This window comes from Lathyrus oleraceus, chromosome 7 (genome assembly GCF_024323335.1).
Source record: "Lathyrus oleraceus cultivar Zhongwan6 chromosome 7, CAAS_Psat_ZW6_1.0, whole genome shotgun sequence".
Taxonomy (NCBI): domain Eukaryota; kingdom Viridiplantae; phylum Streptophyta; class Magnoliopsida; order Fabales; family Fabaceae; genus Lathyrus; species Lathyrus oleraceus.
In genome coordinates, this window is record NC_066585.1 from 77,003,439 (window position 1) to 77,075,527 (window position 72,089).

The 72,089-nt window shown below is 36.9% G+C and overlaps 1 protein-coding gene, 2 non-coding genes and 1 pseudogene across 4 annotated transcripts; all 4 read left to right on the forward strand.

Moving 5' to 3' along the window:
• The first annotated feature begins 6,159 nt into the window (after nt 1-6,159).
• LOC127106004 (uncharacterized) lies at nt 6,160-10,207 on the forward strand. Of its 2 annotated transcripts, XM_051043281.1 has the most exons (14): nt 6,232-6,390; nt 6,795-6,979; nt 7,094-7,244; nt 7,582-7,679; nt 7,868-7,929; nt 8,027-8,118; nt 8,209-8,332; nt 8,459-8,545; nt 8,750-8,840; nt 8,943-9,050; nt 9,207-9,307; nt 9,416-9,481; nt 9,576-9,663; nt 9,782-10,207. In XM_051043281.1, exons 3-14 carry the CDS (start codon nt 7,231-7,233, stop codon nt 10,033-10,035), a joined length of 1,185 nt encoding a protein of 394 aa, XP_050899238.1. In that variant the 5' UTR covers nt 6,232-6,390; nt 6,795-6,979; nt 7,094-7,230; the 3' UTR covers nt 10,036-10,207. The 2 variants fall into 2 exon arrangements, with proteins under 2 accessions (XP_050899237.1, XP_050899238.1); XM_051043280.1 differs by lacking the exon at nt 6,795-6,979 and having other exon boundaries at nt 6,160-6,390.
• Nucleotides 10,208-47,907: 37,700 nt separating this feature from the next.
• LOC127102125 (mitogen-activated protein kinase 13-like) lies at nt 47,908-50,281 on the forward strand (annotated as a pseudogene).
• Nucleotides 50,282-54,808: 4,527 nt separating this feature from the next.
• LOC127108922 (small nucleolar RNA R71) lies at nt 54,809-54,915 on the forward strand. Its single transcript, XR_007796420.1, has one exon. It is a non-coding gene; the product is annotated as a small nucleolar RNA R71 (small nucleolar RNA).
• Nucleotides 54,916-57,609: 2,694 nt separating this feature from the next.
• Nucleotides 57,610-57,716, forward strand: LOC127109415 (small nucleolar RNA R71). Its single transcript, XR_007796708.1, has one exon. It is a non-coding gene; the product is annotated as a small nucleolar RNA R71 (small nucleolar RNA).
• Nucleotides 57,717-72,089: the final 14,373 nt, after the last annotated feature.

Sequence of the window (72,089 nt, forward strand, 5' to 3'; positions counted from 1 at the left end):
TCTAGAGATATAGATAAAAATCAAATTTCCTAAGGATCTTGATAAAAATCAAATTCACTGAAGATCTAGATTTTAGATCTTCGAATGATTGAATTTTAGGGAATATCAAATGTTGGGTGCAAGATTATTCTCTATGGATCTTGCATGTATTTGATTCTGAAGCAAAATAAAACAAGGGTTAGATAAATAAAATCAATATTCAAATATATTATTTTCTGCTCAGATAAATATTTAAGAAAACAAACCTTAAACCCAAGTAATTTTGTGCTATTGTAATCCATCTTAAAGAACTTTTCCAAACGTCTTTATTTTTCAAGTGCTTCATGTTTCATATATATTAATTTTCAATATTCAGCATGCTATTAAAATGGACGTCCCTTAGGTTTCACGCGGATCATTAATGGAAGATTCTTGAGCGTTGATGAACATTAAATGAATGAAAAAGATTTGTTTAAGGACGTTGATATAGTAAAAAAACACTTAACTATCCCCTCAGTCACGAAGAAAATCGAGGTGAGTAAGCTATTTTTTTTAAAATTATATTGTTTACATAGAATATTAAAAATACATTATAAAATCTGTTTCCCAATGAGAACTTTTATTTTCCATGCCCATGTCTCATACAAGATGCTAGAGATATGTTTTCCCAATGAGAAATTTTGTTTTATGCACTTGCAATCCATCCCAAAGATCTCTTGTAACAACTCATGATCAAATGGACGGTGGTAAATATATCTTCTAGCAGATATTTATCAAAAACTCTTCCAACAGAGCTCTAGGGTAAAATGACGTTTGATGAATATCTCTTTGGGGCGACTATATATAAGTTAGTCTTATGGTAAAATCTATTTAACGAGTATTTTTATAGTAAAATATGATTATTGAACACCTCAGTTTATTTTATTATAAAACCGAGGTGAATAATATTTTTTAAATTACATTGTTTACAATGAATATTAAAATACATTGTTTACAACAAATCTTCGGTGATATCCAAATTTGTTGCATACCCTTTAAAACATTTTTTTTGAAACAAGAATGATTTTTTGCACTTGCAATTTATCAATTGAGTAATGTTCAAAGATTGAGCTCCCTTCTTTAATTGAGGGTCATTCCAAAAATATAAAAACAACAACATCAACACCGTTATGTGAGATAGATTGTAATGACAGAAAAAATGTTTTGTTCAAGATAGAAAAACATTGAACATTTTTTCTATCTTGCAATCCATCCCAAAGAATGATGCTTGCGAGTTTGGGGCAACTTCATATTAGTAAGGATTAGGGTAAAATCTGTTTAACGAGTGTTTTTATAGTAAAATCTTATTATTTTATGCCTCGGTTAAATAGAAAACCGAAGGGTTAAAACATTTTGTTTACACTTATAAACAAATAAACTCATAAATTGCGATAGCTGAGAATCGAAGCTTGTACTGAGTTGTTTTTGCACCTCGGTGTTATGAAAAACCGAGGGAATATATGGTTTTTTATTTTTTTAAATAATAAAAAATAGCGCGCATTGGCTTTATACCTCGGTTTTCTATTGTTCGAGGCGAAAACTTTGTCATGAATAATGTTGTTTGTTGTAGTGATTTACATGTAATGTTATATCTGCTTCTCAATTATCTGCTAACAATAAATGCAACCTTGTTTTTTATCATTGTTCTTGTACTATTCAGGAACTACCTTCACTGAGAATGATTGGGCTTGCTAAAGTGAACAATCACTTGTATATTCTGAATCAGGATCCTTGTGTTCCCCTTTCTTATCACACCGATACATCCCTTTCTAAGTGTAATAATAATGTTTCTAGCAAGTTTAGTCTTTGGCACCATAGACTGGGGCATCCTACACAATGTATTGAAATTTATCAAACAAAGTGTTCCTTATGTTCATGCTAGTTCTGATTTTATTTGTCATTGTTGTCATTTTGCTAACAAACCAAGTTATCTTTTCCTTTAAGCATCATTAAATCTACTTCAACATTTGAACTAATTCACATGGATATATGGGGGTCATTTTCACCTTCATATGGTCATGCTTACTTTTTAACTATTGCAGATGACTATTCTAGACACACTTGGATTTTTATCATGAAATCCAAAACTTAAGCTAGATCATTAATTATGCAATTCATCACCATGGTTCAAAATCAATTCAACACACATGTTAAACAAATCAGATCTGACAATGGCAAAGAATTCTTAATGAATGACTACTACAAAAACAAGGGCATTCTACATCAAAAAATATGCATCGAGACACCTTCTAAATGTGGCTACCATAACAAAACACAGTAGCTAAAATAAAACATAAGCACATTCTAAATGTGGCTTGAGCAATCATGTTTCAATCAAATCTCCCGAAGATTTCCTGGAATTTTGATGTCAACCATGTAGTCTTTCTTATATATAAACTTTATTTTCCTGTTACCAGTGCAAAATATCCATATGAACTCTTACATGGAACTCCTCATGAGTACAACAACATCAAGGTCTTTGGATTTCTTATGTATGCCTCCACAATCGTGCAAGGGCGCCAGAAACTAGATCCTCGAGCTTCTAAATGCATCTTCCTTGGTTACAAATAAGGCATCAAAGGCTTCATTATCATGAATTTATCTACGCATGAGATATCTTTAAGCATACATGGTTCTTTTTATGGACATGTATTTCCCTTCATTCCACCTTCAACCCTTGATTCTTCCACCCATTCCAAAATTATTGACTATGATCTTCCCTTTTTTGATACACCTAAAGATCCCATGCCTCAAACTGCACCTCCACAACCCGATGCTTCCACATCACAACCTCAACTTCCCATCATCCCTCTATAACCTACCACCTATTCTTCAAAAAATTGCACCTTAGAAGTGGACTCATCAGACAGAATTAGAATGCTCGCAATTCGATTTTCACCATTCAAAATGTACTTCTATAAGTGATGAATGCTATCACCAAACATCAGGGCAATTCGACGGTTAGATTGTGAGAAAACTTTAATCTCGTGAGACTGTTATGTGGTGAATTGGGGTTGCGAGAATTTCACTCATCTCTCAATTTTTATTTTGTTGTTTCTCACCTTATGAATTATGGACCTAATTCCTTTTTTTTATAATAGAAAAGGCTTACACACACATGGGATACTAACACATATTAATTTGTGACACTCCAAATAGGAAGGATATCCCAATAGACTCCCCTGACCGACTAGTTGGAGGGCAACACCAATCCCGCTACCCTGTGACAAATCTCAAACTTTCCCCTATGCAACACCTTCATCAACATATTCGAACCATTTTCATCAGTGTGAATCTTCTCAAGCTCCATCAACTTGGAATCTAATGCACCACAAATCCAATGATAACGAACATCAATATGCTTCGACTTTGAGTGAAAGGAGGATTTCTTCGATGAGTGAGTGGCACTTTGATTATTATAAAACAAGACATACTTTTCTTATTTAACACCAAGTTCCATTGCAAATTTCCTCAACCATAACAACTCTTTTGATGCTTCCACTGTGGTTATAAAATTGGCTTTGGTAGCAAAGTGTGCAACACACTTTTGCAATTTTGATTGCCAAGCCACGACTCCCTCGACAAAAGTCACCATATACCCCAAAGTAGATTTTCGATCATCTAAGATTTCAGCTAAATTCGAATATATATACCCAACCAACTTAGACTTCTTGCATCCCAATGTTAGTTTCAAATTCAACGAGCCATGAAAATATCTCATCACCCACTTCACGGCCTCCCAATGATCTTTTCCCGAATTTGAGAGATAATGACTCACCATTTCCACGACATGAGAAATATTGGGTCTTGTACAAACCATAATATACATCAAACTACCAATGGCAGATGAGTACGGAATGTTCTTCATACTCATCTTTTCTTCATCCGTAGATGGACATAGTTTATGACTAAGCTTGAAATGATAAGCAAGTGGAATGCTTACCGCTTTAGCCTTATTCATACTAAAACTCTAAAGGAATTTCTCCACATACATTTCTTGTGACAAGTACAACTTCTTCTCATTTCGATCTCGAACAATTTCAATACCAAGAATTTTCCGAGCCTCTCCTAAATCTTTCATAACAAAAGATTCACTCAGAGTTTTCTTCAACTCTTTAATTCTTGAAATATCCTTTGCAACAATTAGAATATCATCCATAAAAAGCAAGAGAATAATAAAGTCACCTTCGGAGAAATTCCGAAAAAACACACAATGATCGGTCCTGGTCATCTTGTACCCATGTTAAATCATCACCGAGTTGAAGGAAATTCGTTTGCCCTTCTCTCATAATCCATTCGGCTGCTCCATATAAATTTCTTTATGTAGATCACCATGAAGGAAATTCGTGTTCACGTTCATTTTCTTTACTTCTAAATCAAGACTAGCGGCTAGCCCAAGAACCACTCGAATAGATTGCATCTTCACAACCAGAGCAAAAATCTCACCAAAGTCAACACCTTTCCGTTGTTTAAAACCTTTTACCACCAAGTGATCCTTGTATCTTATTTGAGAAGTACACTCATCTTGCTTAATTCGATAAACATATATATTCTTCAATGCTCTCTTACCCTTTGGCAACTCCACTAACTCAAATGTATTATTCTCACGAAGTGAATGCATTTCATCCTCCATGGCATCCATCCATTCCTTTTTGTTTTCATCCTCCAAAACTGCTTCAAAGCTTTCGGGTTCTCCACCATCGGTAATAAAAACATACTCGTTCAAGGGGTATCAAATGGAACACCTTTTATCATGAGTAGACTGTCTCAACTTATTAGAAGCAACTGGTTTCTCAACACTTTCAACCTCTTGATCAACCTCATTTTCAACAACGTCTTCCGTAGCACCTATATCAACAATATCATTAGGATTTAAGACATTATCAAGATTCAAATACATACCTTGATTTTCAATTGGAACATATTCGAAAGTGATAGGGGTATGAGTAATAGTAGTTGAGTTTGTATCAAATATTTCTTCATCTTAAAAAATTAGATCTTTATTCTCAACTTTGTCGATGCCCTTAATGGTATAATCCTCCATGAATATGACATCACGACTACGAGTAAGCTTTCGTTGAACCAGATCAACGAATAGATAACCAAACTCATCAAGTCCATACCCAATAAATACACATTTCTTCGACTTCTCATCCAATTTTGATATCTCATCCTTCGGAATATGCACATAAGCCATGTCCCCAAACACCCAAAGATGGTCGTAGGAAACATATTTACCCCTCAAAATATGATTTGAAATCAAACTTCAATGAATACACGAAGTGAGGTTTAAAAGATGAACAACCGTGCTTAATGCCCGTTTGGATGATTCGTTGCCATGGTGATTTTCTTCCCACGAATTGATTAAACCAGAGCTTTTGATACAAGATGTTGGAAATTCACCAAAATCTATGGAGAATTTCAATCAATCTTGATGAACAAGATTGTTATCACTCACACAATAACAATGAAGAGAAGAATAATTGAGAAAGAAAGAAAGTAAAGAACGATGAAAGAGAAGAAGAATTAAAATTCTACAGAGTTTTCCTCTGCCCACAAACTGCGGAAAAATGCAAAATACTGTGAATACAATGTTATGAATACTCTATTGACTTCATTACAAGAATAAGAGTTACTCCCTCTATTTATAGATTTAGGTTAACTTGGACCTCAAGGCAAAATGCAAAACTATAAAAGCCCAAAATAACTAACAGTACTAGAATAAGCCTAAGTCAAAATTCAATGTGAAGCAACATGCTTCGACATTTCGACACACTAACACAATTCAACACACTAGGTAATTCGACACTTCTTTGCTTCTGTCGAGCAACCTACTTCGACACAAAGAATTACAATTCAACATATTTCACATAATAAGAATGCACAAACAATATAGAATGCTCTTCAAATTGATAATTATGTTAAACTAAAAAAAAAAAAAACCAAAAAGACATCTAAGTTTTTTTTCCTAACTTAGATGTATTTGTATTGTGTTCTATTTACTTTTATTTTTCCAATATTATTTCCTCTTACTTTCTTTCTTCCCATTTTCTTTTGATATCAAACACAACCTAATTCAAAATGAACATGCTCAGCCAATATATACATCCAAACCTATTAAGACAAACTCTGAACTGAGAAAGAAGTAAATCTTCCCTTGCACGCTCTTATATAAATAAATAAATAAATAAATAAATGCATATAAATATAAATATATCTACAAATAAAAAACCCTTCAACCGCTATCTTGGAGAGACAAAGAAGAGACCTTTCGATTTTGATCTTCATCAATGGACGAAATTGGAGAATCCTCTGCTTCAGCCAAACCCTCAGCTTCAACCAAACCCTCAGATGAAATCTGGGCCAAGCTTGGTAATCTTTATTCTTTCATTTTATCCACATTCATACAAATTCAAGTTTCGAACTTGTAACGTTTCATAATTTTACCCCTCTTTGAGATTTCGTCAAAAGGGTTGAAATGCGTGGTCTTTAGTTTGTTTAACACTCAAGAAATCATTTGGTATAATAATAAAGACTCCATTTTTATCTTTTATTCTGTCACTTTATAAGTTGCTGGGAAATTCACATCATGTTAGGTTTCAAATCTTTAACAATGACAAGATTAAATTTGCAATGTTTTTGGTAACAAGGGTGGGGTGGGGGAAGGATACGAGAGGCCATAGAGGCTAGTGATGTATATCACTGCTTTTGTTGGGTATATACACTTGATGATGGATAATGTGGATGTTCTTTGAATGCTGTTTACGAATTACCAGGGTTTTAAATCGTTGTAACGGTTGCGGTCGCGTCACGATTCTTGATGTTGCAGAGAAATGTGGTCAAATGGGCTAATGCATTCTCAGTCGTGTTCCTGTTGGGGTTTCGACAACATTAAAAACCGATATGTCTTGGCCTAAATTGCAGTTACAGACTTTTATTTAAAATAAGTTTGGAAAATAAAGTAATGATTTTTCTTTTAAAAACATGATATATTTTGTGAAAGAATATATTTTGTGTGAAGTGTTTTGATACTTTCTAAGGTCCTTACTTTTGTCAAAGTTTTTCCTTCATGCAGTTCAGTCAGACTCGAAATACTCAGATGTTGAGATAAGGTCAGATGAATGCGAAATATGTTCGGAGATATTAGCTACTTCTAGTGATAAACATAGCTGGTGCAAAATAGTAAGGAACTCTGATCTATGTTCTGCTACTATGGAAAATAAGAGGTAAGTTCATGAGGAACTGATATTTATCACATATTTCAGTATTGGAAGTTTCTGTCCAGTGTTGTCTATGGCGGAGAGCCAAAATCCCGCCATCGTGGCCGCATTTGCAGAGCTGTTATAGCGGATTATGTCGGAAAACTAGCAATATCGGTCGATATTTACTATTGCGGTGGTGAGCCCCAAAACCACCATGTATATCCGCCATAGCGGCTATGGCGCCGCTATTTGACAACACTGTTTCTGTCTCTCTTTAAGAAGGATCTTATCTCCTTTTCTCTGCATATTTGTTGTCAATAAAAAACTTATTCTTTGGCGGTATCACACATTGATGCTGTAGTTCAAATACAATACTAGTTGATGGGGCTGAGTTGCGCAATGGTGACAATGTTGTTATCAAAGATGGAAGTGAAATCATCTCAGGCCCTGATAGAGAAGGTTAGAACCTTTTTAATATTTATTATCATGATATTTGGGTCCATTGAATAATCAATCCTCCAATATATTTATTGTAGCGTTGAACAAATTTTTTATGCAAATTACTTGGATTTTTGATATCATTGTTTAATTTTTCTAAGATGATTATCAATCTTTTTAATTCCATCGTTTTCACTTTATGGCACTAGGCTTTGTCAGCTACAGATTCCAAATCACGTCTAGCCCAGAAACCCGCCAGAATCTGCTAAAGGTTGACCTTTTCTAATTTGTCTACATCCTCAATGTCTTCATCAATACTATTTTTTATCTGCAGAATTGCTGATGAATTGAATGTGTTTCTTTTCCAGATAACTATAGATGTTGATCATGCAAAGTGTAGTATTTGCTTAAACCTATGGCATGATGTCGTGACTGTTGCTCCATGCCTTCATAATTTTTGGTATGGATGATAATCTTTTGATCCTTTTTTAATGAATGTGGTTCTGTTTAGCGCATTGACATTTTCTTGGATTGTCACGTGACATTACAGCAATGGCTGCTTCTCACAATGGTTAAGGAGATCGCAGGAAAATCATTCGACTGTACTTTGTCCTCAATGCAGAGGAGTTGTTCATCTCGTTGGAAAAAACCACTTTCTGCGCGCCATTGCAGAGGTACATTATATGCCAAAGCTTTTCAGAGATTAAGCTAGATTGAGTCATATAGTTGATCCACTCGGTGCAATAAGCCTTTGTTGTTGTTTTACACAGTAGATGTTTTTCCCCCTATACCTTTTTCAGGATATGATCAGAGCTGATTCTTCCCTAAGACGCTCACAGGACGAAACCACTGTTTTAGATACATATGCATATGTTCGGTCAAACCTTGTGAGTATTTGTCGTTGACCTGTAATATAATATCCTCTCTTTGCCGTGCAATTTTATTGGAAATGAGTTTATTTTGGTTCCGGTTGTTTTTCATTCATACCTTTTTCTTCCCATTTATTTTGCGATCTTACATCACATTCACGTTTTTGTTGTTTAATTTTTCTGTTATGTTCAATTTTGCTAATTTTGTGTTTTCACTGTTAGCTCATTGGATATATAAAGAAGGGTCGAAAGAGGGCCAACACAACAACAGTTGATCAAAATGATGGCACCGATCATCACTGCCCACAGTGTGGTAATATTACTGTTATACAATGTCAGATGAAGCAGTCTATGCAGCATACTCATTCTTCAATTTTTTGTCTTATCACACTCATTGAATTTACTTGCAATATAGTTGCTAATGTTGGTGAGTTTCGATGCAACCACAACACTATTCATCTCCAATGTCAAGCATGTGGAGGAATGATGCCTTCCCGTAATGGTCTTCGTGTTCCTCAATATTGTAAGTCATCATGTGTGATTTAACTAATGACTAGTTTCATTTAATTTAACTTGTCTCATCATCATATTCATGCTGGTGAAAGTGTTTTGTATTTTCCGTTTTTTTATGGTGATGCTATAACTTAAAAATGTCATAAAATTCTTGTTTTCCTTGTAGGCTTAGGATGCGACAGACCATTTTGCGGAGCTTACTGGAATGATCAAGGGGTAACTAGGAGTAGCTCATATCCTGTGTGTTCCCGGGATATTTTAAAACCTGTATGGACTAGTTTCTTTGTAGTAATTTGTTAATATTAATAACTTTGTAGTAATGTGTAAATTATGGTTCCCTTGCATGATGGATGATTTTGTCAATTATCTTTGCAGATCTCAGAACACACTATCACAGGAATTCCTTTGTCAGCCCATGAAAAGAATCTGCACGAACAGAGTGTATGCATTTACGGCTAACCATATTTTTATTGTTACGTTTGGGTCTGTTTTCGTGGACCTTATTTTAATACGATTATCTGTTGCGGCTTTCTAGATCACTGAAAGTTGCATACGACTGATGGGGAGGACATTGCAGGATGTCATATCAGAATGGATAGTAAAGCTGAATAACAACGAAATTGGTAAAGTTATAAACTTGTTACAAAATCTTATTCATCGGTGTAAATTGTTGGATCTGATGTATATCGATGGTATCACCAGATATAGACTTACACAAGCTGTTTTTTTATATCTTGGCAGATACAACACGGATGATGCTGAATCACGCAGAGATGATGACTGCTGGGACTCTAGTATGCAGTGATTGTTATGAGAAGTTGGTGTCATTTCTCTTGTACTGGTTTCGCATCTCTATACCAAAAGAGCTTCTCCCACCAGAAGCATCAGCAAGAGAAGATTGCTGGTATGGATATGCATGTCGAACACAGCACCGTAGCGAAGAGCATGCTCTGAAACGGAATCATGTTTGCCGTCCAACCAGAGGCACTTTCTGATGTAAATAAATGTTTTTTCTTTTATGTCAGATATGTGTTTTGTTTTCAGTAGTCTTCTCTTGCTTGACAAATAACAAAATGACCCTTGGAAAAATTACTTTTGTAGAAGGTTGGAAGTTGTGGAAACTCTGTATATCTTGATTTGCTTGGAATGCCTAAAATTTTTCATGTATCCTAGACACCAAAATAATTCAAGTTCCAAAACAAATACAATATCAGCTGTGGAGTACATTACAAGTCTCGTATTTGGTCTACAACGGAAAAAAAGTCTTTTTCAAATTTATAATTTATAGTTTCATGGAAGGAGAATCACAAGTAAAGACTCCACACAAGTAATTATCGAATATTTAACGTAAGAGATACGGGGTCGGATTTGAGTAGTAATTTTTGAATTCATATTATAACATAATTTTGGTCTAGCTCTAAAAAGTCTGAGGCCTGTCAGAACCGATCAGTTTAAGACCGGGCAGTCAATTTTAACTATTATTGTATCTTAACTTACACTTAAGGGAGTTAGTAAGGACTTCAAAGACCCTAAGGTCTTTGGCATTGGTGGCCTTTTAGACTAGGGAGAAAATGTTGAAGAAAACACACAGCCCAATAGTTAGGGTGTCACCATCTGAAAGGTTTTTCCCCCAGCTTCAACTTATGAAGGAAACATCACCACATGCACATATAAATGAAACATACATACGGAAATAAAATAAAACATAAACAAATGCATAAGGAAATAAAATAAAACATAAACAAATGAAACACAAACGTACTGGTGGAAGATCTTAAAATGATTTATTGATAAAATTCGAAGAATAAACAATGGAGCCTCTTAAAATGATTTATTGACAAAATTCGAAGAATAAACAATGGAGCCTTAAACTTCAAGTAAGTTGGTTGAAGACTCATAGAAACAAGAAGCTAGAGAGCCAAGGAAGAATAAGAAGCAAAAGATAAAATGGAATAGTTCCACCTAGTGGTGTCAAACGAACATGTTTGCCACTCCGAAAGTCTAAAAAAAAAAAACAGGTTGGTGCGAGGCGAACATTACGTAGGTGTGATTTTAAAACTTTAGTCTGTCCCGTAAAAAAGTGAGTGTGGGACGGTGCGGACCCGCATAAATTACACATTTTAAATCTAAAATTGTAAAAACTTATGTTAATTGGACAGACATATTAGAAAGTGCGGACCAAAATCCTTAATCCATCCGACAAAAAAAAACATGCATATTCTAATAGGTCAGATCTGCTTGCCACCACCCCTTCCACTCATATAAATAAATAATGAGAATTTCCACAAATACTCTCAGTTTCCGGAGACGCATCTCCGGACACACCCAACACACATTCAATAAATACCATTTCGAATTACATTTTTTTTTAAACTTTATTTTGGAGATGCATTTCCGGAAGGATTCCGTAGTTACATTTCCGGAGAGACACACTAGTATCAGAATCAACAGAAAAATAATTTTTCAAAATGAAATTGACATTCATAACATAAAATAAACATTACAATGATGATTTCAATATAAACTACAATATTACATTTCAATATTCCGGCGAACCCTTTAAGCCCAAAAAATATTTTTAATAGTAACTCCATCATCGCACGTTCGATACCTAGACATGTAACTGCTATCATTCAAAAGTTTCAAAAGTTGTTGCATCTCAGTTCTATCCCCCTAAGCGCCTTATTAGTGAGGTATCAAATATTATACACTTGCTTGAAATTTGATATATTTTCGGATCGTTTTCATTTCAATGTCACAAGTATATTTTTCGGTTGAACAGGATTCAAGGTCATGTCAGCAACATATTCCTTCTTTTTCGGCTTGAGCCGACAGACATTAGGATGACCAACTAATTTTAAACACAAATTATGGTTATGCAAATCACATATCATATTAAATCTCCAATTTTTGTTTGTCAACATGTAACCACGAACCTTAAACGAACAATCATATTTTCTTGTACCGGTGTCGTCTCTTTTAAAATTCCAGAGAGGAGTTCTATATTTCCCGCTTCTTTCGCAAATCATTGTCACAAAGACGCATCTTCTATCCGAACCATTATCGGACCTTCCGATAACCACACCAAATCCAAGTTTAGAGGTGTCCATACGAATCCATTGAAGCATTTGATCACGATATTCAAACTCTTACTTGTTTTTAAAGTTGTTGCCAACATCTACCGCTTTCACAACAACACCTTAAACATTCGGGGAAACAACCACACCTTGGACATCTAAAGAAACAACTTATTTTGAGAAAACATCATAGTGCACAATATCTAATGAAAACAATTAAAAGCATAACAGAACATAAGCGTTACTACGGCTGCATAATGACTTAAAAATGAACACAAACAAATTCCGGAAATACATCTCCAGACAAGTTCATATACGTTCCGGAGATACATTTTTGGACACGACGTAACTTTTTTCAGTAAAAATGGAAGATTAATGTGAGCAATACAGAGAAAAAAGAAGAACCTTTACCTGAAGTTCTATCTTCTTTTGGAGTGAAAAAATGGATTGAGAATGAACGGGTTTTTAGGTTGAAGAGTTTGGTTGAAAACCAATTATGTCAATCTGATCATGCAACTAGTTCTTTTATCAGATATTTTTCGGAGATGCATCTCCAGAAAGGTGATGTAAATTTCAAAATGCCGCTCATAATTTCAGAGATGTATTTCTGAAATATTTATTAAACTGTTAAATAATTAAGCTCTTGTTTAAAATGTTTCGAAGATGCATCTTCAAACGTCTCTCAGAATGACCTTACATAAGTGTGTAAGAGATGCGTCTGAAAATACATTTCCAAAAACGGAGAGCATTCGTGAGAATTTATTGGAAGTCCTTAATAATTCAAATGCTTGATAGAAGCTTTAAAAAGCACTGCAGTGAAAACAGCTTATTGGATAAGTTGTTTTGAAAATAAGCTGTTTTTGCAATTCTGTTTTTTCTGTTATTCTTGGGCCTGTTTGTGGTTCCAATTTGTACCCTATAAATAGACATTGTATGTCATAGTTGAAAGGTTAATGCCATATGATTCAATTCTCTCAATCTTTCTCTATTTCTCTATCTCTCTCTATTCACATTATCATCTTCATCTTTCCCAAAACACACTGTTTTTCACCACTCCATTTCTGGTTTTTTCCATCATTTGGCATCAAGAGCTTTGGTTCTAATCCAATTCCGCTGCAATCATGTCCGTTTCAAATGATAAAATACCTACCAATCTTCCAATCCTTGACTCGAAAAACTACGACAAATGGGCGAAGCAAATGAAGGTTTTGTTCGGCTATCAAGACGTTCTTGAGGTGATCAAAGATGGTGTTACGTCTCTCGTCGAAGGAGCTACGGATGCTCAAAAGGCTACGTTCAAAGAAGAGAAGAAGAAGGATTACAAAGCGCTGTTCTTGATCCATTCTTGTGTCGATGGTGACAACTTTGAAAAAGTAGGCGATTGCGATTCCGCAAAGCAAGCGTGGGAAATTCTTGAGAAGGCTTATGCAGGGGCTGCCAAAGCCAAAGTGGTGAGGTTACAAACTCACAAGCGACAGTTCGAGTTAATGCAAATGGAGGACAAGGAGTCGGTAAACGATTATGTGACGCGTATTACGCGTGTGGTGAATCAAATCAAGTCGTGCGGGGAAACTATGGTAGAGCAGAATGTTGTGTCGAAGATCTTGCGTTCTTTAACGCCAAGATTCGACAACATTGTCGTTGCGCTTGAAGAATCGAAGGATTTATCGTCATTGTCGAAGGAGGAGCTTCAAAGCTCACTAGAAGCTCATGAACAACGAATGGATGAGAGGGGAAACGATAAAGCGAAGTCGGAAATAGCATTGCAAGCGCGACTTCATGAGAAGAGTAAACGATCGGAGAGGAAAGGGCATCCGAGAGGGAAGTCCAATTTCCAGAATTTTGGTGGTAGAGATTCACAAAATTCAAAGGGGCAAAAAGGTGAGGGAAGCTCCAAGGAGGGTGATCAAGGAACCCACAAGCCATTCGACAAAAGTAACGTGAAGTGTTACAATTGTCAAAAGCTTGGGCATTTCGCAAAGTATTGCCACGCGAAACGAAGAGAAAATCGCGCGGATGAGGCGAAGTTTGCTAGGGAAGAAGCGAATGATGATAATACGCTTCTTGTGATGATCACGGAAGAGAATTATGGCATGAGAAAAGGGCTGGACAGCAGTGGCAGCAGTGCAGACAATTCAGCAGAAACGCGTTCGGAGAAAAACGCAATGGTAACGGTTCGAGATGGAATTCAAAGTAGCGATGAGTGGTACTTGGATTCTGGTTGTTCGAATCATATGACGGGAAGAAAGGATTGGTTTGTCAAGATCAATCAAGCCACGAAGAATAAAGTGAGATTTGCCGATGATACGACGTTATCCGCCGATGGCGTTGGAGATGTCTTGATCGTGAAGAAAGATGGTGGTCGTTCATTGATCAAGGATGTGCTGTACATTCCAGGAATCAAATGTAATCTCTTGAGCATTGGCCAACTACTCGAGAAAGATTACATTATTCGCATGGAAAACAAGGTATTGCGCGTTTTGGACCGAAAGGGAGTTTTGGTACTTAAAGCACCGATGGCTGCCAATCGAACTTTCAAGATAGCATTGAAAGTAATGGAGCATCGATGTTTAGCTACAGCGACAAGTCGTGAGGAGTGGTTGTAGAATTACCGTCTTGGTCATCTCAATTTTCGAGACCTCGACGCGTTGCATAGACATGGTATGGTGATCGGGCTGCCAAGAATCGTGGTTCCAGCTGAGTTGTGTGTTGAATGTGTTCAAGGGAAGCAACACAAGAGTATTTTCAGCAAGGATACAGGTCATAGGACCAAGCATCTTCTTGAGGTGGTGTATTCGGACGTGTGTGGGCCGATGCAAGTCAATTCGTATGGAGGTAACCGCTACTTTGTCACGTTTATTGATGATTTCAGTAGGAAGCTGTGGATTTATCTAATCAAGAGGAAGGATGAGGTGTTTGATATGTTCAAACGATTTAAATCCATGGTTGAGCGACAAAGTAGTCACAAACTCAAAATTCTCAAAACCGATGGAGGAAGAGAATTTACTTCGAGGGAATTTGGGAGTTATTGTGACGATGAGGGTATTGTGCGTGAGGTTGTACCACCCTATACGCCTCAGCAAAATGGTGTTGCCGAGAGAAAAAATCGGACGATTATGAACATGGTGCGTAGCATGTTGAAAGCGAAAAATCTTCCGAAAGAGTTGTGGGGAGAAGCTGTTTCTACAGCTGCCTATTTGATAAACAGGTGTCCTACAAAGAAGCTGGACAAGGTTACTCCAGAAGAGGTATGGTGTGGACACAAGCCAAGTTTGAGTCACTTGCGTGTTTTCGGTTCGGTAGCGTTTCGACATATTCCGGGTCAGATTCGAAAGAAATTAGATGACAAGGGTGAAATGATGCTGCTGGTTGGTTATCATCCTACCGGAGGCTACAAGCTGTTTGATATGAGTAACAAGAAGATTGTGATAAGTCGAGATGTGATCGTGGACGAGTTTCGGCAGTTTGACAACAGAAAATCTGCCATATCAGTTCAGGAAATCGATTTGCCTCAAGATGAAATCGATTTCATGCAGGAAAATCAGCATTCTGGAGCTGCTGGAACTGGTTCTGGTGAGGTTGAAATCGATTTGCCTCAAGGTGAAATCGATTTCATGCAGGAAAATTTGAATTCTCAGCCTGCTGAAGGTACTGTACAACAACCTTTTGTAACCGAAACAGGTGAATCAAGTAGACGACCAACAAGGCAAAGAGGATTGCCTCAAAGACTCCGTGATTGTGAATTATTCCGAGATAGTGAGATCAACAATGAGGGTGATCTTATTCACTTCGCTCTAATGGCCGAATCCGAACCGGTGAATACGGAGGAGGCATTAAGCGATCCAAAGTGGATGTGTGCGATGAAAGAAGAACTGAATTCGATTGAGAAGAACAGTACCTGGATGTTGGTTGATTTACCGAAAGGTAAAAAGGCGATAGGTGTGAAGTGGGTCTACAAAGTGAAAGCGAATCCGAAAGGCGAGATAATCAAGCATAAAGCTCGATTAGTAGCGAAGGGATTTTTGCAAAAGGAAGGGATAGACTTCGATGAAGTGTTTGCTCCAGTTGCAAGGCATGAAACCATTCGGTTAGTTGTTGCGATGGCAAATAACAACAGCTGGCCGTTGTATCAAATGGACGTCAAATCTGCGTTTTTGAATGGTCCACTTGATGAGGAGGTATATGTGAGACAGCCACCTGGTTTTGTGATCAAAAATCAAGAGGCAAAGGTCTATAAGTTGAGGAAGGCACTCTATGGTTTGAAACAAGCTCCAAGAGCTTGGAACAAACGCATAGATGGATTTCTTAGCGATGTTGGTTTCAAGAAATGTGTATCCGAACATGGAGTTTATGTGAAACCGGATGCAAGTGAGGGAGTAATCATTCTTTGTCTTTATGTGGACGATTTGTTGATTACCGGCAACTGTGAAAAGAACATTTCAAAGTTCAAAGGAGAGCTTATGAAGGAATTTGAAATGAGTGATCTTGGTATCATGAAATACTTCTTAGGCATAGAGTTCCAAAGGACAAAATTGGGACTGCTCATGCACCAAAGAAGGTATGCCTTGGAAATTCTGAAGAGGTGTGATATGGAGCATTGCAATGCTGCCACAACACCAGCCGAGACACGATTACAGCTGTCCAAGAGTGAAGAAGAACAAGATGTGGATCCTACTCAATACCGGAGATTGATAGGATCATTGCGTTACTTGTGCAATACGCGGCCAGATTTGGCGTTTAGTGTCGGTATTGCGAGTAGATTCATGGAGAGGCCGAAGGTATCACACTTGGCAGCAGTTAAGAGGATCCTTAGATATGTGAAAGGTACTCTTGGTTGTGGAATTTTGTTTCCGGCAAGCGACATGGGCAGAAGTTGTGAGTTACTCGGATACACCGATTCCAATTGGTGCGGAGATAAGGATGATCGAAAGTCTACGGCGGGGTATCTCTTTATGTTCGGTAAGGCACCAATCTCTTGGTGTTCGAAAAAGGAACCGGTTGTAGCCCTCTCTTCTTGCGAGGCCGAGTATATAGCAGCGTCGATGTGTGCATGCCAAGCTGTGTGGCTGGTGAATCTATGTAAGGAGTTGGACATCAGTAGAAATGGGGCTGTTTTGCTACTTGTGGACAACATTTCAGCGATAAACCTTGCTAAGAATCCCATAGCACATGGGAGGAGCAAGCATATTGAAATGCGATTCCACTATTTGAGAGAATTGGTGAGCTCCGGACAGTTGCGTTTAGGGTACTGCAGAAGCGAAGAACAAGTCGCAGACTTGTTAACGAAAGGCGTGACAAGTGATGTGTTCAAGAGACTTGTGAAGAAGTTGAGCATGATGAGTGTGGAGCATTTGAATTAAGGTGGTGTATTGGAAGTCCTTAATAATTCAAATGCTTGATAGAAGCTTTAAAAAGCACTGCAGTGAAAACAGCTTATTGGATAAGTTGTTTTGAAAATAAGCTGTTTTTGCAATTCTGTTTTTTCTGTTATTCTTGGGCCTGTTTGTGGTTCCAATTTGTACCCTATAAATAGACATTGTATGTCATAGTTGAAAGGTTAATGCCATATGATTCAATTCTCTCAATCTTTCTCTATTTCTCTATCTCTCTCTATTCACATTATCATCTTCATCTTTCCCAAAACACACTGTTTTTCACCACTCCATTTCTGGTTTTTTCCATCAGAATTCACATGCTGCAGGAGAATCGTGTGACATTCAAGATGCGTCGTATCAGAGCTCCTCAAAGATCATAATTACCGCAATCGTCCATGAAGAACCCACACAGTTTTAACAAGCCTGTAGACAAAGTCATGCCATAACTCCATCGATCACCGCCGGACAAGGCTCGAAGGTTGCTATCAGAATTCATCCTAAGATCAATTGTCAGCAACAACACTTAATTAGAATGAATCCTATAAAAAGTCCAACTTATTGCTTTTATTCGCTTAATTCATCTATTATAACAATGATTGAGTTTTAAAACTAAACAACAAATGTTGTAGGAGAATCAGGGGCTGAGGTCTCAACTGGAGAACATAGTAGAATTGACAATTGAAAATAGACCAAGACCAAAACAGTGAAACCACAATAATCGTAGAGAGAGAGAAGGGTCACGTGACGTGTAGATGAAAACGAAAGAATTAGGTGAGGAGCGAGTAACGTGCGACTTTTCTCAATAATCTATAAACCTTCTCGAACGATACCTTTCCCAACTTAGTCCTCACGGTACTGCATTATTCATCTACTTTTTCTTCGCTACGTTAACATCTACTCCTTTTAATTCTAAAATATCCATAAAATTTAAAGTCACTAACCGATTCATGGAAGTAGGTAGCTATATAAATTATAAACATTGTTTAATGTTTCTTTAACATATCACACCACATATATAACCATACTATATGCATGCTTAATATTTCTTAATCATATTGATTTTTCTCAATTCCCTTTTTTTTTTTATAAGCACTTGTATTAAAACGCACGAGGGGTGTAATCCAATATTTTAAAGTATATTGTTTTAAATGTTATAATTAACAAAGTTTAGTTCAAACTATGATGATCCAAGTCATATTTTACAAGAATATGTGTTTTAAATGTTATATATAATATTAACGAGATTTGATTCAAACGATAATGATCCAATGCATATTTTTTCAAAAATACAACGAGTTTGAAATTCAATATTGATACGAAGATTTCGTTAATAGATAAGGTGTAAGTATTTTATAAAATATTTTATATATATATATTTTTTTAAGTTTAGAGTTTTTTCTCATCCAAGAGAATTCATATCCCAACTCAATTTACTTTAATACATATAAAAAGAAGGATGTTCATATGAATATTTACTTTATTAAGCATCAATTGAACTTGAGAAAACAAACTACAATCAAATTTACAAACGTAACCTTTTATGTTTTTTTTCTCCTTCTTTAGAAACTTTACTCTTAATACTACAAAAAATTAATTTAATAATTAATAATACTACTATAAATTTTGTTATTCAAAACTATTTAAAAATATCTTTTAAATTGATTGTTTCAAATTAATTAATAACACAAAAGTGTATATATACTAATAAAAATGATTTTTTTGTGCACACTTAAAAATTAGTCACAAATTAGTTAATTGGTTTATTTTATATTTTTACATAAAAATGAGAATTTTCAAAATATATAACTTATAATTTTTATATAACAAAATAATTAATTTTTTTTCCATATTATTCTTTTTGGAAATAAGACAATCGGTAAACATATAAAATGATCAAATATGTGTCATTAGAGGTGTTTGCGGTGCAATTTGGATTATTTTTGAGATAAAAATTCATTCAATTTAAAATTAAATTTATCCGTGGTTCGGTTTAATTTTGGATGATTGATAAAAAAATTCAATCTTATCCAATAAACGATATAATTTGGATCAATTTTTGAATATTTAAATTATAAATTATATTTTTTATTAAGATTATAAAAATCTAATAAATAATAAATTTGATATAATATATAACATATAGTATATTAAGAATTAATATTATAATTTATTATGGTTAAAACAAATGAAATAATAAAAGTAAATATATTAAACTAAACTATATTAAAAAAATACATATTAATAAATAATAAATTAACACAATATATCATAATAAAAATTAAATAAGTATAAAAATACATACACACAGTTCAATTTGGTTTGAATCGATTTTGAAAAATTAATCCAAATCGGATCCAAAATAAACGATTTTTAAAAAATGACATCCAAATACATCCAATAATATTTGATTTTTTGTGGTTTTTGATTTTCTTTTGATCGGTTTATAATTTTATTTTGATCGATTTGAATTTGAGCACCCTCTGTATGCAATTAATGAATTGATTGAAATCAATATTATTTTATAATATTATTGAAAATAAGTGGAATCCAATTATAATTCATTAGTTAGATAACTTTTCACATATCATTATGCTATTTTTTATAATAAAAAATGAGTGTTAGAAATCGAAAATAATATTCAATAAATTGTTAGAGCATATACCCATTGTAAATTACTTATATACCCCTTGTTACTTGTTTTTTTTAAGTGCACAATCGTTTCTCTTCTACTTTGTGGAACTCTACGGGAATATCTCAACTACCAATACTTGTCAAAGTTCATTAGTGGATGCAAAACAAAAATCATAAACACTTCCACCTATCTATTCTCTTTGGAGTGAAATTTTTTGGGTGTTTATATTTAATCCTCTTCCACCTTGAATGTCTGAAAGTCGTTAATATTCATACCTTCAGGTTTAAGAAGATTAAATAGGGGCAACCGTCATATCCCAAATTTTCCCTCCCATATTTTGTCGTATCTGGCTTATTGATACATTCATTTTCATACACAAGTCTCTTATTAATTGTTCATTTAGGTGAGCTAGTCATTCATATCATCTGCATCATACACCATTCTAGGTTAAAGGTTCATGACATGAATTCAGTTGGTTAGCTTGGTCTTAATACATGGACTATTCTCAATATTTGGGGATCATGTGTTCTTCATTAGAATTAGAATTGTGATATGTTTTGCTTTTATTATTACTTATGGCTCAAATATTATTGAAGAAATTGATCATATACTTTGGAAGGAAAGAAGAAGTCTTGGTGCAAATAAAAAAGCTTGAGTAAAGGAAAGTATTACATACTTTACTTTTGGTTTAAGTACAAGATGAAGACAAAAATTTGGATATCGAAAAAAGAGAACTTCATTAAATTGTCCTTACATTCAAGTACAATGACATTCATTCAAATTGCCATTACATTACAAAACCACTATAAAAGAAATTACATGAAGAAAATTACAAAAAAAAAATTAGTTGAATTTTGGTCAACATGGTTGAACTATTGACCATTGACTATTTGACCATAATTCAGACTCAACAGGAAAAGGGGAATGAGATAACCCGACTTACAACTATCAAGGCATTAGCCGTTATTGCCACTTCTCCACTTTGGGTAGGTTTGTCATGTATCTTGGAGCAGATAGTAGCACAGTTGACTGCATTCCTTAAAAAAACCAATCGAGCACTAAGGCAAGCAACCTTGGGAACCTTAATTCACTCATATTTGCTTATGGTGATAAGATTGGTTTATCTTCCTGAAATATTGTTGTAGAACTGTCGAGACTAACTAGTGATTCTGACTTGCATATGACGACTCTTGCCTTGGAACTATGATGCACACTGATCAAGTTAAAGTGTTGTATTGGATGTTAGAAATAAAGTTCTTCCCCAAGCTCTAACATTAATAAGAAGCTCATTACGACATGGGCAAGCACTTTTGGCCTTTGTTAGCTGGAAAATTTCAGCTAAGGAAAAAGCCAATTTCGACCAGGGGTTCTGTCGGAAGCTCCTCGACAGAAAGGTGGACGAGGTTGCCGATCGACACATACAAAGCTTGGGTCGAAGTCGAAAGATTCTGAGTGGAAAATGGGAACGTGGGCACGTAAAGAGGTTATGGGTAGTTATGCGCCAAAATGAGGGAAGTGGACCGACACGTGGCACCTTAAGAGGGCTTTGTAACCTCCCGACAATTATTTTCAACTAGTATTTAAGTCAATGTTAGGTGAGAATTCAAAGGTGGCAATTTGAACATTTGTAGTAGGGGTAAAGCTTGAAGTACCAAAGCGTTTACGAGAAAAAAAGTTACTCTCCTCACAAACAATGCATATTTGCCTCCACTTTATAATTACAAGTCATTTAATCTTCGCAAAGCTTATCTTTTGTCTTGTCTCACTTTATCATTTATCATCTTTCTTTCAGTACTTTATCGTTTCTACTTGTCATTTTACCTTTATTATTTCCTTGACTCGTCAAGAGTCTCGTTTACACCCTTTCAACCGGTCAGAAACATTGTTTACCAAATAGCCATACACCCAAAACACTAAGTCCGGGACTCCTTAGCCAGTCCTGCAAGTAAACCTCGTATAGGAAGGCTAGAGATTGTTGCGCAAAACAACAAATTGGCACACCCGGTGGGACCTCGACAGTGTTAAGTTGTATGTGATTGCGCAGTGGAAAAATGACGTCTCCTAGACCCCACAGAGAAACGTCTTTAGCGGAAGACACAACGATGCCCCAGGCCGCTGACACTGGCTCTAGTATGGCATCGACGGTTTCAACATCGTTTGTAGGACCAATTCTGACGCCGTGTCAGCCACAAGCGCCTACACCGACAACCATGGGAACTATGGGGCAACATATGCCCAGTTACATGACTCCCATACACAGAACATTGGGAATGCCGACGGAGTTTATGGCAAACATGCATAACCTCGGTTCGACTTACAGCGATAACTCGTCATCGCCATTCCCTCGTTATCAAGGGTTTGGACCTTTGGCAACCCCATTTGGTCGGCCCCCAGGGTTCGGATTGACGTCTCAATCAGTCCCAACATTTACGTCAAGCTCCGTTGTTGTTATGAGACAACAAATGGACGAAAGTAACCATGAAATGGTACACATGCTAACTCAGCAAATGGGTACTATTTTAAGGCCTTTGATCCAGGATTCGATGCAAAGTTATCAACAATTGGCGACCCAAATGACCAGGATTGGAGACTTTTTGGGAGCTCCAAGGGCTCAAGTGCGTCAAAATCCCATGCCTCCTCCTCGACCAGAGACTCCGGTTCGACAAGAAGAGATGACAGACGATGCTGTCGAACAAGAATACCAAGAGTTTGAGCACATCCCAAGGGTGGCACGAAGGCCCCTCGTGGTACTGGTTAACCGTAACCAGGATCCTGACCAGGTGGTTCGACAAGTTCGACATGATGTAGCCATAGGGGAACAAAACCTAAAGGCTATCGTCGAACGACTCATAATGCAAAATGGAGTAAGTCCTTGCCTCCAACGACCGACATACTCCTCGCCTCTACCAGATTTTGTCTTACAGACAGAATTGCCAAGGGGATGGAAAGTCCCTAAATTTACTAAGTTCGCGAGGGATACTGAAGAATCCACCGTCGAACATTTGGCGAGGTACCAGAACGAGGCTGGTGACATAGCAAACAACGAGGACTTGAAGTTGAAATACTTCCCAAGTTCTCTCAAGAAAGATGCGTTTACCTGGTTCACAACGCTACCTCCACAATTGATCCAAACATGGACACAGTTGGAACGGTTGTTCCATGAACAATTTTACATGGACAATCAAAGATCAACCTTAAAGAACTAGCTAGCATTAAGCGAAAGGTCGCTGAGGCAATTGATCAGTACCTGAACAGGTTTAGACTATTGAAGGCGCGATGCTTTACTCAAGTCCCTGAACACGAACTAGTCAAAATAGCGGCTGAGGATCTAGATTATTCTATAAGGAAGAAGCTGGATACCCAGTATCTTAGGGATATGGCCCAATTGGCCGATAGGGATCGATGTATCGAACACTTGAAAGCCGAAAAATCTAAGGCAGGTCGATATCATAAAAAAGAGAAAGTGTCCTACATCGTAGTCGAAGGAGGCTCTTCCGACGATGAAGATATAGTCGACATGAGTGAGGTCAACGTGGCGGAGCTTAAGCCCGGACCTCCATATACGTGCAATGTTTTGAAACCATCAAATGGAAAAAACCTTGTCGAACCAGAGAGAACAGACAAATACGTCACTAAGACATATACGTTCGATGTGTCTAAATGCGACGAGATCTTTGATCTATTGGTAAAAGACGGATAAATTATCGCCCCTCAGGGTTTAAAAGACCCTCCCCTAGAACAGAAAAAGAAAAGGGGATTTTGTAAATTTCATAATTTCCTTGGTCACAAAACTCACCATTGTGTTCTTTTCAGGGATTTGATGCAGAAAGCTCTGAAAGAAGGCTCTAGTTTGGCGAAAGGCCAAAAATGCAGGTGGATTCTGACCCTTTGAAGGGGAAGAAGCATTGTATGTTGAGCCTATAGAGTGCATGATGGTGGAGACTACTGATGGTCTCATTGAGGTTCTCAAAGCAACCTCGTTAGCTGAATCATTTGAAGTAATGATGGTCGAAACTACTGAAGGTTTCAGAGTCAAAGACGAAAGGAGGCCCGAGTCGGCCTATCCCCAGCTTGGCGAAAGTTTGTATGACTTCAGGATAAGTGCAAGGAGAAGGGATCAAAGGCTCTATTATGCCCGAAGTGCAACACAGTATTCGACGAGAAAACTGCCAAAAGACTAGAGGCTGACAACAAGGCCGAGAAGGAGGAAAAACCTGCTGTCCCACGATTCGTGTTCGACAGGAACAGAGCACCTCGACGAAACAAAGAGTACAAAAGACAATTTCAACGTCCCCTCCCGAAGACATTCATTCCTCCAACTGATGCTCCACAGGAGAAGTGGATAGAACCTGTCAATCAGAAGGGGGGAAAGAAGCCAAAATGGAGGGTGTTGGAAAAAGAGGCAACGTCTCCATAAAAGAGGAGAGGTTACACAATCTCTCCTAACTACAAAGGAAATAATCCCATGACTAGGACACAGTGGAGACGCCACCAGCAAAACAAAAAAGCTGGGAAAGCTGTTACCACCTCACAGTTGAAGACTTCGGAGACTGCTGGACAAAAGGAATAGGTGTCAAAGGTCAAGGGACTTGCAAAAATTATGGCCAACCAGATAGTGGCCATGATGTAAGACCCTAATTTTGACCCTAAGATCCCTCATGGCATCATATCATTTGCTCATTGCATTGCCTTAAGGATCATAGCATGTCTGGCTCCTTACCCTTGGGTTGGGACTTGTGTGAGTTGGTTTGAGACCACCAAGCATGTTTGAATTGTATATTATTGCTTTTCTTATTTTGTTTACTAACCAAAAGCACAAAAATATATCACTAACTTGTTTTGTTTTGAAGCTTAAGCAGTCATATGATCCATTGCTCCTAGGAGGCCCCTATGCTCAATGAAGTGGCCAGGTGAAGATGAAAGCAAGCATGGCAATGGTTCACAAAGCTCTAAATCATCATATATGCCTCCCAAGTATCTCAATTTTCCAATTTGATCAAGATAAACCAAAGGGCTTGAGGATTGTTTCCCAAGGAAACCCTAATTCAACTGTGCATTGACTGTGCCTTGCTCATGAAGCAACCTCAACCTATGATCAAATTCAATCAAGGGAAGTTCTTTCATTCATAATTTTATGCATATATGAGCCTATTTGAGTGTCCTCAATCATTCATCCATCAAGATTTGAAGTTTGGACTTGAGAAGTTGACCAGTCAAGTCACCTGACTAAAATGAAATCCACTGAGACCTAACTTTTGATGTGTTTGTCAAATGAAGATGACCCAAAGATAAAAAATGTTCTTAAGAACCATATAAACAATATTCATGTTCATCCAAAATCCATTTGAAACTTGGAAGCTCATCATTCATTTCGAAACATTATAGGTCATTTTGACTGAAACCCTAATTTTGGGTCAACTTTCCAAGGACCTAACTCACTCATTTTTTATGATTTTGAGGTGAGTCCAATTTCATTGGAAATATTAAGATGTCTACTTCAATTGTTATGTTGTACAAAATTTCATAATCCTAAAATAAACACATGTGATAATACAAAACATTATAGGTCACTTTGGACCAAAACCATTGAAATGTTGAAAAAGTCAAACTTTAAGTGCCCATAACTTTCTCATCAAAAATACAAATGATGCAAAATTTAAGTCCAAATTGATTTTCTTGAAAATATCTACAACTTTTATGTTGGAGGTTTTTCCATTTGAGGCTGGCATCATTGAAACAGAAGGGCTTGAAGTTGGTATTTTTTGGCAAAATTTTCAAATACATGTTTTGTACATCAAACTTCATGGCCAGTTTTCATAAATTTCCAAACTCCAAATGGATTTTTGTTCAACACAACTTTTGTTCCTTATGTCAAGACCTTTCCAACCATTACTCACATGCCTATGTTTGGATTTTCCAAATGGGACTTTCGAAGAGAGGAATATTTGTGACCATTTATGCATTTCATGATGAAACTTCATACACAAGCAATTGTAATGCAAACCACACATCCAAACCTTTTCAGTATGTTATCAGCTTACAAAAACCATTAGCTTTTGGGCCTCACATGCGCCTGTACAGGCCCATGCATGGAGGACCCAAAGCTTCATGCACACGGTTTCCATCCACCTTGCCTTGGATTTCAGCTATAAATAGATGCATTGCTTCATTCAATTCTGAACCTGAAGGCGCCTAAAACTCAACTGGAATTGAATCCCAACCTCACACCAAAGGAATTTTGCATTTTTATTTCACTTTTCAAGTTTGATTTTCAATAACATCAGTTGATCTTCAATACTAATTCCTAAGCCTTGCATTCATACCATACCTCAAGATCAAGCTGCAATCAAGAATTGGAGTGGATCGTGCTCATCAAAGCTGTACTTCAAAGGTTTACATCTCAACTGTTTTGCTTCGAATCTCATCATATATTGTGCTTTGCTTGAGTTTGCTTGGTTTTCTGAAGTCCTCGTGTGAGAGGCAAGCCAATGGTGGCTTTAATTTCATGAATTGTTGCACTGCAGATTGAATACCTGGATTTTCCATCTCAGATTTCTCCTTCCATAGGAATCTTGAGTGTAATCCAAGGTTACAGGGGTGATGTACATCACCCCAACTTTAATTTGGTATAAGGCACGTTCGGTTTGGTTGAGGTTGCAAAACCTGCAACTGGTGGCCGGAATTCGTTTGCTCACCGGAGAAGATGGTGGTTTCCACCACCGTCCCTATGTGGCATCTCTTTGGCCCTTGGATCCAATTGCCACGATCTAATCTGAGCCTTTGCCTTGTTTGACCTTTTTTTAAATATTTTACAACGCGTTTGACTAATGTACATGGTGAGCGCGGGTATCTGAGCCACATGATGGTCCATGTCAATTAATAAGTGTTGATCATGCGCTCCAGATTTTTTCTATTTTTATAATTTCTGTTTTATTTTCTTTTATTTCTTTTATATTTCAAAAATTCATAACTCTTTTATTTGAAATCACAAAAATATGGGACCAATTGCAAATTTTTTCTCTTATATTCTAGTTTCATAATCTGATTTTTAATTATTTTTGTGATTCCATTTAATATTTTTTGTGAATTATTTTGTTTTTGATAGTTTTTAATTCATTTAAAATACTTTTAGATATTCAAAAATGCCAAAAATATTTTCTTAATACATGTGGATGATGATAAGTCTATGAAAAATATTCTCATCAATTTCTTAATTGATTTGAGATTTATTTGAGATTTTAGTCCATTTGTGTTATTTTTCTTCATTTTTAATTGTTTAAAAATAGTTTCAGTTTTCAAAAAATGTTGAGAAAATTTGTCAAACCTTGTTTGACCATGTTAGACTTATGATGATCCAATTGGACCTATCCAAGTTGATTTGAATTGGATTTGAAGTTTGACCTCATTTTGTTTATTTTATTTTATGTATTATTTTAATTCCAAAAAATACCAAAAATATGTTTGACCTTTCTTGACTTCTAATCTTCATTTCACTTCTGTTTACCATTGATTGATGTTGATTCCATTCACCTTTGATCATTGTGTTTTGGTTATGTCATTTGAATTTTCATTTTGTACATTCCATTTCCATTTCCATCTTCTTCTTTTTCTTTTGACCAATGAGTTAATGATTTGTGGTTAGCCTTGACATACGAGGGGCTTAACCTTCTTTGATCCAAATCAAATTCAACTTGATCAAAGGTCAAGTGAATTGCTTTGTGTCCAAGATAGGTTGCTTATTGGTCAAGCAAAGAACCTGAAATCCATACAAGATCATTCTTTTTTTTTTGGCATGGCAAGTTGTAGGAGCTTGGCTTACTAGTCATGATCTCTAACTTGTGTTTATTTGCCTATAGTTTTATTGACCGGCCTCAGATAGGTGTGACTACTACATTAGTCCACTTACGATTGCTTAACATAGCGCTAAATTGCCTTATGGCACACTAACACTAACTACTAATTACTAACTTTTAATTCAAGCATTTAATTCTTGCAATTTACTTTAATGCAATTTAATTTCTTGCTCATTTATTCATATTGCCTTTTCCCTTTGCTCACTTGAGCTCATACTTTATGTTTATGCTATTTTCTTTTGCTCACTTGAGCACATATTTTATGTTTATGTCATTTTCCTTTTGCTCATTTGAGCATATTATTGTGTAAATATATTTGTTACTTTGTGTTTGTTTTTGTCTTTGTTTGTGTGAGCCAATGCAAAAAGGAGAAAGGACTTAGAATTAGGACCTTACCTATGCTTAATGGAGTTCAAGAGCAACTAGGCCTCATGCCTTTAGAATGCTAAATTTGTTAAAGAGCAACTAGGCCTCATGTCTTTAGAATGCTTAAATCTTGAAGTTGACTTGAAAGGACCTCTAATCTAAACTCTCTCTTTGTCCATTCCTCTTATTGCATTGTGAACTTTTTGATTGTTTGTTCTTGTGTGATAGGGATTCCAAACTTGAGACAGTAAGGAGGACCATTGTCATGAATAGCCAAGTTAAGAAAGACAAGCCAAATGGAGATCCTAGGAGCTTGAATGTTTAATTGTTTTGATTGCTTGTTGCTTGCTAAGTCCAAAGGAAAGGAGCATCTTGAATCATCTATATGATCTCAAGAAAGGAACTCCAAGGGTTTTATCTCTTCTCTCATCTTTGCATGTTTAGGACTAGCCCTTCTCTTCTTCTCTCCACTCTAACCCAAGCCAAACTCATTTTGTGCAACATTGACATTGTTTTCAAAACTAGAAACCTAGGCCATATGCCTTTGATTTTTCAAACTCTTTTCATTAATACTTATTTTGAATTGAATCTTAAGTCAACTTTGACTTCATTTTTGTGAATACTTCTAACTTGTAAATACAACTCACTTTAAGTGATTTTTGTGGTTCCAATGGTCACCTTTGTTAAAACCTTTTTCATAAACATTAGCCATAGGTTTGAGTTATCATAGTGGTTGATGTAAACCTCACCTCATCCTTAGTGATTGGACTATAAGTCTTCCATACTTATTATAGGGTGGATCCTTCACTAGTATGTTGAAGCCCTCCTCACATGGTGGATTGTTGGTTTATGTTGAGTTTTCTCCCTTTGATAACAAAAGACCTTAAGGCTTTTGACAAATCAATTCACCAACTTATTTTGAGATTTTTACCCCGAACTACGAGGTTTTGATCCTACCTTTGTGATGGTACGTAGGCAATGGGTTCATCCATTCAAACAACAAAATTGTAAATAATTTGTATATTCTTTTCTCATCTCCCCAATCATATTTGCACAAATATTTTCACAAATACCAACCTACCATACAACTTTGCAAAAAGGGCTCCCTTAGAGTACTAAGGATGTTTTGGGTGCTTAAAACCTTCCCATTGCATAACCAACCCCCTTACCCAGATCTCTGACATTTTTATTAGTTTTTGATTTGATAAAACTTCTTGGTTTTTGTTCGCTTTCTAACCTTTCCTTTGGATAAATAGAAGTGCGGTGGCGACTCGAATTGTATGATTTACTTTTGATTTAGTCAATAAATCTAAAGGTAACGAATACCCCGCTACACATGACAGTCGACTCGACGGGAAAGAAGGCAGTGATAGCTACTTAGAACGTGGAATGTTCGTCAGAGATCGAGGGACGACCACGAAGCAAAGAAAAATCGAAGGAGGAAGAGCCGAAGTATTCTCCCCAACCAGAGGAAGAAGAACCTGAGTATTCTCCTCAGTCTGATGAGGAATTCGACGAGGATATGTATAAAGAAAACAACGAAGATATCTACAATGATGATTTCGTCATAAACTGCGGCATTGTGTCGGTACTACCGGCCGAATATGACATGGTATCGGAAGTTTCTGAAATAGAGGGAGACTTTGTACCAGACGAAATAGAGGGGGGAAAGCCTTTATGCTACTATGTCATGAACAACGACGTGGTGGAGGAGCAGAAAGCAATGTTTGAAAGGCCCAGTCCTGGGATGATATACCATCTAAAACCATTGTTCATCAGAGCTAAGGTGGATGGAATGGCAGTGAAGACGGTTTTTATCGATGGAGGTGCTGTAGTCAACCTAATGCCCTATACTCTGTTCAAGAAGATGGGAAAAGTCGATGAAGATCTCCGACAACACAACATGGTCCTTTCAAATTATGAAGGGAAAACCAAAAATATAATGGGGGTGGTCCAGGTCGACCTCGCAGTAGGCACGACAACACGTTCAACACTATTTATGGTAATAGATTCAAAAGCCAACTTCAACTTACTCCTGGGTCGAGAATGGATCCATGGGATAGGGGTTGTTCCCTCAACGGTCCACCAAAGGCTTATAATTTGCAGAAAAGACGACATCGTAGAGAATATTGAGGCCGACCAAAGCTATTACCGGATCGATAACAGGGGTTCCAAGAGGTCGTTTGACCAACATTTAGCGAACATAGCGCCATGTGATGACGAATCGAGATCTTATACTTCCGTCAATACTGGTCGAGTTCTGAACTTGGACCTTGATCATGGTTTCATTTGGGATAACGAGGAAGACACAAGATCAGAGACAGGAATCCCACCTACGGGGTGGCCAGCAGTCGACAAAGATAACTGTTGAGTCAGAAAGCCTGGCTCGAATTTTGGCCTATTTGGCTGAAAACAAGAGGAAGTCAATTATAGAAAGGAAGAGACTCCAAAATTTGGCCTGTGAGGCCGAAAGTCTAGATGATGGTTGACTAGACCAGACAACACCTTCAGAAAGCCAGAGGCTTGATTGTATCTATGACAATGAGCCTTTAGGGTTCGAAAAGAACCCACAAAATGAGTCCCAGAAGATGCAAGCGCAAGATCCCCTCAAAGAGGTCGACCTGGGAAATGGAACCACAAAAAGACAAACCTACATAAGTACTAAGGTGGGGTCAGAGATGAAGGCAAAGCTAGTTGAGGTATTAACTGAATACAAAGACTTCTTTGCCTGGGATTATGATGAAATGCCAGGTTTGGATCGAAGCGTAGTAGAACACCGACTGCCTATCCAACCTGGGAAGAAGCTGGTGGAGCAACACCCGCGATGGTTTGCTCCGAATGTTACTTCGAAGATCAAGCAAGAAATCGAAAGACTTCTAAAAAGTCATTTCATAAGAACGGTAAGGTACGTCGAATGGCTGGCCAACATTGTGCCCGTCATCAAGAAAAATGGAACTCTTAGGATTTGTATAGATTTCAAGGATCTAAACAACGTCATGCCAAATGATAAATATTCGATGCCAGTGGCGGAAATGTTGGTCGAATCGGCCGCATGTTTTAAGTATCTGAGCCTACTTGATGGATACTCCGACTACAATCAGATTCTCATTGCCGAAGAAGATGTCCCCAAGACAGTGTTTCGATGCCCTGGTGCGCTGGGGACATACGAGTGGGTCGTCATGCCGTTTGGTTTTTATAATGCAGGAGCAACTTACCAAAGGGCCATGAATGCCATCTTTCATGACTTCATTGAGAAGTTCATGCAGGTATATATCGATGACATCATGGTGAAATTGTCGCACATAAAGGACACCTGGATCACCTTCGACGCTCGTTTGATAGAATGAGGAAATATGGGTTGAAAATGAATCCATTGAAGTGTGCTTTCGGGGTACATGCAGGTGACTTCCTGGGGTTTGTGGTACACAAACGAGGTATAGAGATCAATCAGAACAAGACGAAGGTGATCTTAGACCTCAAAAGACCATCTACAAAGAAATAGGTCCACTCTTTGTTGGGGAAAATAAACTTCTTAAGAAGGTTCATCTCGAACCTAAGTGGTAAAGCAAAGGTGTTTTCGCCACTAAAAATTAAGAAGGAAAGTGATTTTCACTGGGGCCCTGAACAACAAGAGGCTTTCGATGCGATCAAGGGGTATCTTACCAAGCCTTCTATCCTGTTGCCCCCTAGTAGAAATAAAAGTATGAGTTTATATATTGTCGCATCTGATACAACTATAGGGAGCATGTTAGCCCAAGAGGATTGTAATGGTGTCGAAAGGCCCATATATTACCTCAGTAGAATATTGGTAGATGCTGAAACTAGGTACAATCTTATAGAAAAACTATGTATGTGTTTATACTTTGCCTGTATGAAATTAAAATAATATATTAAACCAGTTGATGTTTATGTTTCGTCTCATTACGATATTATTAAACATATGTTGTTTAAGCCTATTCTACATAGTAGAATTGGAAAATGGGCACTGGCGTTGACAAAGTTTTCTCTAACTTTCAAGCCTTTAAAAGCCATGAAAGGCCAGATTGTAGTGGATTTTATAGTGGATCATGCCATGGTCGAATCATCCCTGAATGTAGTCGACACCACACCATGGCATCTATATTTCGACGGATCGAGTCACAAAGACGGAACAGGAGTCAGGGTTTTGATATTACCCCCTCAGGTAGGCCCAATGAAGTTTAAGTATAGGATCAACAAGAAGTGTTCCAACAACGAAGCCGAATAGTCGGCCTTCAGCTTTTGAAAGAGTTGGGAGCCAGTCGAATCGAAGTGAGGGGAGACTCGGAGTTGATAATAAAGAAAGTCACGCGCGAATATAAGTGCATCAATGGGAGTCTGCTGAAATACTTTGTGACTGCAACGCGGCTACTAGAACGCTTCGAAGTTGACATAAGACATGTTCCCAGGAGCGAGAACCAAGAGGCCAACGAGCTGGCCCAAGTCGCTTTAGGGTATAAGATGTCTAAGTCGAGGTTATAAGATATGATCGAGGTTCGAGGAAAAATGGTGTCAAGTACACCCCCAATAGAGGACGTCCTCGACGAAAACGCCAGTCGTGGTATGGAGCCCGAGGAAGAGTTTCAAGAAACCCGTGGAGTCGAAGAGGCATGGGAACATAAAGTTTTTTCTATCAACAGTTCATCACCGACAGATTGGAGAAAGCCAATCATCGACTACTTGGAGAATCCAGTTGGAAGTACTGACAGAAAAACCAAATATAGGGCTTTGAGCTACGTGTGGTTAGGAAACGAATTGCTAAAGAAGACACATAAGGGTTACTACTCAAATGCCTGGGAGATACCGAAGCGTATTTAGCCATCTACGAAGTACACAGTGGGGCCTGTGGCGCTCAACATACAGGCCATAAGATGAAATGGTTGTTGTTCCGGCAAGGGGTTTACTGGCCCAATGATCAGTGCATTTTGATGCACGTTCTTCCATGTTTGTACTTAAGCATTTCTTTGGTTTGCTTTACTTATTTTTACGTTTTAATGTATTTTTACAATTTATTTTATTTTTGCACTTATTTGTTTTTCGCATTATATTTTTAGCATTAGCAGCTTTCACGAGAAAAATCATATCTTGAGCTACGAGTATCAGATTGAGGCTTGTGAGTATGTGTTGGAAAGATAAGGAAAAGATCTACAACTTTTGTTCAGAAGTCGAGAGCTGAATCGGACTGTAGCAGGGCCAGAAAGTCTGTTGAAGTTGCAGAATTTTATTTGTATTTTTGTTGGGTCATTTGTAGTGGGCTGGGTCGACCCAGTTGAGTTGTAAAACGGGTCTTTGTTTTCCCCTAGGTCTAGCAGCCGTACACCATTGGGAATGGAACGGGAAAATCACTATTCATGTACAAATTTGAGAGCTTGCAAAGAATGACTATGGAGAACTAATTTCCCAAGAATCAATTCACTGTAATCGGATGCCACTTTGAGGTTCTTTTATAATTTTCCATTAATCTGTTGCTTTGAATTATATCTATAATCACAATTACTTGCTTAATTTAATTGTTTTTACATGATAGAATTCTTTAATTTGATTGTTGTCTGCTTTTGAATCAATTTCGTGATTAGTGTAGCTTTTGCATTATCGCGTTCGATCATATTGCGTTTGCTTAATTCGCAATAGTTTTAATCCGTTTGCTTTACTCGGAATTCAGGGGCATACTTCGTATAATTGTTATTGCGCTTGTCAGTAGCTTTTGTAATCGAATAGGATCAGACTCGTTTAGGGAATTGGAATTTTATAGGGATCAATGATAAGTCGGAAGATGATATAGTGGGTTGATTCGTTTCAGCTTATTCAAATAATCACTTTTCATAATCACTTATTTTCTGCATTTTTGTAATTGAACACCAAATCAACCCCCCCATTCGATTACGTTTAATTATTACAACCAAGAATCCTTGAGACGATATCCGAGTTTAATTGTCGCTGTATTACGTTTTTACAAAATTACTCGTTTTGATCCGCGCGCGACAGCGGATCAAATTGGCGCCATTGCCGGAGATTCTTGTTTCTTTTAATCGTTTTTAGAGTCATAGGTTTAGTGTCTAAGCGTATAGGTCCTAGTTTCCTCGCAGTTTCGTCCAACTTGCGTTCGGGTGTTTTTGCGGTTTAGGAAAAAAATCTGGTTTTAGGAAAATCGTGTCAGATTATTCCAATTTTTTGTCGATTTATTAGGAAAAAATCAAGGATCAAAAGCCTCTATTTAGAAACTAAATAGTGGACGACACCCTAAAAAATCAAAATTCCTTATTTTTCTATTTTTTATGATTTTTTTTCTGTTTTGATAGTTTTAAAAAATTCCGAAAAAATTCTCAAAAATTTTAAATGACGTTATTAGATTAATTTCGGTGTTAGTTTATTTTTCTAAATTTATTTTAATCGTTTTCCTTCATTGTGTTTGTTTTTGACAATGGTTGATAATAGAACCTTAAGGCAGTTAGCTGCTCCTGATGTGAATTACAATGGTTTGTGTATTGAATATGATGCTGCTGCTGTTCCTTTTGAATTAAAATCGGGTTTAATACACTTGTTGCCAAAGTTTAGTGGTCTTGCAGGTGAAGATCCACATAGACATCTCAAAGAATTTCAGGTTGTGTGCTCTACACCGTTGAGGCCTGAAGGAATAACTGAAGACCATATCAAACTTCGAGCTTTTCCTTTTTCATTGCAGGGTGCAGCAAAGGATTGGATTTATTATCTCGAGCCAAACTCAATTGCAAGTTGGACAACCCTGAAAAAAGTGTTCTTGGAAAGATATTTTCCTGCCTCCAGAGCTGCCTCAATAAGAAAGGAGATTTGTGGTATTAGACAAGGCAATGAGTCGCTGACCGAGTATTGGGAGAGATTCAAGCACTTGGTATCTAGCTGCCCTCAACACCAGATCATTGAGCAACTCCTCATCCAATACTTTTATGAGGGGTTGCTACCGATGGACAGGAACATTCTTGATGCTGCTAGTGGTGGAGCATTAGTCGATAAAACTCCAGCTGCTGCCAAAGCCCTTATTGAAAATATGTCTCTTAATTCTCAACATTTCACCACTAGGGACAATTCTGTGCAAAGCAAAGGCGTGAGTCAAATTCAAGTTTCTTCTAACAAAGCCTTAGAGACCAGAATTGAAGAACTCACTGCCTTAGTCAAACAGCTAGCAATAGCAAAACCTCAAACAGCAACTTTGTGTGGCATTTGTACTTCTCTTGAGCATCCGACCGATACTTGTCCTATTCTGAGAGACGAGTCCATTACTGAGCTGCCACAAGCTTATGCAGCCAACCTTTACAGTCAAAACAGGTACAACAACACTCTTGACCTGTCCACCAACGAATACCATCCCAATTGGAGGAACCATCCCAACCTTCGATATGGAAACCCGCAAACCAGCCAACAACAGAACTCACCTCAAATGGCTTCCCCTGCACCTTCCGGACCATCCTTGGAGGATCTTGTTAAGCAAATGGCCGTGAACAACCTCCAGTTCCAACAAAGAACCGATGCCAGCATTCAGACCTTGAACACACAAATGGGACAGCTTGCTACTCAAATAAATAACATGCAAGCTCAAGGTTCGAACCAACTTCCAGCCCAGACAGTTTTCAATCCGAATGGTCCTAATGCTAATGTGAGCGCAATTTCTTTGAGATCCGGAAAACTTACAGAACCAGCCCCTGAAAAAAAAAATCATTGAGGTAACTTCTGAACTTTCTCCTTCTGAACCTCACTCAGCTGAACTTTCTTCTCCTTCTTCTATTGTGGTCGAAACTGAAAAAATTAAAGAAAAGGAGTATGTGCCACCAGTCCCTTTTCCACATAGAGTTCTGAAAAATAAAAGAATTGAGGAGGGAGACAAAGAAAGAGAGATATTGGATGTTTTTCGAAAGGTTGCGGTAAACATTCCGCTACTTGATGTTATTAAGCAGATTCCTAAGTATGCAAAGTTTCTGAAAGATTTGTGTACCAACAAGAGGAGGATTAAGGGAAGTGAAAAAGTAAACTTAGGACGGAATATTTCTGCCTTTATTCAGCCCAAACAATCATCCAAACAGATTGTAAGCGAGCAAAATGTTTCAGCCCTCACTACTCAGGTTCTGCCACAAAAGCAGAAGGATCCGGGAACATTTGTTATTCCTTGTACCATCGGGGATAGTAAATTTGAGAATTGCATGCTTGATTTGGGAGCGGGCATTAATGTTATGCCTACTTCTGTTTATAATAACCTTTGCCTTGGTCCTTTGCAGCATACAGGTTTAATCATTCAATTGGCAAACAGGAGCAACGCTCGACCCGCCGGGGTAGTCGAAGATGTTCTTGTTCAAGTTAACGATTTGATTTTTCCTGCAGATTTCTATATTCTAGACATGGAAGGAGAAACCAAGGCAAGCGGAGCTCCCATCATTTTAGGCAGACCATTCATGAAAACGGCGAAGACAAAAATTGATGTTGACGATGGAACCATGTCCATGGAATTTGGTGACATTGTCGCAAAATTTAACATTTTTGATGCCATGAAACACCCTGTGGAGGAGCATTCCGTTTTTCATATTGAGCTGATTTCTGAATTAGTTGATGACTCTAGTTCTGAACTATTTGCGCTTGATTTTCCATCTCTCTCTGGTTTTGATGATATTTATTCATGTTCTGATTGTACTGACACTAACGTTTGAGTTGTCTATGCTGAGATTGATGCTGCCTTACAGGCTGATACATTTCCGACAGGTAAAGTTGTTACCAATAAACTTGTTTTTGCAGTTGATGCTCTTGCATTCCCGGCTGCCCCAAGCACTCCATCCACCGAGCAGCCCCCGTCCTTAGAGCTAAAAGAGCTCCCTGAGAACCTGAAATATGCTTACTTGGAGAGTAATGAGAAACTCCCTGTTATTATCTCTTCTAACCTTGATTTCGATTAAGAAAATAAGCTTTTGCAGATTTTAAGGAAGCATAAAAAGGCATTTGGTTGGACATTGGCTAACATTCCAAGTCATATCACCTTCACGTGTCCATTTGACACTTTTACTTTTAGAAGATTCTTTGATCCTGGAATAAAAGGCGAAGATACTAATAAAAATTTCAAGTTCAATGGACATTACCCAAAGCTATTCCATGACAACCCCACTTTGGAAGAAGAAAATGTAGAATATATCTCTTTGGGAAAGGCTGCTTATGTGATCACCTATCCTCCTTGACTACTCGGGTGTGTTCTTTCCTCTCTCTTCTCTCTCTTATTTTATGTTTGTTTCTTTCATTGAGGACAATGCATATTTTAAGTGTGGGGGAGGGAATACTTTAGTTTCTTTGTTTTTGTTCTTTGTTTTGTTTTGTTTTTGTTTTCTTTCTAAAAAAATTGCATCTTCTTGAAAGTTTTAGGCTATAGATTACTTTGAGTCGAGTTTGCGGAGACTTGAGAAAAATTCACAAGATCGGTATTGTTTTAACACCGTAAGTCTCCTGCATATGGAAATTGAGTTGAATTTTTATTATGTTTTAGCCTTAAATTCTCATTCTCTGACAGCTCTTGAGTAGTTTATTTCAGCAGTCAGCGCCATCTCACACACACTCTACGCAGGGAAGCCGATGAATATAAGTGAGTGTTCCGAAAAAGAAAAAAAAGAGAAAAAAAATAAAGGAATGCACCTTCTAAGTTTGGTGACCCTCACCCGGTCACTTAACCCAACGGTTGTAGAACCTTCAAAAAAAAGTTTTTGACTCGTTGTTAGTTGTTCAGCGGTTTCTGGTGCTGAACTTGGTAGGGCGAATTACGGTCCGATCCCCCGCAACTACAAGTGAGTAAGCAAAGGGTTATGCCACTTAAGTACCAGAACCCCGTGCAGAAAAGGATCAGAGTCACTAACCGGTCGCCTTGCTATGAGTGTGTGGAGATAACGGGCTTAATGTGATTGCGCCTGAATGAAAAAGAGCAAAAGAAGGATGAGTAAGTTAGGCTTTAGTATAATAATATGATTCGAGTTGATTTGTGTATTCAGGAGGTTTATGTCTGCATAACTGTGGAGTAGTGTTCTTACAATATCCTTAGTGTGCAAGATTAGTACCTATCAATGCAAAGTTAACCGAAGATGACTTGTAGCCTAGGATGAGTAACTGATGATGTATTTGTGCTTTCTTTGTTTTGTTTTCCGTTTTGCTCGGAGTGCAAAAGTTCAAGTGTGGGAGAATTTGATCAGTGCATTTTGATGCACGTTCTTCCATGTTTGTACTTAAGCATTTCTTTGGTTTGCTTTACTTATTTTTATGTTTTAATGTGTTTTTACAATTTATTTTATTTTTGCACTTATTTGTTTTTCGCATTATATTTTTAGCATTAACAGCTTTCACGAGAAAAATCATATCTTGAGCTACGAGTATCAGATTGAGGCTTGTGAGTATGCGTTGGAAAGATAAGGAAAAGATCTACAACTTTTGTTCAGAAGTCGAGAGCTGAATCAGACTGTAGCAGGGCCAGAAAGTCTGTTGAAGTTGCAGAATTTTATTTGTATTTTTGTTGGGTCATTTGTAGTGGGCTGGGTCGACCCAGTTGAGTTGTAAAACGGGTCTTTGTTTTCCCCTAGGTCTAGCAGCCGTACACCATTGGGAATGGAACGGGAAAATCACTATTCATGTACGAATTTGAGAGCTTGCAAAGAATGACTATGGAGAACTAATTTCCCAAGAATCAATTCACTGTAATCGGATGCCACTTTGAGGTTCTTTTATAATTTTCCATTAATCTGTTCCTTTGAATTATATCTATAATCACAATTACTTGCTTAATTTAATTGTTTTTACATGATAGAATTCTTTAATTTGATTGTTGTCTGCTTTTGAATCAATTTCGTGATTAGTGTAGCTTTTGCATTATCGCGTTCGATCATATTGCGTTTGCTTAATTCGCAATAGTTTTAATCCGTTTGCTTTACTCGGAATTCAGGGGCATACTTCATATAATTGTTATTGCGCTTGTCAGTAGCTTTTGTAATCGAATAGGATCAGACTCGTTTAGGGAATTGGAATTTTATAGGGATCAATGATAAGTCGGAAGATGATATAGTGGGTTGATTCGTTTCAGCTTATTCAAATAATCACTTTTCATAATCACTTATTTTCTGCATTTTTGTAATTGAACACCAAATCAACCCCCCCATTCGATTACGTTTAATTATTACAAACAAGAATCCTTGAGACGATATCCGAGTTTAATTGTCGCTGTATTACGTTTTTACAAAAATTACTGGTTTTGATCCGCGCGCGACAGCGGATCACCCAACATGTTGAAATATTGCATCGAGTTTGCCAAAGGATGTCAGGAATTGTTAATACCTCAGGATTGGCATTAATTTTGTAAAACAAATAATGTAATCATCTCTGTTGTTTTAATATGTTGGGTTGAAGAAGTTTAACATCTGGACCAACATGTCATGTACGATGTCACGACATCATGCCTGTGACATCATACATGTGTAGAAAACTGAATGAATTAATTCAGTATATATTCTGGGATTAGTGAGGATATTTGGTGAATATCTTAACTCCCATATGGAGGTCTTAAAGACTCAATCAGAAGATATATAGGCTCAAAATAAGGAGATATATATGGAGAGATTTTAGGATTGAAGACCTTGTTTGTAGCAGAATTTTTCTTCTGTATTTGTAACAGCAAAGAACAAGTTTGCTGCGATTTCTGAAGGCCCAAATCCAGTTGGGTGATTAGGTTATAAATAGCACATTGTAACCTAGTTTTTGTAAGCCTCATAGAATGAAAATTTAGGGGTGTGTGTGAGGTAAACCTCCCAATCTGTGGGAAGGTTACCATGTGTTTCTCAGTGGTAAAAGCTGAGAGTATTTGTAACTCAAAGCCTGTAGGCAAGAGTGATTATGTTCTTGAATGAAGTTGTGAAGCAAGTTCAAGGTGTTTGAACATTACATTGTATTTGTAGTGATAGGAATGGAAACTGGAGGTTTCTATCTAGGAGTTCCTAGGTATAGATTGCATTGGGTAGGGATTAAGTGAAGAGTTGTAAACGGGGGAGTTTAACTCTGAATTAATACTGCTGATAGTGGATCTTCTTTCTGGCTTGGTAGCCCCCAGATGTAGGTCATGTTGGACCGAACTGGGTAAACAATTCTCTGTGTTTGTTTTCCTTCTGCATATTATAATCCTGTATGCCATAACTCGGGTTGTATTGCAGTCTGCTAAACAAGATGATAACAGACCTGGTACATATCCTTCTGTGTGAATGTCAATCAGAATGTTTTAACATTCATCACTGAACGCATATACTGAACTTTAGGCATGGTGATCTCAGTTCAGTATTTAAGTAAGTCTGATCCTCAAAAGGATAACAGACCTGGCCAAAGGATCATATTGAAACTGCCAAATTGGATGTCTTGACAATTGTTCATGTAGGCTAATACTGGAGTAGAGACTGGTTAGTCTTTTACAGTATAGCAAAGTCAGCACAGTCAGGTTTCAAGAACATAACAGAATCAGCATGAGGAATATGTTCTGGATGTCAACCTGAATGTTGTAACATTCACACCTGACTGCTTGGGCTAAATTGTAGGATAATTAGTTTTTCTGTTTCAGTATTTTTCTCAGGCTAATTTAAGGAATCCAACAGCTGAGCTAAAATTCAGGAAAATAACAACTAACCTACAATTAATGAAACTAACAACTAGCACATTTGTCAGCTCCCTAATGTGTGGAAATTAGGTTACCTTGTTTGACTTGGAGGTTAGGATACACCAGTACTAAGCCAGCAAATTGAAATACAGTAACAGGTGATGTGCAATTCAATATTGATATATCATGCTGATAACTGTCCAAACACAACAGAAGTAAGTATGGTGTTTGATCTCTGTTGTGTCTCTGTACTAGAATGACAGAACTAAATGTTCTTTCATTCTAAGGTAATACAGTAGCAGAAGTTGTGACTACTGTGAAAGCGTGCTTGAGTACAGGGTTTTAATTTGTATAATTGTCTTGCTGTATTAGTTACAATGTTGGATCAGATGTCATGACTTTGAGTAGAACATCTGAATTCTGACTACACCAGAATTTCAAATGGTATCAGAGCAGGCATCCTGTTCTGTTTCTGGATGAGATCCATGGGTGATGCTTTCTGGTATCTTGCAAGGAGTTATGGTAGTACTAATGTTGGAACCTGTGGAAGGTTCTGTAATTTCCCTGAATGGTCCCTTGAAGTAGGTGGATGGACTGTTCATGACAGGAATGGTGTGTACCTGTCTCTGGAGGGTGGCAACTGGCCTGTGTGTGGGACAGCTGTGTCAGTATTGAATCACATTCAAACTTGGTTTGGTCTTGGAGGCTGATCTGGTGAAGTGTGTGTTCATAGGTTGAGTTGTATTATGATTTCCGCTGCATAATACCTGGCAAAACTCAAACTCTGATGTTGTTTCCCCTCATGTGGATGAAAGGCTGCTGTATTCAAGATCTCATCATAATCTACTGAAGATGTCAAAGATACTTGAGTCTCCTCAAGTCCACTCATCATGACGTTCTCACTTCAGGATGGTAAGAATCACTTAATCACTGATTCTTTTACTCACTTGAGTAGGGTGTATGAAGACCTTGAAGACCTTCAAGGAAGGTTTGTTCCAAGGAGGTGGAACTAATGTTCTATGCGATGTTAGAACATGTTGTTCAACAAGTATGCAACTACTGGTTGAAGAGCAGATGTTTTTAGGTATCAAACAAAGGGATACTTCTGTTTGGAACCTACTCCTGACCTGGAAGAGGAGACATCTGTGTGTGCTAAGTTGACAAGGGTAGGGTCAACTGTGTGTGTGCTCAAGAAGGTCACCTTTAGAAGTCTGATCTCTAGAAGTTGAGCTGGTTGAGATGTGACATTGTGCAATCTCCTGCTGTTTGGCATATTCCTGTTGATTGATCAGGGTTGGATAGCTGTTCCCTGAAGTACTATGTTGTGTTGGAAGACAAGTACCCTGGATGTTAGTAGTCAATAATGGGTTAACCTGATTGCTATACCATTTAAGAGGATTGGAGCCATGAATCTTGTTATTCAAACACCACGTTTCAGAAGTGGCAGTTCTTTCTAGGAGTGAGAATATGAAGATTCAGAGGTTGGTTGAGGTAATATGCTCTGGCAATGCATATCTACTATTGACTGGTGTTGTTTGTCTCACTAGTACTGATGGTCAGCTGGAGTCTGATTGGTGTGATTGGAGGAGTTAGTTGCCACTGGTAGGGATGGTGTATATCAGGTTGAGACATTTATATACAATGCATGGTTATTGGTGTGGAGTTTCCATGATTGTTAAGTTGAGGGGGAGTTTTGGTTAACCTCCTCAAGTCTGGTCAGCCTAGGGTCTGGTTGGCTGTTGACCTGTGTCACATGGGTTCTGGTGGTTGTGTGACACATTTTCAAGGAAGAATTCATCTCTCTCATTCCTAAGGGTGAATTTAATCTGGGAAGACTTTCAAAATTGTCGAGGTGCTTGCAAGCAGAAGATGTTGACACAAGAAGAGTACTTTCAAAGTAGTCTTATGGTGGAAGTATCTGAAAGGATAATTGGGAAAGGATTTAAGATCAATGTCTACTTATGCCAAGTACAAGTGTTTAATTGATTATCCTTGGAGCTCAAGATAACTGATGTTCTTAAAGATGTTGGAACATCACTTCTTCAAGACCGTGTGCAGAATCACAGGAAGGATAGTACATTGGCTTATGATCTATCTCTTTGGTGGCAGCAAAAGCATATGATCTCTGAAAAGGTTTCCTGGCAAGAAACATGTTCAACCTTGGTATGTACAAGAAGAAGAAGACATCATAGTCTTGATGGTGGTTACTTGGATCGGTTTATTTCTGATCTAGGTAAGGAAGTGCATTAGCTTATGCACACTGTGGGGTCAAGAACAAGTGGCAGCATTCTTGACATCATGGAAACAACTTTGCTTTAGGAAGTGGAATCCTTGGTATAGCTGAAGGGTCAGTCTCTAACTGGTCCTTCTGAAGACTCATACATCAGAGTGTCTGATGTCTTTGGAGAAGAAGCAGGGATTCATCAAGGTGTGAGCTTGGATGACTTAACTACAAACCTGCAGGATGGAGGTTGTTTACTCAAACTTGGTTCCACAATCAAGTCTATGAGAACATTGAACTCTTGTTCTGTGAAGGGAGGAAGCTCTTTCAAGTGGCAGAAGAAGGAGCTGAATTCAACAGCTGGATGTCAAAACACAATGTTGTGACATTTGGTTCAACATCAGATTCTTAGTTGGTGAAGTGGCACATCAACTTGAGATAGAAGGGTCTGCAGGGTTGTAGATTGGACACTTCAAAAGGCTTGAAGTTCAAATCTCACTTGGAAGGTCAGAATATCTTTGGGAGAAGTCTGATAAACTTGGAGAGGTCAAAAGGTGGCATTTGACGTTTTCATATGAGGATTCATGAATGAGGTAATCAACCAGTGGCATTTGGTCTATCTCAGAAGTGAGTTCGAAGAATCAAGATAATCAACATATGGCAGCTGATTATTCTTGAGGAAAGTCTGAGACAAATTACTTTTGAGCAGAAAAGTAGTAAGTTGAAGACAAAAGGAGGTGTTTTTATTCATCCCTTGGAGCTTGTGGTAGGAGTTCTGAGCCATCTATGGAAGATTGTCTCTGGTAATGGGATGAGGGTGTATATATCCCAATTTATGTCTGGGTTCTTCTGGATCAAGCTGGTGACTCAATGATATCTGAAGATTATCAAATGGTGGTCTCTGGTATGTTGTGAAGGATGTCCCAGCTGATGTTAGAACATCTTGTGAAGTGGTCTTCTGTCCTGGTTAGAAGAGAGATTGACACAAAGTGTGGATGTGGTCAGCCAAGAGGGTTGAACAGAGGGTGTGCTCTTGAAGACATGAAGATGCGTCTTATGTTTTCCATTCATCAAGTGGTCTGGAATATCTTTGAATCAGGAAGTATGTGAAGGTCCAACTTTGGGGTGTTGGATATGATCATGTGTGACCTCCAAGAGAGTAGGTTGTCCTTGACAGAGGGAGTTTGTCCTTGTACTGCAAGTAATCATCAAGCTTGTGGTCTATGTGCTCTCAGATAACTGGGTATGGCACCTTGTTAGCTATCAGGATGATGTGATGTATGTCAAGGCTGAGTGAGCAGAAGAATGTCTGACCGGATGTCATGACATTGCCCTGGACAATTCTGTTATTTCCTTCTGAATCTTAAAGTCATAAGGAATTATGGATGTGGTGTGTCTAAGTATGATAAATTAGAATAAGCCTGATTGCCACAGTTGTGTGGTACAGGGGGAGTAACCATCTGCCGAAGTGTGGGAATTTGGCTGTAGCAGTGCCAGATGTCAAGTCTCGACTGGAGGTATGACAGGGGTCTTGGGAAATGTTGAATACTGGCAGAATGCAGGAAAAAGCCGCGTGGAATGTTAAGACATCGCGTGCAACGTGTCTGACTGCATATATGGAATAGTCTCCATGCACTGGAACTGCTGTTTTGGAAAAGAAACAGTCAAGAGCTATAAAAGGTATTCAAAGATAGTCTGATATTTTGTTGGTGATTCTCTGACTGTTTCTCAGCAAAAATTAATGAATCTTGACCAAGCATTTATTCCTACCGTAAATTCCTAAGCACGGGCTGGACTATTTAAAGGATGTAATAGCCCTCTTCTTCTCACAAGAGAAACACTCCATTCCCTCAGAATCATGGGGTATGTTAAGGTTTGGGCAAGCTGCGTCTGGATCTGGTTTTGTGAGGGGTGCCTTTACAAATGTTTAGCTAAAAAGGGGGAGAGAAATACAGTCCTGGGGTTGAGAATGTACCAGAAGCAAGCTAACTGTGGTTGTGGTAGCAAACAGAAGTTGGTGTCAGGCACAAAATCCACCAACTGGGTATACCACTTGTGTCTTGTGATCTGAGTTAAGAGGACAATTGTGTCTTGTGATCTGAGTTACATTATCTATGTACTCAGCATTACATATTCTTCCGGAAGCTCTCCTATTGAGGGGAAGGGTTCTGGTACAACTGATTCCTGTACCTCTACTTTCTCATGTACACCAACTTTGGTGTTTGTGGTGGTAGAGTCAATGACAGAGATGAAGAGCATACCCATATTGGGATGTTTTGTCCAGTGAAATGTTTATTTGTTTTAGCTAAAATTTGCCAAAGGGGGAGATTGTTAATACCTCAGGATTGGCATTCATTTTGTAAAACAAATAATGTAATCATCTCTGTTGTTTTAATATGTTGGGTTGAAGAAGTTCAACATCTGGACCAACATGTCATGTACGATGTCACGACATCATGCCTGTGACATCATACATGTGTAGAAAACTGAATGAATTAATTCAGTATATATTCTGGGATTATTGAGGATATTTGGTGAATATCTTAACTCCCATGTGGAGGTCTTAAAGACTCAATCAGAAGATATATAGGCTCAAAATAAGGAGATATATATGGAGAGATTTTAGGATTGAAGACCTTGTTTGTAGCAGAATTTTTCTGCTGTATTTGTAACAGCAAAGAACAAGTTTGCTGCGATTTCTGAAGGCCCAAATCCATTTGGGTGATTAGGTTATAAATAGCACATTGTAACCTAGTTTTTGTAAGCCTCATAGAATGAAAATTTAGGGGTGTGTGTGAGGTAAACCTCCCAATCTGTGGGAAGGTTACCATGTGTTTCTCAGTGGTAAAAGCTGAGAGTATCTGTAACTCAAAGCCTGTAGGCAAGAGTGATTATGTTCTTGAATGAAGTTGTGAAGCAAGTTCAAGGTGTTTGAACATTACATTGTATTTGTAGTGATAGGAATGGAAACTGGAGGTTTCTACCTAGGAGTTCCTAGGTATAGATTGCATTGGGTAGGGATTAAGTGAAGAGTTGTAAACGGGGGAGTTTAACTCTGAATTAATACTGCTGATAGTGGATCTTCTTCCTGGCTTGGTAGCCCCCAGATGTAGGTCATGTTGGACCGAACTGGGTAAACAATTCTCTGTGTTTGTTTTCCTTCTGCATGTTATAATCCTGTATGCCATAACTCGGGTTGTATTGCAGTCTGCTAAACAAGATGATAACAGACCTGGTACATATCCTTCTGTGTGAATGTCAATCAGAATGTTTTAACATTCATCACTGAACGCATATACTGAACTTTAGGTATGGTGATCTCAGTTCAGTATTTAGGTAAGTCTGATCCTCAAAAGGATAACAGACCTGGCCAAAGGATCATAGTGAAACTGTCAAATTGGATGTCTTGACAATTGTTCATGTAGGCTGATACTGGAGTAGAGACTGGTTAGTCTTTTACTGTATAGCAAAGTCAGCACAGTCAGGTTTCAAGAACATAACAGAATCAGCATGAGGAATATGTTCTGGATGTCAACCTGAATGTTGTAACATTCACACCTGACTGCTTGGGCTAAATTGTAGGATAATTAGTTTTTCTGTTTCAGTATTTTTCTCAGGCTAATTTAAGGAATCCAACAGCTGAGCTAAAATTCAGGAAAATAACAACTAACCTACAATTAATGAAACTAACAACTAGCACATTTGTCAGCTCCCTAATGTGTGGAAATTAGGTTACCTTGTTTGACTTGGAGGTTAGGATACACCAGTACTAAGCCAGCAAATTGAAATACAGTAACAAGTGATGTGCAATTCAATATTGATATATCATGCTGATAACTGTCCAAACACAACAGAAGTAAGTATGGTGTTTGATCTCTGTTGTGTCTCTGTACTAGAATGACAGAACTAAATGTTCTTTCATTCTAAGGTAATACAGTAGCAGAAGTTGTGACTACTGTGAAAGCGTGCTTGAGTACAGGGTTTTAATTTGTATAACTGTCTTGCTGTATTAGTTACAATGTTGGATCAGATGTCATGACTTTGAGTAGAACATCTGAATTCTGACTACACCAGAATTTCAGGAATGTCAAAGGCACGCGGGTATCCAACATATGCCGGCGAGCGAGTTGCATGCTATTATCAAACCATGGCCTTTTAGGGGATGGGCTTTAGACATCATTGGAGAAATTTGACCGGCTTCGTCAAAGCAACAGAAGTTTATCCTAGTCGGGATAGACTACTTCACTAAATGGGTCGAAGCCATCCCTCTGGTAAAGGTGGACCAAGAGGCGGTGATCGAATTCATTCAGATACATATCGTGTATAGGTTTGGGATCCCAGAGACTATTATGATGGATCAAGGGTCAGTATTCGTGGGACAAAAGATGCAGAAATTTACCGGTGAGACAGGTTTCAGACTGGTTACCTCTACACCCTACTATGCACAAGCAAATGGCCAAGTAGAAGCATCGAACAAAGTAATAATAAGTCTGATTAAGAAGCACGTTGGTGAAAAGCCAAAGAATTGGCACAAGACTTTGGACCAAATTCTATGGGCATGTCGAACGTCCCCCAAAGAGGCGACGAATTCGACGCCATTTTGACTAATGTTTGGTCACGACGCCATATTACCGGCGGAGATATGCTTATAGTTTGTCAGAGTCCAGCGTCAGAATGATCTTCAGTCAGAGCAATACTGGAACATGATGTTCAACGAGTTGGCTAATTTAAACGAAGAAAGGTTAGCTGCGGTCGAAATGTTGATCCGGCAAAAGGAACGTGTAGCCAAGGTCTACAATAGAAAAATAAAGGGAAAAACCTTTGTTGGTAATGATTACGTTGGAAAGTAATTTTGCCTATGGATCGTCGAGATCGAACCCTAGGTAAGTGGTCACCAAAATAGGAAATACCATTTCGAGTAACTCGGACATACAATAACAATGCGTATGAAATCGAAGAACTTGGTGGGGATCAAAGGGTCTTAAGAGTAAATGGAAAATATTTGAAGAAATATAAACCTATGCTACAGGAAATACGGATCCAAAAGACCAACTAGTCATCATTACGTATTAAGTCATGAGTACTGACAAGACAGCTAGCCGAAACATGGAACACCAAAAGACCAGCTTCTCGATCGATTCACTCATGTCGAAGCCAGCTTTTTCAGGGGGCAATTTGTTAGCTGGAAAATTTCGGCTAAGGGAAAAGCCAATTTCGACCAGGGTTTCTGTCGGAAGCTCCTCGACAGAAAGGTGGCCGAGGCTGCCGATCGACACATACAAAGCTTGGGTCGAAGTCAAAAAGTTCTGAGTGGAAAATGGGAACGTGGGCACGTAAAGAGGTCATGGGTAGTTATGCGCCAAAATGAGGGAAGTGGACCGACACGTGGCACCTCAAGAGGGCTTTGTAACCTCCCAACTGTTATTTTGAACTAGTATTTAAGCCAATGTTATGTGAGAATTCAAAGGTGGCAATTTGAACATTTGTAGTAGGGGTAAAGCTTGAAGTACCAAAGCGTTTACGAGAAAAAAGTTACTCTCCTCACAAACAATGTATTTTTCCTCCACTTTATAATTACAAGTCATTTAATCTTCGTAAAGCTTATCTTTTGTCTTGTTTCACTTTATCGTTTATCATCTTTCTTTTAGTACTTTATCGTTTCTACTTGTCATTTTACCTTTATTATTTCCTTGACTCGTCAAGAGTATCGTTTACACCCTTTCAACCAGTCAGAAACATTGTTTACCAAATAGCCATACACCCAAAACACTAAGTCCGGGACTCCTTAGCCGGTCCTGCAAGTAAACCTCATATAGTAAGGCTAGAGATTGTTGCGCAAAACAACAGCCTTACAAAGCTTTTTTTGCTGCTTTAGTCTATTCTGTAAACACACGTTTTGGTTCTCTACTTGAGTCGCTGCTTGCATGCGCCGAGCCATCTCCACAATCTGGTTGCATTGCTGAACAAACATTACATTCAATTGCTCAATGTGTGGCTGTTCTATGCCGTGCTGCCAATGACCATAAATGCACATCTACTGTGAAAATGTTGCACCTCTCAATCAAGTTTCGATTATGGGAAGTATGGATTACACAATTCACATATGAGATATTGACACTGGCAGTCTTATTAAGGTAATTCACTATCATGTGGCTGTAGTGCAACAAATTATTTTCCCCCTTCTTCGATCGTACATCCTTGGAGAGACTGCTTTCTTTTGGTTGGAAAGGATGCATGTGTTGCCCCTGTTTCTGTTGATACTATGCAGGTTAAAAGGTTGCAATAAAAAAGGTTCATGGTATCTTTGAGCACATATCCGAAGTTGCACGTTTTCCTCGTGAGATAATGCTTCTCATACTTTTTCGACATCCCGATATTGTTGAAATTAAGTACATTATGTTGCCTCCTTCAAGAAGAGACTTCAAAGATATTTATGTTGAGCCAATGCTGACTTAACAAAAGAGCACTACCATTTCTTCTTCACCGATTTCTTCGAGCATACAAGTATGTTCACACCGCAAATGTGTCTCATCGAGACTTGAAGCCAAAGAGTATACTTGCCAATACAAACTCTAAACTTAAAATCTGTGATTTTGGGTTAGCTAGAGTTGCTTTTAGTGATACTCCAACAATGGTATTTTGGATGGATTATGTTGCTACAAGGTGGTATAGAGTACCAGAGCTCTATGAATCATTTTTACTCAAAGTATACTTTGGTAATTTATATTTGTAGTATCTGATGCATCTTTGCCAAAGTATTTATTGGAAAACTGCTTTTTCCTGAAAAAGATTCTGGTCCATCAGTTGTATCTAATAACGGGTATTGCTTGGTTCTTCTTCAACCGTGGTTCTTCTTCATCGCAACCACAACCTCAAATCCCTCATTTGCTTAAGATAGTTTCATCAAGATCTTCTTCAGGTCAATTTGTTAGTACTGAAGATGCATATAAGGTTCCTGAAATTACTTTGAGTATTCATGTAGAGAATCAAGAAGTACTGGGCGAACTCTTAGTTGAGTTTGGAAATATTAAGAACAATGAGATTGACCTTCTTCCTACTTTAAAATTTCAAGGTTGAGAAAGTTTCTTCAACCATTTTCAAGGCTCAATTTTCTTCAACCTGGTGAGAAAATTCTGGATACACGCCATATCTTCTCCTTTCCAAGTTACCTCCTTCGTGTTTGGATAGAAGATAGTGATATGTGAGAAGCTGGTAGCCAAACTCATTAGACATGATGTGTCTGGTATAAGGTGTGAACAAATGGTGGAAAAGGAATCTAATTTGACTGGGAATTTTAAAGTGATTTTCGCCTCTGGAAAATACTCTAGCAAGGTCAAGGATCTTCTTTCTCATTTGAAGGTATGGGCTAGAATCCTTCTTGGATGCATTCATTCCAGACCATCAACCAACTCCTCTGGCTACATCAATGGTGACCAACAATATATCCTTTACTATATTGAATATGTAAAGAAGGTGAATCTTTCTGCACTTTTGTTTCAACATCTAAGGGAAAGTGTAAGGGACACCAGTGATGGTAGCAAAAGGACAAAGATCTACATTCCTATGGGCAGGCTGATCTCAGACATTCTGACGGAGAGCCAACTGATTGACTCTCTAACAGATGATCAGTTCTCCAAAGGCATGCAACCTCAGGCTGGTAGGATGCTGAATACCAAGGCTCTGAAGAATACGAGGATTATTACTAAAGTGATAAGTCCTCCTGCTAAAATTCCCAAGGGTATCATCCTCAACAGAAGGATTCCTTTGAAATATTTCCCTATCTTCTCAACGCCATATCCTCTGACAGAGGTGGTGGAATTTCTGGAGAAGTGTGATACTGATGCTCTTCTAGCAGCTTCTGAAGCTATTTCTCAAAAGAAGAAGAAGAAGACTGCTAAGAAGCATTCTAAAAGGATGGCTAAGAATTTTAAGGCTTCTAGAGAGCATAAGGATACTTTCTGCTGAAGAACCTAAAGTCTCTAAAGCTACTTCTGCTGGAACTGCTTCTGGAACAACTTCTCCTTATGAAGCTCGTCGTCCTACTGTTGTTTACAGTTCATCCATTTCAACAACCACACCCCTTCATCTATCTCCTTTCCACATACCACTCTACATGGATTCTCCTCTCCTTAACTACTCTTTCTCAAAATGTTCCTTAAGTTGATATATGCGTTCAAGAGGGGGGGGGGGTCCAATTACGAAGGCTTTGGTCCTTAAAGGTTTGGAGAATATTTAGAGATCGAAAGCACCGAGTGAAATTAAATATTTTGGTTGGACATGCTTGTTGAATATGTTACCTACTAAGCCGAATTTATTGAGAAGAGACATCAATTTGGATAATTCTATTTGTCCTTTTTGCTTTAATGCCGGTGAAACTCTCTTTCATCTTTTCTATTCTTGTGATATGGCTCAATTGATTTGGGACCATATGTGTGGTTGGCTTGACATCGATTTATGTGGGGAGCATATTTCATTAATTTCTTTGTTTTTTTACCTTAAGAACTTATGTTCAATCAAATTCAGGGTTGAGTTTCACTATTGTATCTGGTTAGCGGTTTGTTGAGCTTTGTGGACATCTAGGAATTCTACCATCTTTGAAGAAGGAAGATTGGAAGAGATGGATATTTTGGAAATCATTAAATTCTTATCTAGAGAGTGCTTTTTGGCCAAATTTTGTGGGCGCATCAATGTGAATTCGTTGTTGTGGCAAACTAATCATTCTTTCTTTTTATTCGGATAATGGATTTTTTGTTGTTTTTCTTTAGCTGTGTTTTTTGTGTTCTGAGGGTTGAGCACTCTTTGTGCTCTTTTTTATAATTTGCTTTTACTTATATAAAAAAACTCAAAATTGTGCATTATTAATTAAATTTCAAAATGGTTCTCCCTGTAACAAAGAACCGTTCAAGAGGATTAATAATTAACTTGAATGATCCAATAAAAAGTGAGTAACGTTTTCCAAGAGTCATGGAAAGAAGAAGTTTTATCATGATCAAATAAAAGGTTCATGTGTTTAGATGCTCATCAATATGATTAAAATCATGTTGAAAAATTACATCAATTCAACGGTTTCAAATATTTACTTTATTATTTTTACCTTTTTTTTATTAGAACGTGATTTTTAAACACGATTTGATTTTCTAACGTGAAACCAAACACATGTTCAATACATTAATTGGGTGATTGTTGATATGGCAAAAGAGGAGAAGAAGCAAACATCGCACAACATTACTCAGACTCATTACTATTAGTATTGTTACAATTTTTTTCTTCTTTTGGATGAGGATAAAATAATCATTTTCTCTTTTCTTATTATATAAAATAGACGGATCTCACTCTCTAATTCCATTTCTCTGTACACCTTTTTCTTACTTAAATGAAGCCTAAGACTAAATAAATCCTACAAAAGTTCTGCTTATTTGTTTTATTTACGTAGTTAATTTAGTATAACAATGATTGACTTGCTTTAATAAGCATAGAAATGGTTAACAAATAATATCTGAAATAAACAAAAAAACTGTTGTAGGAGAAGCAGTGGGTGAAGAACATGAACATGATAGAATTGACAATTGAAAATAAACCAAGACCAAAACAGTGAAACCACAATAATCGTAGAGATAGAAGGGTCACGTGACGTGTAGATGAAAAGGAAAGAATTAGGTGAGGTGGGAGTAATGTGCGACTTTTCTCTATATTCAATTAAACCTTCTCGAACAACGCCTTTCCCAACTTAGTCCTCACGGTACTGCATTATTTATCTAAATTTTTTGTTACGTTAACATCTACTCCTATTAATTCTAAAATATCCATAAAAAAGTTAAAGTCACCAACCGATTCATGGAAGTAGGTAGCCATACAAATTATAAATTGTTCTGTTTAGGATATAAAATAAGTTAAAAAACGGTGACGATGATGGACCAAAGTTTCGTTGAGATTCTTTGTAATAATACTATAATATAAATTTGTTATTTGTTAAGAATAAATTGTAGAGAATTGTGGGATACATTTATAGTTGAGATTCTTGGTAATAATTAGGATGATAATTTGGGTGTTGAGAGGTCCCGAAAAGAGTGTGGTTCCTTCTTGGTGGTCGACTAGGGTCGATATGACCAACCAAGAACAGTTGTCCCACATGCTCTTGTTTGTGCGTAGCAAGTCGAGGGCTTGTTATGTCAGCCTCGAATGTCGACCACTCGATTCATCACCTTTGGACGGGTGAGAGAAATGTTCTAGTTTCTTGGAAATTCGTCTATTTAATGCTCCATATTACAAATGTCTTTTCAAAAGTGTCATCATTGTATCTCTTAAAAACTGAAACATTCGAGTGTTACATGTGAGCGATTTGATACATTTGATGGAGTCTTTGCATGCTAAATAATAGTTTTTGAAGAATCAATGCTACTTTCTTTGAGTTACTTTCTTAGTTTAGCAATCATCTTCTTATTTGACGTTTTTACTTCTATGCATCTGAAAAGTTAGCACATTATGGGTAAGAAGTCATAAAAGAGTACTCACAAGTCCTAGAAGAATATTCCATCTTCTTGGATGGAATTTGTCTATTCTTCCAGTGTTTCTACTTTGTGATAGTGAACAGTCTTGATGACACCTTTATCGAAGTTGACCCGTCTTCCTACTAGGGAATCTTGAGTTCCGCCGAGGACAAAACAATATCTGCTAAGTATGGAAATTGTGTCATCCCATTCTATTAAGGCACTTTCTCCGTCATGGGTCTTTGTCTCCCCTTCACTTCCCTTTAGATAGAATTTCTAAAGCATTTGACAATAGCTCATTCCCAACTTCATCTTGGCAATTGGGCATACATGAAGGCTTACCAACATTGGTGTGAATACCTGTACGAAAAGTCTCTTGTGACAATTTTCTTTCACCTATTTAAATGCCATTGTGGCTCTGTGACTCGGCCCGAGGTAGAGGATTAATTTGTTTTCATCTGAATGTGCGCGACTTTGGGTCTCTTTTGGAGCTACAATCTTTTGAAGATTGGTTCTTTTTGGTCCTATTAGCCTGAAACACATGATACAATTTACGCCATTGGAGACGGAGTGGAGGGAAGATGTGTTTAGTTGTTCCCTAAGTATTGGACCGAAAGTCACTTTCAAATGGGGAACAATCTTAACGTGTATAAGGAAGATGATTTTTTTGATGAGGCTCGGTACCAGAAAAATCAGTTGATGAATTTTATCAGCAGCCTAAGATACTTCAAAAGACGTACCCCCGTATAGGTCGTTTAAAAGGTTACACTCTGCCGATTCGTGTCCTTTAGATCCACAAAGTTCACATTCTATGTGGACTACTGCTGCGGTGTGAGTGTTTGTAGACATATGTTCGATCCTAAGGGCCAAAGCGTCCATTTTCGCCTGCATCATGTCTAGAGAGCTTACCTCATGTGTTCCACCTTGGGTCTCCTTTTTCTCTATTGATGCTCGTTCAGTTCCCCATTGGTAATGGTTTTGGGCCATATCCTCAATTAGGTCACAAGCTTCAGGATAAGGTTTGTTCATCAGCGCGCCACCTGCGGCAGCGTCGATGCTCATCTTTGTGTTATAATGGAGTCCATTGTAGAAGGTATGAACGATCAGCCATTGTTCTAGGCCATGGTGTGAACAGACTCTTAATAGCTCTTTATATCTCTCCCAAGCTTCAAAAAGCGATTCTCCTTGGTTTTGGGTAAATCTAGTTATTTGGTTTCGAAGAACAACAATATTACTAGGGGGAAATATCTAGCGAGGAATACTCTCCTAAGGTCTTCCCAGGTAGTTATTGAATTAGCTGGAAGTGAATCTAACTATGAACGTGCTCTATCCCTGAGGGAGAAAGGAAATAATCTTATACGAATCGCATCGGGTGAAGCGCCGTTAGATTTAAAGGTGTCGGCTAGTTGGATAAAAACTTTTAAATGTTAATTCGGGTTCTCAGTAGCAAGACCCGCGTATTGGTTTTGTTGCACTAATTGCAACAAAGACGGTTTTAGTTCGAAATTGTTAGCAGGAATAAGGGGGTTTACTATACTCGAACTAGGTTCCTCGTCAGAGGGTTGGGCAAATTCCTTAAGAGGTCTCCGGTCTCGATTCTCAGCCATAGCTTTCTTAATTCGGATGAGTAATAGTCGTGTACGAGTATAACGTTCGGGTTCCACTAAAGGATCTACTAAATTTTCGGTACTACGGGTTCTTCGCATTTACCGGATAATAATGCCTTAGTCTAGACGGTGTAACAACAGGGTACGAAATTTGACGAAGTTGGTCCCCGGCAACGGCGCCAAAAACTTGATCGTGTGAATTCGCAAGTGCACGAATCGCGTCAAAATAATATAAAAGAATATCGATCCCACAGAGACCAAATCGTCAATCTATCGATTACTATCGTTACAGTGTTTATCTAAGGCGGTATAAAAGAGATATTTGGTTTGCAAAACAACGGTAAATAATAAATGCAGGTAAAGACAGGTTGAATGTATTTCACGTCAGTTAAGTGATGTTTCGATTGTCTAAATAGAACTACTTATGAGGCAATATTTTCTACTCTTGAAAAGAATCCATTTAACAGGAACTGTCGCTTTCACGTATTCAGAATCGAGTTTACCCTTAAATTAAGGCCTTTTATTGTCACTTATAAAAGATGCGCAGAATGCTAAAGTAGTAAACTTATTTTTAAGAAATAAGACTCATAAACTTAGTTGAAAAGTGATTTTGATTTGGAAAGTTTTACCCGAGGAGTTTCCTGATTTAAGATCTATCAACGCGTCCGAAAACAGTTTCAAAAATAGTTTTTCCTTAAAGTGATAAAAATTCCTAGTTAACTAAGCCAGGGTGCTTTCACACTCCTTGAATAATTAAAACTAACCAAGTTTGTTTTAGAAAACTCAAGTTAAAAATCAAAACAACCTTTAAAGTATTTCTACAAATTCAATATGTGAAACATTACTTTAACCCCGATCCTTACATTCTAACCTTTAAAAGATTTAGCCAAACATGGTAACACAAACAAACACAACGGTATTGATCATGATGAAAAGTTTGTTTTAGAATGTGAGGCGTAAAGAGCGAGTAAAGTGCGTGAAATAAATAAAGTAAAGCGAGTGTGGAAAATAAATAAAGTAAAACGAGTGCGGAAAATAAATAAAGTAAAGCGAGTGCGAAAAATAAATAAAGTAAAGCGAGTGCGGAAAATAAATAAAGTAAAGCGAGTGCGGAAAATAAATAAAGTAAAGCGATAAATAAGAGCCTGCTCCAAACGGAGGGCTTTAAATCTGGTACAAAAATAAACCTCCGACTCCTGAAGCTAAAGACAACAACAACTCGAAGTGACCCAACTCAATCTCACTAAGGTGCGATAACCCCCCGATGTGACAGATTACCGCTATTACAAATGATAAATATAGGCTTAGTGTTGTAAAACTAAGTTGGATGATTTGAAAATGAAATGGAATAAGCTATTTATAGAGGATTTCAGCAGCTTGCAAAGACCATGGTGCCCTCCAACTTCTCCTTAGTGGGAACGTGATTTCTAAAGGTGGCGCCCGCCATCCCTTCATGGCGCCTGCCATGTGTGTAAATGGGGAAGATCATGGGAACGTGGCGGTTACCTCCTAGTTGAGGGCTGGTGACTCATGGCTTCTCCTATAGCGGCCGCCATGTGCAACACCATGTGTGTAATTTTCGCCGAAAAACTCTAATTTTAGGTCTTTTTGCTTTGTTTCTTCCAAAAGAGTCCGAAAGTGCTAAATATCTGAAAACAAGATAAAAGAGAGCACAATACAAACAATATGATAATAAAGTCCTAATAAACATGTGAAATCCGAGTAAAAAACACAGTGTAATTTAGTGTGATCAGACTTCCTAGGAATGTTATGAGCATTAGTAGCTGGCTTTTGATATCCAGGTGGAGCAGCAGGTGCTTGGCCATGTGCATACAAGGCGTTGTTGTTCTTGTACGAAAAGTTAGGATGGTTTTTCCAACCTGGGTTGTAGGTATTCGAATAAGGGTTTTCTTGTGCATAATTTATTATATCAGTGGTGACTCCTGCTAATATCTGACATTCTGGTGTAGTGTGTCCAGGAATTCCACATAACTCGCAGTTTGGAGTTACGGCAGCCACGGTGGCTGCGGGTGGTATGGTTAAGTTGTCTAACTTTTGAACAAGGGCATCTACCTTTGCATGGACATGGTCAAGGCTACTGATTTCGTACATTCCACCTTTTGTTTGGGACTTTTCTACTGGAGTTCTTTCACCTCCCCATTGGCAATGGTTACGGGCCATGTTTTCAATGAGTTTATAGGCTTCGTTGTATGGCTTGTCCATAAGTGCACCGCCCGCGGCAGCGTCTACTGTCAGTCTTATGTTATACAAAAGCCCATAGTAAAATGTGTGAATGATCACCCAGTCTTCGAGACCGTGATGTGGACACATCCTCATCATGTATTTGTATCTCTCCCACGCGTCGTAGAGAGATTCTGCATCTTTTTGTCGAAATCCGTTGATTTGAGCTCTCAGCATAGTAGTTTTTCTCGGCGGAAAATATCGGGCTAAGAAAACGTTCTTCAGTTCTTCCATTGTAGTGACTGAGTTGGATGGCAAGGATTGCAACCAAGCCCAGGCTCCGTCTCTTAGAGAGAAAGGAAAAAGGCGTAGTCTTATCGCATCTTGAGATACACCATTCGCCTTCACAATGCCTGCGTACTGCACAAACTTGGTCAAATGTTCATTAGGGTCGTCCGTAGGATTTCCAGCAAATTGATGTTGTTGGACAGCTGATAACAATGAGGGTTTCAACTCGAAACCGTTTCGATCGATAGCAGGGGCAACCATGTTGTTGTGAGGTTCTTGTTGGGATGGGGTAGCGTAGAACTTAAGAGGACGACTCTGGGGTCCTACTGTAGCCATGGTTGGTTTTTCAACTGGTTTAGTAGTAGAAAAGAAGATATTGGGAATATTGTACCTTCGTTGGTACTCTAGTATTCGGCGTCTTAAATATAAGAAACACTCTAATTCTGCGATTGGTGGTACTAAGTTTTCTCCTTGTGAGCGAGTACTTGGCATACAATCGAGAAATAAGGGAAAGGAAATTAATTTTTACCTCAGTATATACTGCGCAACGAAAGAATCACACTATTTGATTAAATTAGTCCCCGGCAACGGCGCCAAAAACTTGATACGTGTCTCATGACTGTATATAAAATATAGTCTATCGGATACTTGACTGCAAGTGCACAGTCTAGTCGTTTAGTTTTAAAAGATATCGAACCCACAGGGAACGATGGTCAAACTAATTTTATCAATGTTACTATGTTTAGCTAAGGCGATGATTTTCAGAGGTTTGGTTCAACAAAAATTAAATCTAAAGAAAATTAAGCTTTTAAGAAAATATTAATGAAGGGATATCGGTATGCAACTCATTAATTGTCAGGGATTCGATAAGTCACCGGTGTATATTTTAATTACCAAATACCTTTTAGTAGAAAATACTCATTTAAAAGGCTTTATCTCACACTCTCGTGATTGTTGACTCGGACTATACTTTTAAGTCAGAATGTACGCTCTCGCTGTCCCACTTGAAGTTAAAAATACTTTTTGAAAATAAATAAGTTCTAATTGCTTTTAAAGTGCTCTCGCTATTTTTAAAATCAATGCCTAGTTTTTACTATCCAGTTCGACCCTCACGCTCTCGCGATTGCCGGTTCTAACCTTAGTTAATTTCCCACTCTCGTGGCAAAACCGTATTAAATAGCTTCTCACTCTCGTGACAAAGTTAATTAAATTCAGATTAAAAACCACAGCCAGAAAGATTATTTGAGAGAAGAAGTTTACACCGATTATTATTAAATCCTGTCTAATTAAATTATTTGCATACCGATACCGGTAGTTTAGCCGGACATGTTAAATAATGAAAATACAGACAAACAGAAACAATTTAACAATAAAGCAAACATGATTATTTAATAATAAAGCAATAATAATAATTGAATAAAAACCTGGAACTTTGATTAATTGAATATGTCGAATCTTGACGTACTTGAGCAGTCCTCCACAGGTCGGTAGGATTCTGCTTCTTCGAAATAAATGCTTAAACTAAACTAACTAAGTTGCAGTAGTTCCCCAATGTAGGAAACTACTAATTTTGGCTAAGTGAAAAATGGAAAGGATAGGGAAAAATCAAAGCTCGGAACGGAAAGGTAAACAAATTGCAGTAAAAGAAAATAATGCTTGCTGAAGAAAAATACGTGAAAACAAAATTGCAGGAGTGGAAAAAGGCAGAGAGATAGGGTGAGAGAGTCCAGCCTGGAAATTTCCAACTTTCATTCTTTTATAGTACCCCTTGGTCTTCGTGCTTGAGAAAAATAAGGAGGACTTAGTTGAGGGAGGCATTCACGGGAAGGTGGTTGCATGAGCGAAAACTGGGGCGACGTGGATCACTTCTGTTTGAAACCCATTACGCTGACTTTGCATAAGTGACGGTCGTGATGGATTTTTGGCGTTCGTCACAATCAAGGCGTGATGATCGTGATGGGGTGTGTGACAAGCGTCACATGCACAACATTCACATATTCTAGTTTTTCTGCTGTTTCTCTTCTATTTCTTCTTCTTTTCCTTCCTTTTCTATACTTTGCTCATTTAAGGATGGGAATTGAAATACCTGCAAAAATAACTCGAACACTTGCGGAATAATCAGAATATAAATGAAAATGGTACGATTTTTAAATGTAAATCAAGGAAAATATACGATACATTTTCGTGTTATCAGTGCTAACACCTTTCCTCTATGTAACCACCCCTCATACCTGTAATATGTGGCATTTTATTAGTTTTAATTTGAAAACTTCTTATCTTTGGGTTTTATTCATACTTTTCCCTTTTCCTTTGGAAACAATAAAAGCGTGGTGGCGACTCTAGTTTTATTGACGTCAAGTTTATCCATAGCTTGATGATCATGAATTTACTGCTACAAATGTTTACATGGAAAATGCTTTCACATGAAAGAGAACAAGATGATTGTGTTTAAGAATAAATTTCTCAATATTGTCAATCAAGAAAAGCAATAAATTTCTCAATGTTTTCTTTGATTGACAACATAGGAAGGTTATTCCAAAAATACAACAACAACATCAACACTATTAAGTTGGGATGGATTGCAAGAGCAGAAAAATGATTTTCTCATAATATAAGAATATTGAAGATTTTTTATGTCTTGCAATCCATCATAACAAATGATGTGCACAAGTTTGGAGCAATAACATATAAGTTAGATTTAGAGTCAAATTTGATTAAAGAGTGCTCTCATAGTAAAATATGATACACAAATCTCTCAGTTATTAAATATAACTGAAAGAATAAATCATTAATTTAAAAATAAAAAGAAAGGCACCACCCATAAAGAAATAAAAACATAAATGTTTGTTATTAGGATTTGAAGCATGTCCTGAATTATTTTTGCCCTTGGTTATATTTAGAAACTGAGGGAATATGTGGTATTTATTAAAAAAAAAGTATCCCTTGGCATTATACCTCAATTTTTGGTTGGGTGAGGTGAAGACTTTGTCACGAAATATATTATTTATAGTAGTGAGCAAAGCTGACCATGTCAATGTTAACGCCAATAGTTTGCACTTTGCCTCCTCACCAGTGTGGTAGTAATTCAAACGATCATCAACATGCTACACATGTTTGCCAGGATCTCCTTTTTCATCACACTCCTTCATCTTCGGTAATTTATCTAGATTTTGGTATCTTATTGTCAAGGATACGAGCAAAAAAGGAATCTTTTTGCTGGTTTTTCATCAGCAATTTCTCTACTTGTTCCTCGAGGGGGACATGACTACCTTAACCTCCTCTAGGGCTGTGAGGAGGATTTTTATGTCTCTTTCTCTTTGGTGATCAAAATATCTTGGAGCCGTATCCCGGTGAGATGCGGCCAACATAGGGATGATTGTTTGACTTCTTCTAGAGGAGGCTTCATGCATCGTGTAACCTTTTTTATTCATTTTGTGTAGGCTTTGTTCAAGACAAAGCAACCTTTCTTCTACTTATTGCGAGTCTTTTTGTCGAACTATGTTATACATGCTGTTTATAACTCGTTTATATGTTGCCCTCCGAGGTTGGCTTGTAACAACTAAAATCTAGACATTGTTTCCATTCTTGATATTGTCGACGATGTTGGAGGCCTGAAGGAAGGTTTACCTTGCTGGAATTGTGATACATACCCTAAAAACAGATGCGGAAGAAGATCCATACGTAATGGAGTGTTTATAAAGGCTTGACCTGCACCTCTTTAAGGATATGGAAATGGATCTCTTTTGCCTTGAGCAACAATGGCTACTTCGCGTAAGGCAACAAAGTGTGTGTCTCCAGAACCTACCATTGTTAAAAGATCTAGTGGTTAGAGATTCGTAAAGTTGAAAAATCCAAGTTGATAAGCTACCAGAGTGGATCGAAAATAGAGGATTTGGGGTTCAATATTAGGAAATCTAATTTGCTAGGTTAAGAAACTTCAATTTGCTTAATTAACGGATGAGTATTTGATCATGAAAAATGAGGGAATTAGATGTTCATTCCTATAAATGACTCCATTGTTCTGTTATCTAGGGAACCATGATTGAACGGATATTGGGTGTTTTAAGGTGCAAATGTGCACCCGAGCTTCGATACGGCGAGAGTAGGGCTGACCTTCAAAGTTAGCACTCCAACACTCAAGTCATTATGTGAGTAAGATGAGCCAATGAAGTTCGAATTTGAATTTTCCCTAAAACTGGTGTGCCTCCTCATTTTATATTAGAGAAGTTATAACAACACGCTTATCATAAAGCATAGGATGCCTGAGCCATTAGAAGGATCATGGATTTTGATTGCCTACAGATTACCCTAGGATAACACTCATACCAACCAAGTGATTTGGTGTATTTTTGCATTCTTTGGGTCGTTATTGTTGGAGCTTTTGTCCGGCCCAAAACACTACTTAAACATAAAGCAAAAAACACATTTAGTTAAAGTGTTAAAGGCTTAAATATCTCACAAATAATGAGTTATCAGTTATACAATATTATATTGTTTCAAGACAACCTCTAGGAAAAAATGAAATGATTGGGATGCCAAAAGTAATATAGGGGAAAGAGTCTTCACCAATAATAACCATATTTCCATCTAATATTTCTTGTTCATAATGAATATACACCCTCAAGATTTTTAGCTCGGGATGAAAGAACCAACCTTATTCAAAGCGTTTTCAAAGGAAGATTTCATGATGGAATAATTGACCTCAATGACCTTAATAAATTTTTGATTCAGATATATCTTTTCAGGCTATGCCATATCTAACTTGTCTTGATTCGCCTTCAAATCCTTGTGCGCCTCGTGAAGAGCCTTTTCTAATTTGTCCATTGTCTTGTGAGAAGAACCAATGGTCTTCTAGATAGTGGCCATAATGGTCTCTACATCAAATAGTTACTTCCGGACAACAGTCAAGAAGCTTTGTCTTCTTTAATCTCCAATTATTTTTCCATCATGTCCAAAGTAGACAGAGACTCATACCTTTTCACTTTATCACCCACCTTTTTTGAAAGCTTCATTAATTTGGTAATCTTATGTAGAAGCTTGTTTCTTTAAATACTAATTGTATCAAGGATTTCATGGATAACTCCCTTCCTCCCTTGAAAATTCATAAAGGATAGAGTGTCCCCTTTGTCGCTCCGTGAACAATACAAAGTCGTCACCAAACTTTATTTATTCCAAAGGAAAGGGAAAATACCGATAAAATCCTTGAAATTAATGAAAATAATCGTCACATCCAAGAGCAGATTCGGGAATCAATTATGCAAGGGGAACGTATTAGCACCTCTCACATTCGTTGTACTCAATGGGAACCGTTTTGTTTGTTCTTTGTACGAATGTGTGTTATTATCTGAAGATTACTTGCGATTGGGATTTTTTTTTATTAATTAGTGTGCTCTCCAAGGATTTAGACCCTCATGCCTATGTATTCTCATAGTGCAATGAGAAAATCAGAGCTCCGTAGTTTGTGGTTGAAAATACAAATTTGTTGGTTGTTTTTAATGAACGATGTTAATGTTCGCATTGTAACAGTTAAACGTTGCTTGTATGCTCGCATATGGGAGACCTAAGAATTTGTTTCTTTGCGATATAATGGATGCGCTTGGATCACATTCTAGCAGTTAAGCATAGCTTGTATGCTTGCACATGGGAGGCTTAAACGTTGTTCGTATTGCGCTAGAACGGAAATAACATGCCCTTTGTGAAAATGTTTTCAAAGCCCTAAGGAAAAAAATTGGATTTGATTGGTTTTAGAGTGGGACAATTGCATCATTACCTCTCTTTTTCATCATAAAAGTTTTTGTTTATGAAATTTGTGAGGTGATTTTAATCGTTGGTACTTTGAGGGAGACAAGCATCTAACCATAGGCTAAGTACGACCGACATTTAGAATACTCAGGAGCTGAAAGGACAATTGCATACTGACCTTTGATTTTCATCCTATGAGGACCGAATTAAACTTGTTTATTTAAAATGTTTTGGATGGGAGACAAGTATTGGACCACAAGCTAAGCACGACCGACAACCAAAGTACTTGAGAAATGGTGTGTACAAGTACGTACATCCCATCCTTTTTCATCCGGTTTATTGTAAAAATGTCTTGAAAATGACTTGACATTGGATTGAGTATTTGAGGTTGAGTAGAACAAAATTTGTAAATTAAATGAAAGAGATACTTGATGTTGGATAAAACACTCGTGTTTCATTCAATTGAATTTGATTTGGAAAACACTTGGCGTTGGATCAAGTTTATTTTTGTTCTTTTGGAAAAGGTTCTTTTTAGATCACTTTTTTATTATTATTATTTTCACGTTAATGGGCGCATGATTGATCTAAAGGATCAAGTAAAAGATCTAATCCAATTTAAATGATCAAGGGATTTGTGATCACTCAAATGGATGAAAACCTAAGGGAACATGCAATTATTCATCAGAAGTTACCTAAAAGTCCTAATTTACAACATGTAATTAATTAATCAAAATTAAATTGATCGACTAATCAACAAGAATAGAGATCATGCTAATAATCACACCATAATCACATGAAATATGAAAAATAGATCAAGCATTAAGAATTGAAAATAATCATGCCACCTTAAATTTCTAAGTAAACATGAAATTAAATTAAAAAGAAATTATAAATTAAACTCAATTAAAGCTAATCATAACTAATTGAAATTAGAAATTAAATTCTAATAAAATTAATCCAATTAAAACAATTAATCTAATGAAAGATGTATTAAGATGTCTATTTAAAAATGTTATAGAAAATGATTAAAAGAAAAAAACAATAATTAATTGAAAAAACAACAAACTGCCAGGGGCGTATGGCCTAAAAAAGGGTGTGTGGACAATAAAAAAGGTCCAACTGGGTGCCAAAAAAGGGCTCAATGGCAGGTCAACAAAGAACATGGGAGTCAATGGTCAACAGAAGAAGCCAACGGAAAGCAGAATTCTGGTCGTTTGATTAGATCACACTAGATCTCACAGTCAGGAGCATGATCATGCGTTGCACCTGAAATGCATGGGATTGGTCTCATTTGTCTTGTAGTGGTTTTGTCTTATATGCTCTATGCAGAACCAGCAAGAATGCACCACATGGTGGAGAGAGAAAGAGAGAGAGAGAGAGAGAGAGAGAGAGAGAGAGAGAGAGAGAAATGCCTATGCCACATGGCGCAAGACTGTGCATTTTGGATATTAATCATTTGTTCATCAATTGTTCATTAACTTTACACACATTCATGAATTTGATCTATTAAAAATGATTAAATTCAACATAATATGCAAATTATATATCATCAGACTCAATTTTTCGCACTGAATCCAAATACGCGGTCGAATTTTACACATGAGCCACAAATTTTGAAGAATCAAGCGAAAAGGTGAAAAATAAAGTGTGTAAAGAATTGATTGATTCACATTCATTATAATGATTCTCGAAAAAGTAATCATATTTTCATAATCGTGTTGAAAAATTGCTTCTAATGATATATTCATATATAATTAACTGTTAAGAATTAAAAATTCACTATTTTCAAGTTTATGTGCTCCATGCAAAAATAAGTGATTATCTAATAAGGAATTCAAAACAGTCGCTTAAGTCGATCAACCAACAAACATCCAATAATTTATGACAAAGGTGTGGAAGAGATAAAGGATAACCAACATAGCGGAGATTTGCTCCAGTTAGTGTTGAAAATCGGAGTGTCAAAGAGAAATACGGAAAACTTCAAGAATAAGCTCCTTTCATCCAATTAACTTCCAAACTTTGATAATTATTCTTGATGATAAATGAATGTTGAAGATGAATCTTGAATGTAGAATATTGATGAATATGCTTGAATTGATGAACTTTGAATGATGATTGTTGATGAAACTTGATAAACTTTAGATGATGATTGTTGATGATAATGTAGAAATTATTGATGAATGACTTTTGATGATAATGCTTGAATTGTTGATTGATGAGTTGTGGCTAAGGTCTACCATTTTAGAACTTCAATGTGAAGTTCTAAATGATGATGAAGATGAACTTTAGTGAGGGCGAGGAATAAGATGAATTGAGAAGAAAAAAATGGTGAAAAAATAATGGTTAATTGTGAATTTTCTAAGTTAGGTTAGTTAACCCCCAAAATATGGATCAAATTTTGAATTTTTGGGCTTGAAATGATGTTGGAAAATATTGGGAAACAAACCATGGAAGTGAAGCTTGATGGAAGATGAAATTTGTTAAAAAAATAGCGCTTGACATAATCATGACACAAGTCATTGGTGATGAATGATGATACACCTCTTGATCAAATGCTTGTAGAATAGGTCTAAAAAGATTCAGGAGTCAACATCGAGTCAATGGTCAACAATTGACCAAAAAGTCAACTATACCTAAAAGATGCAATTTTTTACCCTCTTTCCTTGTAATTCATTCTTTTGACTTGTATCTCAAGAAATATGCATTATACGTGAATTTCTAATAAATGAATGAAATCTTTTTTTTTTCAACTTTGCCATTTTCTTCGAATCCAAGCAAACCTCTGAATTAAGTGATCATCAGTCCAATCTCCAAACTAATCGTGGCTATCAAATAAATAGATGATCTGCACCATAAGTAATATGGGAAATAAACTCAAATAATTACAAAATGATATTCGCCTTGAAAATCCACTTAAATTGGTTACATCCATTATTACCGAACCTTTTGCCTAAATTTGTTATAATATACAAACGCCGATGAATGACCTAAATGCATGATCAAATGAACAAAATTATAGGTCATAGGAATTGAATGAGGAGGTAGAGCAAATTTTGGAGTGGATAGCACCAAAGCAATGCAAAGTGACGATAAGGTAGTTTGAAGAGTTTGTAAATGTAAGACTGTGTAAATCAAGAACATTTGGACCCATGTCCACTAACCATTCCATGAAAATCACAAAGGCCAAAACCTCGACTCAACTTTACCAAACTAGACTTGTGGGCAATTATTCTGGTTTGGGCGCAAGGCCTATATATAGCCATAGTCCAACCCAAACATTAAATACACTAAAAAGGCTAAATTTGTGAAGGTTATGGATCGTCCTATCAAGAGCAATCTCAATAATGTGCCGTTAGGTCAAAGAAATTATTTCTTCAATTATATACCCAAAGAATATTAAAGGATCTCAGGAACAAGTATGAACATGCCCTAGAAAATCATTTGCTAAAGGCAAATAATTGAAAGAGGATTGTCCGATCACAAAAAAATACTTTAAAACCTATCTCTTTAGATAACTATTTTGCACAAGAAGATTCTAGGTCCCCAAAATCCTAAAATCTAACTATAAAGAAAAATATATATCAAATCAAGATACATATTTTTTCTACCTTAAAACACCTCTCACTTAGAATTGTCACTAACATTGACACAAGAGTATTTGCATGTGTTATCATCCCTTGACGTCTGCCAAACTTAGAGTATAACACATATTACTAGGAATCATCCTATATCTGATTCTTTTATAAGTACGTGAGCAACTTCAATTCATCCTGAGATTTATTATTATTATAATAATAATAAAAAAAATAAAAAATAAAAAATAAAAAATAAAAAATAAAAAATAAAAAATAATAATAATAATAATAATAATAATAATAATAATAATAATAATAATAATTATTATTATTATTATTATTATTATTATTATTATTATTATTATTATTATTAGTGGTGTTTGTCCAAACTATTTACCTCCTAAAAGCAAGTTATTTATTTGTGTTTCCTAATAATAGTTGAAACAAAATAAAGGTACACGCCAGTATAAACAATAGTGTTTGACCTCAAGAATGAAGGATGGATGGTAGGGAAGTTACTCGTAAAATCTGAATTGACAAGAGTGAGTGGAGTAGGTTAAAGAATGCTTCTAGAATATTTTGTATACAATGGCAAAAGAAAGTGAAAAGGTAGAAAGAACATGTACAATACAACATAAAAAGTTGGAAAAACGAATCATTATAGATAAGTGTCAGTTTTTCGTGTGTACTACCGATGGAAATGTTTGGTAGGCATTGTCTGTTTTAAACTACTGGATCAATGAACCATGTGAATTTAGGCAAAGAGCATATGCTTTGGTAGGCCTACAGTTTTTATTTTTATTCTCCAATAATTCTGATATCATTTTCTTTCTCTATATAAAGTTTACAATTTAGATCATTTATTTATGCGAATGAGGTATGGTTTAATATTAAGCTAGCGTTATACTCAACTAATTCTATGAGGGTAGTTCCTAAACTAATTAACGATAGTCAAACCACAATTATTCACTTGGATCAACAGGAAAATAAAGAAAGATGCTAAAAGGAGAAGGAATAAAAAAACATTGAAGCCTTAAGTTAGTGCCGATTTGTTTTGTCTGAGAATCAGAGTTGCGGTTAAAATATTGATCATTATGTGAAGAATTGTTGAAGGAATATCTGTAAAGAAGAAAAACCAAATAAAAAAGAAACTGAGCGAAAAGATATTGCTGAATACATTCCTCTAAAAGATATTTTACTATCGCCAAGAAAATGTGGAAGGTGATAAGCTGGAAAAACAAATAATATGATATTTTATATACTCATGAGGAATAGATCTCTGATTTGTTTAGCCAATAAGAAGGCTTCATGCATGTCAAAAGAATTTATAATTCTATCCAACAGAAAAAAAATCATAGTTTATTTTGTTTCTTAATTTAAAAACTTTTAATGTTAAAATTATATTTTTATTAATATATTTTTAGAAGGTATTGTGAATTATATAATAGAGAGAAGATGTCAAACATAAATAAACCCAAAGACAGACCTCAAGAATAAGTATGAACCTGCATTAGAAAAACAGCTGATCAAGGAACATGATTAAAAGGTGATTGTTAGATTACATAATGAATAATGTTTTAACACTTTTTTTTTCAAGAGAACTATTTTATACAATAAGTTCTAAGTTCCGAATTTGACTATAAAAAGAAATAAAATATGTTAAATCAAGATATACGTTTTACTAAAATTTCTCATGAGAATTTTTTGGTAGTGGAGCAGCATAGTTGTAAGATAGAGTCCGATCAATAGACTAAGCAAATAAGGTGGAATCCTCCCTCCTTCGAGTTAGGTGTGATTGTCCACGAATGAAATTAATAAGAATTGCTTGATAGTTGGATGTGATGGTCTTTTAAAAGGTTGTACAAGTGAGTAATTTTGAGGTTTTGTAAAATATTTGGGTTCTTGTAGTTTATATATTGTTGAAATTTGGAGTATGCTAAAAGGGTTTAGATTAACAAAAGAATTTGGGACAACCTCTTTTCTTCCTCCTTGATCCTTATACTAATATTGGGATCTAGGGGTTTTAGCACCACTTTGCTCCACAAACACTTAAAACTTAATCAAAGATTAGTAGAAAAATTTAATTTATCAAGCAATTAATAAACCTCCCTTTCAATCTCTATTAAGTGTACTACCTTAAAACCTCAAGATAACATGAGAAAATTCCCCCTTTCGAGGGAACGAGAAACCACCATCAACTTCCCTTCTCTATGAATCATTTTATACAAGAGTTAATCCAAATACAAGACTGATAAATCAATTATGAATTTATCACATCAACCTTCTAAGAGGTTTCGTGATCACAACTGTTGAACGATACCATTAATGTCAACATCTTTTTTATATTTGTTGTGTGTAGAGAATTAGATATATTTATATATTCCTTAGGTGTATGTTTGGGAAAATTGTTGATATGATCAATGAATTTGTAATCTAAGATAGAATTGAAGCTTTCTAGTCGTTCAATTTTAATCTGCATCAAATCATACGTTCTTGCACTAGAATTCGTTAGTGGCACCGAATCGACAACATATGCATAAGGCAAAACATGCTCGGTTTGAAAAAGATGTGTATCATCCTTCCTTCTTAGAAACTTGTTTTCAAGCAGAGAGTTGCTCAGTTTATCAAACCAAATTCTAGGAGCTTATTTTAGATTGTAGAGAGCCCTTTTCATTTCGAAAACATGAATAAGAAAAGTTTCATAAAATCGGGAGGATGATCCACATACACTTCCTTATGGATGTAGTCGTTCAAAAACACACTTCTTGCATCCATTTGAAAGAGTTTAAGAAAATATAATGCATAAGAAATCTAGAAGCATCCTTATGCCTTCTAATCCAACTACATGGGCATAAGTTTTATCTAAATTTATGTCTGGTTGATTATAACCTTTCACAACGAGTCTTTTTTTATTTCTAAAAATATTTCAAAAGCATAAATCTTGTTGTGAAGACCCACTTAGGCTTCAATCACTGGATTAACCGAAGCTTTGGGAACAAGCTCCCAAACATTGTTTTTTTCAAATTGATTTAACTCTTCTTGCATAGAAAGAGACCAATGTCCGTCGAAGATAGCTTCATCAATTTTCTTTGGCTCAATTTTTGAAACAAAATCCACAAGGTTACATACCTTATTAGGGGAGTGTCGAGTACTAACTCCCTTAGGAATATCTCCAATTACATTTTGTATAGGATGGTCTTTGGCCGTCCTCCATTCCTTTGGAAGATTTTAATGATCTAAGGATCTTCTTCATTCTAATCTTGAATTGTATCTTGATCTTGATCGTATTCTAGTCCTTGATTTTTATTTTCATTCTATAGGTTTGTATTTTCTATAATCCATGTACAATCAATAACCTCTACTTCTACCTACTAGGGTTAACTTAATAAAGGTAATATGTATGAGTTCTTCTATAATCATGATCTTTTCGAAAATAATTTTTAAAAAAGATTTTATTTCAAGGTTTTTAAGGACCATGTATATAGAAGAATTTAAAAGATACATTATAATTCTGATAAGCCGTCTCAATTGGTAGCTAAGTAGGGACATTAACTTTCAGAGGAGCGTGTTTGAACCCGCCACATCCCACTTGTTCACTTTAAAGGTGAATTATAACCACTGGACTATTTGACAAAAAAAGATACATTATTACCTTTGTTACTCAACTTAATTAGAACTAAATTGTGCAATAAAACTTTATTTAAAAGAATAACTTAAAGGTAGAATTAAGGATCTTACCAAAAGTCACAGGTTTAATGATATTGCCATGTTCTTTCTATAAGAAGAGATTTCTCTTCTTGTACGAGTGAAACAAGAGAACATGTTTATTTCCTTAGTTGTTTGACTTAAAGAGAAATTATCGATATCATATTTTGAATTCAAGTTGTCAAGCACATCTGCATCGTAATTTGACTTTTTGATCTTTAGTACCCAAATATTTTTGGATCATTTGATGTTAGTGTAATACATATTATGAGCAAACATCTTTCTCTTTTTACTTTCACAATGCTCTTTATAAAAATGTGAGGGAGGATGCCCTTGTTTGCTTGCATGATTTTTTATTTATATAAAACAGAACATAGGAATATGGTCGTCTTTATTATAGTAATTGCATTTAGATGTTGGTTGAGCATTGCAAATAGTTCTAAAGCTTTTAGCGTTGTTTTTAGGTTCATAACCATGATCAGCCTTATTGTATGACTACCTTTGGTTACTTAACAAAAGATTCAAGTTATCTTTTCCTTTAGTGAATTTATCGAGTGTGTTTTGAAGATCATCAATTTTATTTTTCAAAATGTCTCATTGATCAAACTTGATAGATTCATCTAATACTTTGTAAAAAGTGGAGAAGTTTTGAATTAGATCATCTTGTCTCTCTTTAAGTCTTTCTATTTCTTCAAATAAGTTTTTATTTTTTAATTCGAGGGAAGAAATGGTATCTTTGGAATTGTTCTAATTTACCTGTTTCTTTAGTTAGAACTTTACATATATGAAACAAGTCTTGATAAGAAAAATAAAAAGTTATCTCACCTCCTTCATGATATTTCATGAGACATGTGTTTGCTTCTTCCTTGTCAAAGGATTCCACATCATTTTCATCCTAAGGCATGTAGGTTTTCTGAGCTTATTTTTGCACTTTCTTGGATCTCCTCTATTCTTAGAGCAATTTTGTCTTAAGTGCCATTTCTTTCCGCATTGGTGGCATGTGGGAATGAAGGATTATCCTTCGTTATTTTGCTCTTGGAAACTTGAATTTTTTTTTCGTGCCATAGGAACCCCTTGAATTTTTGAAACACGAGTTTCATGTATTTGTTAATCTCACATTGACAATCTTCATCTATGGATTCCATATCTTTGATGTTAGTAGCTTTTAGTGCAATAATTTTTCTCTTCTTCTTTGTCATCAGCAAGTCTCATTAGCTCCATCGTGTGTTCCTACAATTTACTTCTTGAGATTTGGCTTACTATAATATTGATACAAGTGAATCAATAGATTTTACCCCTG

Bases quoted from the DNA above. Each gene is read 5' to 3' on its own strand.
- LOC127106004 (XM_051043280.1), top strand. From the start codon at position 6,309: ATGGACGAAATTGGAGAATCCTCTGCTTCAGCCAAACCCTCAGCTTCA. The intron at 8,119-8,208 runs GTATGGATGATA...GTGACATTACAG, and splicing joins CCATGCCTTCATAATTTTTG to CAATGGCTGCTTCTCACAAT. The intron at 9,051-9,206 runs GTAAGTCATCAT...TTTTCCTTGTAG, and splicing joins TCTTCGTGTTCCTCAATATT to GCTTAGGATGCGACAGACCA.